The following is a 60948-nucleotide window of genomic DNA, read 5'->3' on the forward strand; positions in this document are numbered from 1 at the left end:
AGCGATTGGAGTCTATTATGAGAGATTGCATTTCTTGTGACCTAACATGTTTTCAAACTAGTAAGCATGCACATGCTTTGCATGTGGCAATTATAAATGATGCTAATGATAGTAATAATATATTCAAAATTTTCTATAAATTTTGTGTATTTTTTATTTTGCATGTTTATATTTTATATTTTTTATTATTAATAAAATCCAAATTGCAAAATCCAAATCTAATTACATAAACACCTCATCCAAATATGTGATAATCGGATCAAGTTGTGAAGTTTCAAGTATCATTGATATGCCTACCTACTTTGTTAGAATGTTCTTTTTGTAGTGTTTTTTTCTTTTTTGAGTATCTTTTTTTCTTTTGTTCATTTATAAAAAAAAATTGTAAGATTTAAATAGAGGGAATTGAATGAGGTGAAAAATAATAGTTCAATTTACAATTTAAAGCTTACAATTAAAGAGTGACTAAATTCAAAAGTGAGTATTTTAGTCATAAGAAAATTCTACAATTTTATTCATATTTTTATAAGTAGTGTAAATATAAAATTATATGTGTGTTCAAATTTTTCTAAATTGTTTTTTTTTTATTTTTCTGTCTAAAAATGCATGATATTGTACATGTGCTTGAATGTTTATTTTGCAAAATTTATGTATTTTTATATTTTATTAGTTTTTATTATTTATTTATAACATTAAAGGTTAGCACATTTAACCCGAAAGTTGAACTATTTATTATTAATTTTATATTTCATTTTTGGTTAGTTATAAATTATGTATTTCATTTTCATTATCAACAAAATTAATTCTTGTTTATTATACTTATTTTTTTTAATTTAAATAATAAAAATATCATAAATGTGTCTAATTTTTTGTAATTTTCTATATTTATTTATATTTTTTAAAAAAATATTACCTAACAATGACTTCGTAAGTTGATCAATTTGATTCAAATTGTTGAATTTCTTACCCACCACTTGGATAAAAAATGGTTTTGTTTTTTAGTCAATTTTAAAATATACAGGTTTATATTGTTAAAAATATTGATATAAATCTAATTGGTACCATTTATTAGTGAAAAATAAATTAAAATGTAAGATTTAATAAAAGAAAATGGGATTTAAAACCTTAAGTAATATTTGAAGTTACATTTTCAATCCTTACAATTAAAAATGGATTAAATACAAAAGTATAGGCACTTTAGTAGCCATTAAAACTATAATAACATGACTTTTATACCCTTTCTCAAACAAAAACTTTTGTTCAATTACACATCAATGACTTTTGTTCATTTATAAAAAAAAAATGCAAGATTTAAATAGAGGAACTTGAATGAGGTGAAAAGTAGTAGTTCAATTTACAATCTAAACCATACAATTAAATAGAGACTAAATTAAAAATGAATATTTTAGTCACTTTTTTAAAAACTAGACAAAACTGAATGATCAAACCGTTTGGACTGGGAACCGGTCATGTCACCAATTCCATTTTGGCTCTAAATTGCTATTTTACAAAAAAAAAAAAAAAACAATTGAAATGATCAAAGAACTACTGACCCGAATGTTTTAACCATTAAAATGCTTGACTCGATTATCATTATTTGGTTTCCTTCAAACTATTTCAAAATTTTTTATTTATTTTAAAATAAAAAGTAGACAATTTGGATCGGTTGCTAAAAGTAGATAATTGAACCGTTGATCCGGAAACCGAAAGCCAAAGCAGTTCCATTTTTGGATCGGTTGTTAAAACCTTGATTTAAGTTAAAAGAAAGTTCTACAATATTATTCATATTTTTAATAGTATTGTAAATATAGAATTATAGATGTGTTCAATTTTTTCTATATTTGTTTTTGTATTTTTGTGTGTAAAAATAATTCTGATATGTCACACTTGTTTTTTGTTTAATATGATAAATACATGATATTTATTATACATGTGCCTGAATGCTTTTTTTTTTTTTGCAAAATTTGTGTTTTTTCGTTTTTGTATTTTTATATTTTATTAAATTTTATTATTTATTTATGACATTAAAGGTTAACATATTTAATCCAAAAGTTGAACTATTTATTATTAATCTTATATTTCACTTTTGGTTAGTTCTAAAATATGCATTTCATTTTCATTATCAATAAAATAATTCTTGTTTATTACATTTATTTTTTTAGTTTGATTAATAAAAATATCATAAATGCGGCTAATTTTTTCTACATGTTTTTTGTAAATTTCTATATTAATTTCTATTTTAAAAATTTTACTACTTAACTATGACTTCATAGGTTGATCAATTTGATTCGGATGGTTCAATAGCTTAGCCACCACTTGGATAAATAATGATTTTGTTTTTAGTGAGTTCTAAAATATTTGGATTTATATTGTTAAAAATATTGACATAGATCTAATTAGTAACATTTATTAGTGAAAATAACTTAAAATATAGGACTTAATAAGAGAAAATGAGATTTAATACCTTAAGCATAAGACTTAATGAGAGGGGATTAAATGATGTGGAAAGTAATAATTGAAATTACACTTTCAATCCTTACAATAATTAGAGATGGATTAAATACACAAATATGGCCATTATAGTAGCCATTAAAGCTGCCATTAAAACTATAATAAAATGACTTTTATAGTCTTTCCCAAATAAAGAAATAGAGGGTAATTTTAGTCCAAAAAAAGTTTCACATTGCATTCACACTTTTATATATAGCATAGATTATGATGGATCTCTGATTAAAATTATAAAATTATGAAATCCTCATGAAATTATTGAGTGAAAATGCCAGATTTGCTACCGCTTTTTTGGCATCATGTCTTTCCTATATTATACTCAAAGCCTATGTGAGTGTGTGTACATTAGTAAATAGAAATATTAGAATCGGGTTCAGGTTGCCCAATGGGTGGGATGGCAATTTTCTCCATCCGGCTGAGCATTTGTCTTCCCCGATCCAATGGAGATAGCCTTGGCAAGGACGGGGACAGCTGAGCATCTGTCTTCCAACTTTAATTATATATATTAAATTTTATTTATATTAAATATATAATATCATTCATATTATATATAACAATATATGTTTAAAATATTATTTATACCTTAAAAATTTTCCTTTATTACAAGTAAACATATTTTCCAAGAAAAACACTTTTATTTGAAAATTTTTGGGGATTTAGGTCCCAATAGAGAACTCATTTATGTGGGAGATGGAGGCTAACTTTTATCCCTAACAAGAATCAGGATTGGGAACAGAGAAAAAAGAGGGACACAAGCTTGCTGTCCTTCATCAAAAGGGAAAAAAAGAAAAGAAAAGAATAGGTTTATGTTAAAACTTCTTTAATGCCTTATCCAAAGGCTTTTAGTCATATTAAAGAAAAACATAAAACTGTTGACTACGGATATCATCTGTGAAAAGATGCAACACAAGGTGGATTCTGAACTAGAAAGATTGTTATGGACTTGGGGTTGAACAAGTGTCCAATTCATTATCATATTTAAAGGTGCATGGTTTAAATTTGCTACATTTCTTTCCATATGGAAAAAAAGAAAATGGGCCATGGGTTTTAGGAGTGGCTGTAGAGTGAAGGCTAACCGACCCAGAAATCTTTCACATGTCAAGATGGTTTGGGGCATGAAGAGCCTTGTGTGTTCCTCTGATCTGTCCAGCCTCTGCTCAGAAGGACAAGTTTCAGTTTAACTTGGTTAAACAAAACAAGTCCTAGTTGAGGAAGAGTGATTTGAATGATGGCCCAGTATTTATGTTTAACTGTTATGGGCTGTTATTGTCTAGGTCCAAACCCACTTCCACATATTAGGATGGAACATCATCATTCATTTTTGGGTTTAGTGTAGCCCAGGAAGGGGGCTTAATTAGTTAAGAGTATCTGATATAACTTGGGTCTAGATTGCTTTAAACCCGCCTAGCACTTGTAACCTTTCTGGTTTTTCGCTTGCCAAATTCCTAAGAGAATCATGACAGCACCACTCCAATCCAATATGCAGAGTACCTTAGGCTCGGTTTGGAAAGAGTACAAATACATCAAAAATAATACAAAATGCAAGGTTTTGCACTTTACATATTTGTATTTGTACTCCTTCCAAACTGAGCCTTACTGAATTTGCAGAATTTGTTAATTGTATAATCAATCCTAATCCAAGCTGAGTTGTTAAACCCCCAATCCTAAACATAACCAACATGATTTTTTCGTACGTATTGGGTTGGGATTGGGTTTAATTGTGGTTGGCCCGGTTTACCCACATTGTTTATGTTTGACTTAAGATCAGGGTATCAAGGTTTATTGATTTTAGCATTCTTATATCTACAATAAAAAACAAAACTATATTGCTTTGGGAGTATCATACTTAATCATATCATACCGGAAAGCTTTGCCTTCAAACATAAAATCGGTTTGCCAACTGAAAATAAGTTTTCTTTTTAAAATGTCCCCTTCAATTATATTCCTCACCGTTCAGGTAGCCATTGCATATTCCCAATCGACCACTTCATGGCCATTTTCCCAGGTCAATAAAGTTCTCGTTGGTGCATTTGCATTAAGTACTAATTAATTAAGATGACAAGAGTTTTAGGACATCAAACTATGGTGGCGTTTGATAAATCTGAAAAGTTAAAAAGATATTAAAAGTGTCTGAAACGATTTTGAGGATCTGAATTCATAAATTTGTTTGTGTTGAATCAGCCCTTTACCATCTGAAGTTTACTGATTTTACTATTTTACCCCTAAAACATACTATTTGGAAATGTTGAATTCAATTTGCATTATAAAAAATAATTTTCAACCTCAAAATAATATTGAAACAATATAAATAAAAAATAATAAATTAATAATTACTAATTAATAAATGAAATGATTAAAATTAAAAAAATAAGGACTATAAAATATTAAAATAATTAATAATTGATAATTTACACAAATAAAAATTAAAATAATTAAAAATTACTAGTTAATAAAAATAATTATTAATTAATAAATAACACAAAAATAAGTTTAATAAAAAATAATTAATGTTTAATAACAAAACATTAAAATAATTTATAATTAATAATTAATAAATAACATAAATAAATTTAATAAAAAAAATAATTAATGTTAAATAAAAAATATTAAAATAATTAATAATTTATAATTAAGAATTAATAAAATTATTATTATTATTATTACTACTACTATTATTATTATTATTATTATTATTATTATTATTATTATTATTATTATTATTATTATTATTATTATTATTATTGTTATTCATCGAACCATCGTTGCATGTTACAACGGCGGTAGCGGTGGTGGGAAGACAGGGAAGGGAGAGAGAGAGAGAGAGGAGAGATAGCTACGGTGGCGAGAAGACAAAGCAAAGAGAGAGAGAAAAAAACATAAGATGATGAACACTACGAAAGCCCTCTTAGCAGAAGCCGTGCGAGCCCACTGACGAAGCCATTTGTCTTCACAAAAGATGAACCAGTGCTCTGTCCAAACGGGAGAAGGGAATGGCCTCACTAAGCTCCAGTGAGAAGGGGGGTAGCTCGCTTCTGAGCTTCACAGAAGCCCAAATTATCAAGTGAAATCAGTGGCAATGCCACGCCGGTCCTCTGCTTCACATCGAAGGGTGGGATAGGTGGCGGAAGGAGCAAGAGGGTAGGGGGAGTTTTACAGAGCAGGAAGGAGCAATCGACAACATGCAGCGAGAGAGGGAGAGAGAGAAGACAAGGGGAGAGAGAGAGCTTGCAGCGGCGGTGGTGGGAATACAGGGCAAAGAGAGAGAGAGAGAGAGAGAAGACAGGGGGAGAAAGAGAGCGAGAGAGAGAGCCAGAGAGAACGAGAGTTTGAAGGTTTAGATTTTCCGGGTTTGGGGTATTAGGGGTAACTCGAGTCATTTACGAAAAATTGTAAGAATATTTTAGACATTGTGTCAGCTCTAAAATGCGTCTGAACGCGTTAAAAGCCGACTCAAGTTCTATGATTTTCAGATCTGAAAATCAGTTTCAGAGCTAGTTTGCTATGTTGAGAGGTACAACCAAACAAGAGGTGAAGTCTGAAAAATAGCATTTTCAGATTCAGACCTCTATGCAATCAAAGGCCACCTATGTCACTCCGTCTTATGTACTCTCTTAGCTAGAAAGCGCATATTGAAGAGTCGACCCCTAAACAGTTTATTCCTGAAGGGTTACCCTTGTAAGAGATTTTACGAGGTGATAAACTGATAATCTTATTTTCTATTTTTAAAGCCCCATTCTGGTCTACAATTTCAGGACCAATATGTTGTTCTGAATCCTCCCCACCACAAAATGGATCTGTTCTGTGAATTCAACAAATAAGATTGTTTTGATCAATGCCTGTTCAACTGTGTAAATTCGTACCCCTCTAGCTAGGATTAGACTGTATTATTACTACATATATATATGGAAAAAGCATATAAAGTAAACACAATATATATTTATGGGAAGACAAGTAGATATATGCCTACTGCGTCTCAGTAAATGTGAGTTCTTAGTTTAATTTATTGATGAAAGCAGTTAAATGCGACATTTTCTATCAAGTGATTATATTCCAGTACTGCTAGATATATAGAGGAGGTCTTATTCCTTTCTTCCACAATCGATCTAATATTTCAGAATTAGCAAATGATGAATTTAATTTTCTTTTTCTGTAAATGAAACCGAGACACGTCTCCCATCATTGCACGGAAAAGATCCAAGGCTTTTTATTCTAATTGTGGTCCAGGCTGAGTGCATGAAGAAGTGGTAGAGAGATTTTAGATCAGTTGAAATGGAGCCCAGTTTTCAGATTTTATAGGGGGGATTTTGAAGCTGTTTGATATAGAATCGTCGTAACATATATATGTATATACGTACACATATACATATACATACAGGGCTGAGCAGTCTCTTTGCCGATGGTATTTTGGCATTTTGAGTTTCGAGTTGTTCTACTTGCTTAAATCCATTTTTGTTAGAACCGGAATAGAAATAAAATGGAAAAGCAACCCATAAACTATCAGAAGATCGGAACCAGAAAGCTCACTGGGTCTCAGCCGGTTCACACATTCAAATACCGCATCCAATCCTAGTCCGATAACAATACTGGTTAAATCCCAATCCCTTCCAAGCTTAGAAACATATATATATATATATATATATATATATATATATATATATATATACCATGCACAACTTCTCTGAAAATGCCGCTTGGGATCTTGCTTCATCCTCTATTAGATAGAGATTGAGTTATCAACTCTTGCCTTTTATTGCTCTCTCTCTCTCTCTAGATCTCTCTCTCCATTGCTTTAGAACAAAGAAAGCATAACTTAATTAAGATCCATAGAAATAGTATATTAGCTAGAGAGTTCTATATAATATTATTTAACAGAGACTCTCCTCAACGCCACAACCCTAAGATCTTCAACAGCCACAAGAGATCGAAGAGACACACCAAACAAACACGGAGAGACTCATAGCTACTACTAGCTCCCGCTCCTGCCCCCGCCCCAGACAGGCAGACACACCCATATACCATTTTCCTTACGATAAAGATAAAACACTACTCAGAACAGCAATACCAAACACATACTACGTCACTGCTGCAACCTCTCCTCAGTCCTCAACGTTTCTTATTTGCAGGCTCCTTCTGGGCATTGAAGTAAATAGTCGCCACCGGAACGCCGAGGTCCAGTTGATTTGCAAATGCCCTGGTGTTGAAGTTAGCGCGGGTAGCTGGTTGCTGGATCACGGCGTCCTTCATAGAATACCTCTGCCGGAATAGCACCAATATGTACCGGTGTATTCCCACCGGCGGCCGAGGGCCCATGTAGGGAAGTATCTCCTTACCTGTCGATCGACAGACATGAACCCTCCTCCAACTTTAGAAAGGAAAGGGAAGCTTACACAAAAACCCTAAACTATGTGCTTCAGCTCAGGGCCTCAGGCCATGATAATGATAGTGCAGCAATCAATCACTTTTTTTATGTACTTCATCTACAAGTGGCACCAACTAGAAGACGCCAGGTGGCAATCACATATGAACTTAGTAGCTAGTACTTAAGCCAGTGCCTTAAAGAAAAGAAAAGATAAATGGCATGCCACTTGGGGCCCCATAGTGAGGGTTCTAAAGAATAATCTGCCACGTGTCAGTACAACTCTCTCTCGCCCTACACGTTAGTCAGCTGTACTACTCATGCACCCTAAATCATTTTGGCCCATTTTCAAATTAGGGTTTGGTGCATGTCAACTTCAAGGCCAGATATTTCAGAAGGCCTAATCCAACGGTTAGAAATTAACCTACAGAGCCATCTGGTATGAATCTTTTTACTCTTCAGGTTAAAACTTAAAAACCGTTGGATAGAAAGGATTTAAATAACACCGGGTTGGAGTGGAAGATAATTCCTTCTGTGGTTGCAAGGAGGAGTTCCTTCTGTGGTTATCATGTTAGGTGGACTCCATCTCCATGACAAGCCAAAGACCATGCACATACTTTCCCTCCTATTTTACGCCCTTTTCTTTAGGGTTATTGCATTATATGATGATTTTGTTTGGTATAAGAGATATGGATCCCACATACGAATCCCCTATCATTTGATCTTTGACACGGTTTATGAGTATATTTCATGAGAAACTGACCTTTAGAGGGGCTTGTTCCACCTGGGATATCGACTACAATCCTGAAAACATCAAAAAAAAAAAAACGGAGAAAACTCAGCATTCTTACTTGTTAAAAAGCTAGAGAGAGATCCATGAAACAGGAAAAAGGGTTAGTACCAATGGACCCATTCACGCATAGATGGCTCACTTGGACTAGGGGCATCAGGATCTGTCATCACCTGCATTAACCACCATGAAACTGCTTATAATCAACGTTGGCATCAACACACAAATATCTGCCATCATCAGTTAACAAATTTGCAAAGAAGAATGATGAAGCAGCAAGCAAGCGCTTGAGCACAGCAGAGAGAGAGAGTGAGAGAGAGGACCAGAGTATAGAGATCATCAGTGTGTCCAGAGACGACAACTTTGGGAGGGTTGGTCGCCATTGAAGGTTTAATATCACAACCGTTGGTGACATGCTTGGGTCCAAAGTAGACAGACATGCTAACAGTAGGAACAAACATGTCGACCACATCGCCTATCACTCGGCCCACAACAAGGGGTTCAACAGAAACAGCCATGATCATGAAGAAGGAAGGGGGGGGAGGGGGGGGAGAGAGAGAGAGAGAGAGAGAGTTAAAATGTTGCGATGAAGATGAAGAGCATGAAGGACTAGGTGGTGGGGGGGTTTTATAGGGAAGTAAAGTAAGAAAAACGTATATAAATTGAAGGGGGTATGAGGGTGAGGGGAATAATATTATAAAGAGCATGCAGAGAGAGGGTAAACAAAGATACAGAGGTCCCAGGGTTTTCCACGTGTGGAACTGCCTAAGAAGAAAGCCACCATCCGTTATTATCCTGCCGCCACGTGAAACAGCAGCGCTGTTTGGTTACAAAGTTTGATCTTCCTTTTGCAACCACCAGGTGGCTCCATCGAAACTGCTCCCCTTTGGTGGGCCGTATGCGACACCGCCGAAATCTTCAGTTAAAGACATCGATATATCACTAATTCACTACCCGCGACAAATTTGTCTGTCCTGGGTCCCACCTCTTATTTTTTTTTTTTTTTATAGATGGTTTTAGGCATCAACTATAATACTATACAGTCTCTATATAAGGTTAATTTTGGGTCTAAAAGGAACAAGAAAACCCTAACAAAGAGAGAGAGAGAGAGGGAGAGAGTATCTAGAGGTTGGTTAATTACCTTAAACCTTTAGTTACTTCTCATTAGTATTTCTTTCTTTTGAAAAAAGATTAAGTTGGTCAAGAAGGAACATAAGACAGAGGAAGATGCCAATCTAATCCTTAATTTAGTATTACTATTCTAATTAAGTATAAGCCATTTTGTTATTTATAGTCACAGGATAAGGCAATTCATTAAAGAAAAGGGGCATACACCGTCCATCCGAAGCCAAGGAAGAGGAGAGAAAAAGCAGCATCCTTTTTCATTGCTTTGATAATGGGAGATTTCATCATTTAATGCTAATTTGATTCAGTACTCTACTTTAGAAGGTTTATAGTATATACTCAAATATATATTTCCTCAGGTGATATACAGACCAGATTTTACGGATCGACTTTTGCTTTCTGAAAATGGTATTTGAAAACCATATCTACAAGATTACAATCTTTTCTTTTTTTTTTTTCAAAATACGAAATTATAGCATTTTTCTTGTGGACGCTCATCTAATTTTAAAACTAGTATTTCTTTAATGCGTGATTTTGTATGATTTTTCATTCATTATAAAATGGTTTTTTTTCTCTTCTTATAATAAATTGATGCCAATGTACGTATAATGACTTTTCTAATCTTATAAAAGGGTTTTCCAGAGGGACTTGTACTTAAAAGAATAGTTTAGAGCAAACACCTTTTGATTCCTGTATAATATATATCTTTTATGTAGAAGTCTGTTCTCAAGCTGCATGTAATATTGACAATTTGCGGTAAAAAACTTATTTATAGAAAAGGATTTTTAACTTTCATTGACAACCTACTGACTTATAATTAAAATTAAATACACATTTTTTCTTTGGAATTGGATTTACATTGTGCTTGTAAAGCATTCTTTTGGTTTTAACTTTACACCAAATAGTGTAGTTTGAATTCATTATCTTTACATTTAAATCAAGAGAAAGCACAAAATTTGCTTGAGAATACGGTTTTAACCAATCAAAACCCACCCATGAATTTTGATAAATAACACATGATTCACTACCATGTTTATGATTCTAGTTTATTTGTCAATTATTTTTCTGATATCATATCTTTTCCATATCATAATCAACTGACCAATAAACTAGAATCATAAATGTGGTAGTGAATCAGGTGTTATTTATCAAAATTCATGGGTGGGTTTTGATTGGTCAAAACTCGTTCCATATCATAGATTTTCTCTAATCAAAAAGCAATGTTTTCAAGTATTTATTTCTTTTCAAAAACATTCACCTTATAGAAGATAACTACTCTAAGCAATATCAGTCATCCATTAATTTCTTCAAAAAAAAAAAGTAGCATTCTTTTGTTAGTGTTAACAAATAAATAAAGAATAAAATAATTAGCTTTTTACTCTGCAGTCGTTTAGGCGGTAAGGTAAGAAAACCATCCATTAATAATTCTCAATCAACCATTTTCTCAATTGCGATTGATAACTTTCAATAATAACAAAATAAAAATAGAAAATAAATATGCAGAATTTTGTTCAGTCCATCATTATAATCATTTCTCCAGTAAATAGGTATAGAATAGAAATGTACATTTATCACCAAAAGCATTCTTTTCATTAATTGTATTGCTATTTATAGGCTGTGTTTGGTTGTAATGCAAATGTAAATATGTATATTATATATTTATTCTTTTTACGGTTCAGATTTTAAATCGTTTGCACTCATTTTGTTTGTTTGAAATTGGTGCTAAGTGTGGGCCCTATCATTAAATACTCCAACTACCTTATGCTCTAATACCTTAACTTTGGTTAAAAAATTGATTATCAAAAGAATACAAATTGTATCAAAAAAATAGGTACAGTAATACTCTCTTTTCAAAGTACAAAAAATATTAAAAAATATATTTTTGATCTAATAATCATTACTTTTTTATATGTCAAACATACGCTCACAAACACGAACCACAATATATAAATATCCTGATTCAGCATTTATATTACAAACAAACGGAACCTTAGGTTCAGTTTAGAGTACAAATACAAATATGTAGAGTGCAAACCTTATTTTGTATGTTCATACACTATACGTATTTGTATTTATACCCTTTCCAAACTGAACCATATTTTCTTTGTAATAAGAGCAAATTAGACAAAATAAGTGCTTCCCTGTGTATTCTCTAGAGTAATAACTCATAAAACCCATTAATAGAAGCTTTTTTTTTAATTTTGTTGTAAAAACAAACACGAAAATAGGCACCGCATGCAGACTAATATTCAATCTAAATTGAAAATGACTTTTTTAATTAGAACAAATATCTTCACCTATATATACCTAGGCCAATCCATAGATTCTACATAGATAGGACTTATTATGTAGATATTGCAGAAAAATCAATTTTGATAAAAGAATTCCACAATTGTCTCCTAAAAAGATGAGAAATACCTGAGTGATATGTCCCACAACCACTCAAATCTGTCACTTTGCATGCATGGCTAATGTGGAGTGTTATTATTGTTTAAACTGCACTATCATAGCCATCAAGTGCAGTTTATCCCGTCTTGCTAAATATGTCCTATCATATTAGAAAATCTTAAATAATCTTGTACACATAAATCTTGTTTTTTTAGGAAATATGCGTAAGTCCATTGAATAATACATGAATATTTTGGTAATAATGAACATATTTATGTGATGCCTTTAAAATTTCATGCTATGTTTGGTTTGAAGGAAAAGGTAGGGATATTTATACAAGGTTTGTAAAGGGTTTTTTTTATGTTTCCTTTTCTTTTCCTACTTTTTCCTTTAAACCAAACACAGTCTAAAATTCTAAATTGTAGAATGACCTGTAGACTAGAGGTGCAACTTGAAATAACCTGATCAAAGTTTAACCGACCAATATGAAAAAGATAATGTTGGATTGCATATTTGCATTATTTCTATAGTATATAAGACCAGAGTTGGGATTTGCTCCTTATACCAACCTCGTAGCACTTGGAAGTACATAATTGCAACATCTCCTTATCATTCATGGGGAGATAATGTTCAAATGCATGCTTACAACATGCTGTGATGTTGGTGTGAGCCACATTTTGTGAAGAGCAAATCCAAATTTATAGGCTCAATTCAACTGACACACTTAAATATCTCAACAAAGATGCATGTGATGTAGGGCTGTAAACAGGTTGGGTCTGATCCAAAGGATCCAATGGACCCAAACTGATTGGACCAGTTCTGGTTCCAGGAATTTGAACTGACGGGTTAGTTTTGGGTCCTGATATAGTATTTCGATTATTATCGATTTGAAACCAATATATGTATATATATAATATTTAATATATATTAAGCATATTGATTGATTGATTGATTGATTTATTTATTTATTATAGTCGGGTCCGTCGGATCCAGGTCAGTTTGGAGTCCTCATATTTCATGTCACTTTGGTTCCAATTCTAGCTAGTCTTGACCCAGACTCAACCCATTGACAGCCCTAATGTGATGACCATCAATGCTCCAACCAACATCAAGTTGGCCTGAGATCGTTTCTCAAAATAAAAACACACAAAATTTGTTCTTGGCTGTGTAGGTGTTTTTAATTTTCAAAACTGAAACTAAAACCATGTTCTTGAATTTCTAGTTTCAAAGCATGATTTCGTCTGATTATTCAATATCATGTTTCATACATCTTATAATTATTTCAATACAAAATTTGTTTTTATTTTAAAAATCATTATTTTGATGATTTCAAAAATATATATTATTTTTTAAAACAAAATCAAATTGTTTTTGTCTTTCGTAAAATTCAATAACATGTTTTTTTTTGCTGATGTGACGTTTTTCTTTTTTTGGCTTCCCGCCTCCTATGTTGTTTTCATCTTATTAATAACAAGTAAGAAACCCGATTATGGGAATTAATGTTTTCATTAATGTAGTGTCACCGTCGAGCCATTGTTCATCGTTACTTCCATCACAACCACCACTAAAATTGCAGAAATTCTGCAGCATTTTAAATGGACTGTTAATGAAAATAGAATTCAAGGTTTTTCTTCCTAATGCTATGGTTGGTCATTGATCTAAACTATCATCATGGTATAACAAGCTATAGTCTTTCCTCCATAGCCATCCACTTAACGCCTTTCTTTTCCATGAACTGATTCAAGTGTACGTTCATTGAAAGATGTGATTTAAGGGAATATATTGATGTGATGCATATTTTGATATTAAATTTTGGATAAATTTCTTAAACTAATTTATGATTTTATTAATTAACTAATTCTATTCTTATTATTTACAAATTATTTTAAATACCTTTATTATTTTTGACAATCCACGTTATTATTAAACTTTAACGCAAAAACGATAAAATGTCAAAATTTTCTTTCATTATTTTTTAAATTTTCAAAATAAAACTCATCTTATAAAAAAAAATTAAGAAATCAACAATGACGAATCGTATTTGCAGTTGAATTCGCAGCTGCACAGCCTTTCTTCAGGTGAGCTCCTCAAGCTTCTTGAGTAAAATCTTGCAGCTATGGTCAATTTCAGCCAAGGTTGCTTCCCTCTCATATTGTTGTTGTTGTTGCAGAGCCTGCAAGGATGCAAGTTGCTCCTAGAGTGATTCAAGTGTGTTGCGGATGTTTAAAAGGCTCTCAGCTTCATCGTCTTCTTCATCACCATCGTCAAGCTAATGGAAACCATTCTCTCAGCATTCGTACAACCTCAACCGGTCATAGGGGTGTCAATTGGATTGAATTTGGTCCAATCCGATTCAGTCCAATGTGAGTACTTACAAATGGATTGGACCCAATTCTGTCCAAGTCCAATTTAAACCAAATCCAATCCAATCTAATCCATTAAAATGTAAATGGACTAGATTGGTTCCAATCCAAACCGAATGAATCAATGAAATATAAAAAATTATATAAATAAACAGAACATATAAATAATTCAAAAATATATTGAAATGAAGAAAATCTGAATATTACAAAAATATACCCTTTTGGCATTTTGCAAAAGTATTTTTATAATAATACTTTTATAGAAGTGTTTTTATAAAAGTATTTTTGTATAAGTGCTTTTGTAAAAATACTTTCATAGTTTTTATAAAAGTGCTTTCATAAAAGTATTTTTATAAAATGCTTTCATAAAAATACTTTCATCATAAAAGTATTTTTTATAAAAATGATTTTATAAAAGTATTTTCATAAAAGTACTTACTTTTATAAAAATGATTTTACGACGACTTTAATTTTGATTAGTTTTAAATTGAACAATTCAAACAAACAGCGATGTGGAACAAATTATTTTGAATTAGCTCAATTTAATAATTATAATAAATCATCCAAATCCGATTTAATAAGATTTAGATTGAATTGGATCCAATCCAAAACCGATCGATTGACGCCCATAACCAGTCATACCTCATTCGTACAATCCAAAGTCCAAACGCTCCAATGTTGGGCTTCCATAGCTGTTGTACATCGTCAATTCATCTCGGACGTGGTATCCCCCGTCAAGTGAGACTCGGAGATGAATCCGTGAATCAAACCTCAGAAGTCAAAATCACCAGGATTCGATGAAGTTGTAATGCATCTCCAGGATAAACCAATTCGAAACCATCGGCTTATCATCGTCCTCGGTTCTATTTCCATCACTGTAATCACTAATCAGTACCTCGTCTCTTTCTGGCCTTATTCGATCTCCGTTCAGAATTAATGGGCATCTTGGATTAAAAAAAAAATCCCGCCCAGATGCCTTTGGAATCTAGATGAAGCCCTCCCTCTCTCTCCTTCCCTCACTCTTTTCTTCTACTTCATCTACTATCCACTTCCACCGTCATCAGCTGCGTACCTGTGCCACTGGCCGCACAACTTCAAAATCTCCCTGATTTCTCTTTCTCTCTCTTATCTTCTTTTTCCTTCTTTCCCTTCAAATCTGAAGGAAATGTAGAATCTGAAAGAGAGACAGCAATTGAGAACTTGAAAATAGTTTCTTTATTTTTCTGAAAATCAACCCTCAATTGTAATACCTTGTATCGAGATGATTTTGTAAACCCTAGTTCAGAGTTTGAGCCCAGATTCTCCCTGTCTAGATCATCATCCTTAATATTCAAAGTTTGCTCTTGTCTCTCCAAGCGATCAGGTTAAGTTCAATCTTCCAAGAAGCTAATAGGGTAACTCGTCAGCTTGCCTGTGAGACTAAGGTTCTCTATAATAGCGGCCCTTCAAGTTATTTCTTTGTTCAAGTTAAAAGAGATCCAACTAAAGCATCCGACCCATTTTCTGGGCGATTTTATACGATGATGCTCTTAGCAGAACAGGGGAAGTGTTTTATCGATCTTCCTCTCTAGTTCATTCTCCAGTAGGAAAAAGATTAACCCAGGAAAAACACCATTCTGGTTGCATAAGTGAGTCCCTCCTCACGAAGAAAAGGCGTTTAAAGAAAGAAAAATCCAACACTAGAGAATCGACCCTTGTAATTAGCTTTGAAGGAGAAGATGATTAAATCGGTCTCATTTTTCTTGCTCTCACTTGCTTTCTTTCTCACTTCCCAACAAGCCAAGCCCATCATTCAACAACCTCAGCCAGGCAGTTCGGTTTGAAGATCCAAAACACGTAGGTACCAGCAAACATAAAATCAAAAAGAACACGCTTTTGATCTCTCCCTTTGTTATTTGCTTTTCTTTTCTCCTTGTTTTCTCTACAGAGCCTGAGGAGCTACTCTTACATAGTGACCATAAGAACCTTCTGCTCTTGTATAGGATCGTTGTTTGCCTAGGCAGTGACACGCTTCCTCCGCGTCGCAGCAAAGATATCACGTCCAATAGGTTTGAGTGGTTTGGTGCCAAGGTTGTTTGAAAGCAAAGAAAATTGATATGATTGAATTGATGTAATTAATTTTTTTTTTAATTATAACCATATATTGTTTCAATATAGTATACTTAATTCTTTGATTTTGTAAAACCGGTTCACCAACATGCATGTTGTTGTTTTCTTGTTTACATAAATGTCACATCATGAAAAATCTAAAACCCTGCCTTAATATCCTTACAACAAAGTAAAAACATTTTTATTTTTACTTATCAAATGGTCTACATCTTTATACACAAAACCCTAAAAGTTCATTATGTGTTGAAAGATGCTCCTAAAATGACTTGTCAAATCACAACTTAATAAATGCCTCTTTGTCTATCTATCTACTGCATATTGTCTATTATTTCCTCCTCTTTAAAATCTATTCCCAGTTATTTACTTATAGTAAGGGTGTCTTTCTTTCTTTCTTTCTTTTTGACACCCAACCAAACTTGCTCAACTGCTTATCCTCCAAGCTTTTCAACATCAAATGAAAAGAAGAAAAAAATTTATTTCTTCATCCACAGAAAACATTTGAGCAAGGAACAAATCTAAAACAGAACAATGAATTTGATGTGATACCTTCTCTCCTTTCTCCTTTTCGTTTTGGATCTTACTTAAATTAGTTCAATTGCTCCGCCTGCTTTCATATCTTCAATCATACCATTTTCAACACTTGAATAAAGAGCAAATCTGAAATAGAATGAACTCAATTGCTCCTCCCATCTTTCTCTTGACCTCATGTTTGAATAGATTTCAGGTAGACATTTTTTTAATGTTTGAATAGATTTGAAATCTGAAATGGAAAAGCAGGAAGGCTTTGAAATAATCAATAATTTAAATATAGAAATTATAACATAATAACAGAATAAAAGTCATTCAAAATTGAAAGCTTTGCCTTGCACTCTATCTAAGAACTAATCCATTAGAATTTACCTAAATCAAACCCAAATTTTGAAATTCAATTGGGAGTTCACATGTGAACCGTGCAGCCATATTTATCTCCCTCTAAAATCCTTTTCTTCAAACAGGGGCTTTGATTTGATAGACAAAACATTTAATATTAGTAGGTAGTTGTAGACAAATCATCCCTCCACAAAAAGAATGAGAGGTCATTATAAGGATTACTTGAGATAGCTTGTGGTCCCCCCACCCAACTGAATATAGCAAAGGAATATGTTGGGTCCAACATGTGCCCATGGCCCAACCCAACCTACTACTTTTGCTACCTGGCCCCTAAACTTCTCCACCAGCTACAAACTATATTACATGCCGATCCACCTATCATCATATGTGGACAGGCTTATCCATCAGATCAATCAACAAAAGGACATGTGTCACAAATTAATCACTTAGATTAGATAAGGGCTTTCATGAATTGGTTGGTTGGGGTCTTATAGCGCAAGTCCTATCATGGATGAGTCATATCCTTCGTCAATACTACGTGATCCCAAGCTGTGAGCTGTGAGTACTGAGTTATCTTGGTTTGACTCTGTTCATCCCAAGCCTAAATTACTAATAGGCTGAGACCTGAGACAACACGAGCTGTGTCGACGTTGACGTTCCATACTTTTCCCGTGAAGCTTGGGCTCTGTTTGGCTGAGACAACACAAGATGAAAACCTTTACTCCCCTCGGCGCATTTTAGTGATCCCCCTCCCTCTCTGTTAAAGAGTTGCATCAAATTACACATTTCTACGTTGCAATAAACGACAAAAAGTGAAATTATACTTCTATCCATGAGATTGATAGATACACAAAAGACAGAAACGGACAAAATTACAGGGGGGGGGGGGGGGAACTTCCAGTCTAAGCTTAAAATAAAAAGAACAAAAGTAGAAAAGTCAAAAGTAAAACTGGAAGGATGAGATCATACAAACATTAAAAAACAAAGAAAGTGATACAATGATAAGTCCGAGAGGATATGGAAGGATGGTGGCGGAAGATTGACCGTCCAGCTCAGATGAATCAACGGGTAGGGGCATCCCATCACCCTTTAGAGAACATGACTGAGGATCTGAGCCGTTGGTGCTCATCATGAGGGCCCTGAGTACTGCAGATACTGTGGGAATGTACGCAGTTCGGTTCTTGGAGAGCAGCCACGTCAGACCCATGAAACCACAGTCTCTGTTCCGCATCTTGGCGATCCTGTCCGACTCTGACTTACTGGAATTCCCACTGTTGTGCTCGTTAAGCTACAGTAGCAGATTGGTAAAAAAGAAATTTTCGTAAAAATGTAAATTAATTGAGAAATGATACAATGCCCTTTCTATCAACTTCCTTCTTAATATATGTATGGCCAGGATCATGCGGAAAATATGGGATGGCCCACCAAGTTGAACTATATCATGAACGTTATTCATCAATTTGAATGGCCAACTAAAGGTGGGCCTTACTTGAAAGCCCAAACTGACCAGGCAATCTTAGTGGGTCCAAACAGGTGAAACCAAAGCCCATCGCAAAAGTTGGCTCCACCTCAATGGGCCCCACACACCCACTAACAGTCTTGCCCCTAATTAATTCACTAAAAAAAAGAAAGAAAAATTAGAAAAAGAAGCTAAGAAAGTTCAGTTCTTCTCTTGTAGAAAAAAGAATGTCAAAATGAATGAGGGAAAAAACTTTCCCAATTACCAACCAAGTAATGGAAGAGGAGATGAAGAAACCCAAAAAGCTGCTTCTTCTTCCTCTCTGTAGTTTGTTCTCTCCAGCATAATAGCAAAATAACAATCAAAAGAAAAAAAAAAGGGAAATTTAAGCTCACCTGGTAGAGTCTGTTCAAGCACTTGGAACACCCAGAAAGATTAGTGTAGCCATTGATACTTAAGCAATCCTTCTCAAGCTTCTTCACAGTGTCACCACCAAGCAGGTTGCCTTCCTTGGACACTGAAAACGCATTAGGACAGCTCCATGGACGCAGCCTTATACCACAATAACAGTACACCAAGTCACAAGTCGCGTTTGGCCGGAACAACTCAATTCCCTTCCCTTTTAATGCATTCTCCAGGCTGCCCACACACGTCTCCGAGTCATCTGGTAGCATGGGCAAGTCGTATGGCTGGGCGGGCATTCTGGCCGCCCGCCCCAGAGCCGTTACAGAATAAGCAGAGTAGAGCCAAGCGGCTAGCACGGGACAGCAGCGGCTCCGTTTCAGACCTGCTGAAGGATGAACTTTGTTGTCACTCCCCCCGCAAGCCTTGCTTATACTCTGGAAGAGCTCATCGGGGAGGTCTAGTGGGCAGCCAGCGACGTCGGATTGTTCGGGGAAGGCTGGGATCGTGGATGGAGGAGCTTTAATGGGAAGGAAGGGCTGGATCGAAGATGAGTCTGGTTGGGGCAGTGCGGGCACGGCGGGGAGAACGAAGAATAAGGCGAAGAAGAAGCAGCAGCAGCCATGGTGAAGAGGGTTTGGAGACATTTTCTTCGTGCTTTGTGTGAGAGAGAAATGTGAATCGAGAGAGAGAGAAGAGGAGACAGAGATGATGGTTGATGGTGGTTGCTTGCTTTTCTACGCCCAAACCCAGAGTAAGGAAAGAGAGAAAGGATTGGGGAAAAGAGAAAAGAAAGGAGTTAAAAGCCTTAAAGGAGATGGTGGGACTGGAGAGTGTGGACAGTAGTTAGGGATACTTGAATTTTAGTTATAAGGAATGAACTATTTGAAGAGAAAATTTGGTTCCATATGTGTTCAATAGATATGGTTCTATTAAATAGGGATTTGGGGAAGATCAGACAATGATCATTGATCCACAAGTGGGTCTTGGTTAGGGTGTATCACTTGTATGATATTGAGTGTCTTATTTGTAAAACCAGACACATTTATTTTATTCGTTTAAGATCAATGAAGTCATAACATGCTTATTTTATTTTGATATATACTTTTGAAAATCTACCTGGTAGGCCAGTTGGATGGTGGTCCCCGCTCTCTGTACTTGGCCTACGTGTCCCCGCCCATGTGGTGTGACAAAACAAGAGTCTGAATTTGCAGAAAAATTTTAGTTCTGGATTGGGAGATATCAAGATAATAAGGCAAAGGACTTAAGACAAGGGTTATTGATTATGGTTTTTACTGCAGAGAGTAGGAGAATATGTAAGCTTAAGTGTTATTATAGTCTGAAATTAGTCTACACATTGGAACTATTTTGAATTATAAATGAACAGAATCCAATGGGATCACATCCATTTCATCACTGTTTTCTTTGATTACTAGAAAAAGGACCAACCAAATTGCAGTATTTGAAATTAAAAAAAAAATCTTATTTTATTGTAAAGTGTTTTTTAATAGTCTATTATTGAATATGGTACGATTACACTATACAGAGTCATGACTGAACAATGCATTTGGAAATTGGCATCTTGCACACCCCCCCCCCTCCCCTCTTCAAATCAGTAGATTTGCTTGCACAAGGAATTCTCCCTATGAAATATGAATAGCAGTTAAAGTGGATTTGAGATTTGAAATTCAACAGTTTCAAAGGGTGCCCCCCCAATGCATGAATGAATATAAAAGAACTGGGACTGATCATCCATAGCCTGAAAAATCCAGGCTGATCGCCTTATTCAACCTCAATTCAGGCCAAAATCATGACCAGTAGGGATTGATTAATACTGATATAGGAGAAGGTGAGACAAGATGAACAGAGTTGGTCCATGTTGTTTCCTGGGAGTCGAGAAAATGCTAGAGTTGGGATGAAACAGAGAAACACCTTTCAACTTCAACAGCTAGTGATAGATTCATGAACAATGAAGTGATGCTGTGAGCAGATAGCTTTCCAAGCTCAATGCTTGGCATTTTCTATCATAATGTAATCAACAATTCCTGCCTTCTTGGCTTTTCTTCCAATTACTGACATTACCCCATTACACATTACACGTGATTGATTCATTTGTTTGATTTTGGTTACAAATAAATCATTGTTTTATGGGTCTTCAAGCACAAAAATAGTGGGCCAAGGCCCATTAGACGTACCTTTGGTGGGAGATCAGCAAAACTAAAACTATGATCATCAATTCATCGTATGGCTTTTAAGTTTTTAATTATCAGCTAGGATTTTACCTTTTTTCTTTTTTTTCTCCATCAAGCATCTATTGGAGTTCTCCAGTATTCAAATGAATAAAAAACAAAAACTGAATGGTATACATCGCCCTTGTGTTGATTTTTGGCAAATTTAGGTGGGACCCATTTATATTCTCGGTCTGAGATCTTCTCTGCTCATGCCATTTGGCTATATTGTATTGTATACAATTATGTAATGTTTGCACTGAAACACGGTCTGACTGCTCAGGTGTCTCTATTTCACTTGCATTTACCTCTGAAGGCATCTCTTCTTGAATTAAGAAATTAGGGGGAATAAGCAGCTAGTAAACAACTATAAAGCAATTCAGTATTCCTCTCTCTCTCTCTCTCAGAAATGAAAAATCTCTTTATTGAGGCCTTATTGAGAGGCTGGGAGCCTTGGAATGAATGGTATAATCATAACTGTTTGCGTTGAACTTTGATTTTTACGTGATCTGGGGACCAAGATGTGACTATAAAACACATCATGTGACCCATATGAGCTGCCCCTGTTTGGACCTTTCCTAGACAATTTGGCTTGGCCCCATTTCTTGATTGCTTGCTTAGGTGGTACTTGATAAATGTGCTGATCAACTCAGAACGTAGAACAGTTCTGAGTCTTACGCTTGAAACAACATGACTTATCCTTTCAATCTTGGCATCTTCGTTCAATCCCAATTCACCCACCAGAAAAAAAAAGGAGAAATATAATGAAATAACTGCAGAGTTCTTTCAGTATCAGCCTGATTCTTGGCCTTAGAGATCTCCCCAGTGGGACCCAGAAGATGTTTGTGAATTTGTCCAACAGCCTTTCAGCTTTCATCTCATTTCAATTACTTCAACAGGGTAATTAGCACTTAATTATGCCATCAAGAAGCATCATTATCCATTTAAAAAGAGAAAAATTAACTTGATTGCTTCTTCGGCCCAAGCTCAAGAATCCCTGTGATACATGAATATAATAAAAGTAAAGGCTGGAAAGAGAAGTACCAGGTATGAGTCGTCGTATACATGCATGCCATATAGGTACACTCTGGTCTCTGGATGTTGTACAGCAGATTTGTCTTGGTGGGGCAGACCTGCATGGCTCAGTGTCTCGTGTGATCTCTGTGTTTTGGCCTTGGGGATGATCTCTATATGGGACTTGTCCAGCTCTTGGGTCCCACTCTTGCTTTATCTGTGGCACCCCATTCTTGAATGTGAAGCTCTTAAGTACATACTATATATAAGGCTTTTTTTGTGTTTAATCTAATCAAGATCTACTCAAATCTCCTGTTTGGTTCTTTTGATATAAGTAGGAGTTCATTTCTCCCATAAATAATTGTATTTTGCTTGTTAACTTTGAAAAGCACAAAGATCCGCTTTTAGTTTTAGTTTTAACTAATGACTTAGGCTATATAAACTCCTTGATGATTCTTTAGGGAATTGAGGGAAGGGGGGACCAGGGAATTTGGTTTCTGACCTTTTCTAGGGCACCTAATAAGGAATAAAGAGGGATAGGTTATTAAAAATAAACACCTATGTATCTTATGAATTTGATATATGTATTTTATGAAGAATGGAGGCCTTAGCACGCGTTTCTAGTCTACAGACTAAAGCTGTTAATGGGTTCAAAAGGGCCATAAAGAAGACACTTTGTGGGTCTCCACTCCATTCATCTCTGCAGTTTTTTTTTTTTTTTTTTTTGGGGGGGGGGGGGGGTGGATTTCATTTACTTTTGCTTCAAAGATTCACTTCATGCGCGTGAATGATTCTTTGGTTTTGGATCTCGGGCTTGATGGGCCTTCATTTTTTGGATCTCTGACCCATTATCACGAGGGTCCCATTTCCTTTTAACAATTGGTTTTTTATTAACTAGAGCTAGGGGTAGGGGCCGGTAGCAATGACCTGCCAGGTTGGATAAAGTAGGCTTCATGAAAGTTTTCATGACATGAACTGAAGTCTGAAGCATCTCCAGTCAAAAGTTTGTTGAGGTTGGGCTAGGCATTTTAATTTCACTTCCGCCTAGATTTGAAATGACTACTCCCCCCAACCAAAGTCATTTCCAATTTTGTTTTATGGGTTGCCAAGTTCTACTTAATTACAAAAGATAGAACAGGTAGGTTGTTGAAAACCAAATATTTGTGGAATTGCCCCCTCAATTCTGATCTAGGTTACTTGGTGACCTCACAAGTCAAATGGGTGTCTAAAGGGGATGATTCTGGTTGAATGGTCAAGATCTTGGGGTATTGGATGGATGGTGGAGATTAAATCTGGAGATTGATGAGTGTACAATGGACATATGTGGGATTTTAGTTTCTCTTTCAACCCTGTGACCCAAACAAGATATAGGGAAGATAGACGACCAAGCGGATTCTGTACCTATGATCAAGTTGGTTTTGCCAAAAGACGCTCCAATAGAAGGGACTTTCTAGGTTTTATTGATCTAAGCTGTCAATGGATCGGTTCTATCCAATCCACCGAACCGAACTGAACCAATTAGATCAGTTCAATTTTGTGCTGATTAATAATTGGGTTGGTCCTGGATATTATTTGTTCCAAATTGATTATTTTATGGGAAAATCTATGATGCGGAGTATGGGAAGAGTTTTGACCAATTAAAATTCACCCATGAATTTTGATAAATAACACCTAATTGACTATCATGTTTATGATTCTATTTGACTGGTCAGAAGTTTTTCAGATATCATATCTTTTCCATATCATAGTCAAATTCTTATTTTATTAATAATATATAAATGTTTTTTAACATTTTTATAATTTTTTTGTTAAATCATACTCGATTATTAATCGAGATGGTTCTGGGTCTATGATTTTGTCCCGATTAATAATCCATTCAGGACTAGGAGACACTATTCCAACCTAGATTTAAACCCATCAACAGCCCTACACTGATCTAGACTATAAAAAAGGGTACAAAGACCAACATTGAATTGTTCTCATCTTGGAGGTGATGCTATCCGATCCGAGATGTTCTGAATCGACGACACAATCAGATAATTTTGTCAATTGGACAAGGCCGAGGTGGAAGGACGAAGCCATGCACTAAGATCTGCAACTAGGAGAAAGGTTAAAGGCCCAAGGAGTTATTCCCCGGGTAGGTACTCCGACGCTCATGTCAGTTCGGTAGAGAAAGAGGTGGTCGGGCCGAAAAGGTTGAAATAACGCTAGTTCGAGCCGAAGAGGTAGTGTAGAGTATTCAAAAAGTGTTCTTCTAAAAGTCCTTTACCTCGAGCAAGGAGTACCTATTTATAGTTGAGTGTTCGTTTCCTAGATGGATAGGGCTTTTGGGGTTGTGGGGATGGGGTCATCCATCAAGGTCTTCGGGAGGTTTCCTCTTCCCCAACGAAGTCCGCTTCCTTGTCTATGCAGGGCACTCCTTAGTTGTGCTATTCCGTTACACGGGGTGTTGATGTGGCTTAAGAGAGAGGATGGTCGCGGAGGTTGCCACATGGCATCCTTGGCCAACTCAACCATCAATTGAACACCATTCCCCCAGTTCCAAAGTCGAGGAGTGTAGTGCTCGACCACGACTAGGCATGGAACAGCTCTACGGTCTTCGGTTGAGGAAGTTTAATTTCTTTGAGTTGACTGACCCAGAGTTAGGCTGGTTTGCTGGGTGAACCGACCAGTTCAACACTCATGCCATTTCCGAGGTGGGTCAGTAGACACATCGATTTGTCTTCCCGAGGTCACGCGCGTGCGAAGGGCAACATCGAATCAGTGCCATTGATCTGGTTTGATTTGAACCATTGGCTGCCTTTATAAAAAGGGGGTAGGCGAGCCATTTCACTTTGTCATTTGAAAAGAATCTATGCCTTAGAGTTTGTCTGAAGTCCCTTGCTTGATATTTTAGGTGTATCGAACGTTTTTTTTTTTCTTCTGCAACATGCCTTTCACTTCATCTTCCTTGTCTTCCCTTTTCACAGGGTATACTTCGGGGGTGAGAGCAGGGGTAGTCCTCGGCACGAAGTGAATGAGGTTAGGGCATATACTTCGGGGGTGAGAGCAGGGGTAGTCCTCAGCACGAAGTGAATGAGGTTAGGGCATATACTTCGGGGGTGAGAGCAGGGGTAGTCCTCAGCACGAAGTGAATGAGGTTAGGGCACTGGAGACCGATGCCAATGTAGCCAAGGTTAGTGGCAAGGGTGGTACTAAGGTCCGAGAGATCGATGCCAACGAGGCAGTCGAGGCCGATGTGGAGACTAAAGAGCGGTTTGCCTTGGCTTTGTGTAGCCTTTCCCTTGCCGACTTGGTTCAGATCCGGAAAGTGTATCGTATTCTCGAGGAGTATGAACTTAGGTGTCCTGGGATTGAGGAGAGGGCCACTTCGGCCCATCCTGGGGAGATTTGTGTATATGTACACAGTTTGATAGCCAACCTTAGGTTCCCTTTAGATCTCAAGGTAGTGGTCGTGTTAAGGTAGTATTGGGTCCTGCCTATTTAGTTGACGTCGAACTCGTTTTGGTACCTGGTCGGGCTACTCTGCTACTGCACTCTCAAGGACATCGAGATCATCCTGTCGGTGTTTAGATATTTTCTCCACTTAAAGAATCACAAGTAGGGGTACTACTACTTGTCGGACAGACTGAACACCAAGGTGCTTGTTAGGGTTCCCTCTTCCATTAAGCACTAGAAGGAGGGTGTTTTCTTTGTGAAGTGCTAAGGAGGTTGGCCATTCTTCGTCGCCCTATCCATTCCAAGGACGAAGGATAAAGGCCCCTCCCAGACCGAGCTGTTGAAGGAGGAGTTAGCTACTGTGAGGAGGATAGTGTATGTGCATATTGAGGAATACACATCATCCTGATTGCTAACCATGACTGGGCTGATGTGCCCTTCGGCCGATCAACCCCAGTCTGGTCCATGGGTTGCATGGTCTTTCTTTTTTTTTTTTTTTGAGCTTGTCTAACTTTGAGGTGAATTGTGTAGACTCGAATATGGCTAGTGCTGAGGAGAGAGCTTGGCGTACAAAGGCCACAATAGCAAGGAAGGCGCAAGAAGCTGGGACTTCGGGCACACACCTTGGGGGAACGGAGTTTCAATGATGCTCAATGGAATGTGCACCTCAGTAGGGGAAGAGACTGAGGTCAACAAAGGAGGTCATGGTGGTTGATTTCGAGGAGGCTACGACTAAACTAAGGTGGTTTTCATTGCAGAGGGGGGAAGCTCTAGAACGCGCTACGGTTGAGGGTTCTACTGGTGTGTACGTGCCATAGTGGTCGGTTCGGCTGAAGGACACCCTTGAGACGGAAGGGGTGGCCAAGAAACTTGCCAGGGTGTGATGCTCCCCGGCATTAGGAAGGAAGCTAGTAGTCACACCAGCAGCTTTCTAGAAAGCACGACTCTTCATCAACTGATGGCAGTGAGTTTGGCTTTACTTGATGTTCCTTGTTTATGTTTTCTTCTTGTGCTAACTGTCCAACCTTGTCGATCTGTTTGTCCGTTCATCAACCTTGTCGATCGCCTTTGCGAGTTGCAACGATTTTATGAGTCGTGAAAGATTGATAATGCTCAGATGAAGGAAAAGTTAGCCAAGCTGAAGTGCGACGTCAAGGAGAGGGATGACACTATCCATAAGCTAAAGGGCCGCATTCATGATCTCAAGGAGGTGCGTGATGCACTAAGGAGGGGGCTTGAGGAGTCTAAGGCGAAGATTGCTCGGGTGAAGGAAGATGGCATCTCCGAGTATAGGGCTTTGAAGGCCCATCAAAACGAGATGGATGACTATGCTACTAACTCCTGGCAAGAGGAGTTCGCTCTCTGTTAGCAGAGGGTGATGTGTCACTTCCTGGAGGTGGCCGAAGTTGTTTAGGGGTTCAACTCGTTTGATGCCGAAGAGCCTAATGAGGATGCCGCTATAGCCAATGCCCGGGAGCGAGCCGAGGATCCCCCAACACAGTTGATGTCCTCTTTTTTCTCTTTTTTTGTATACAACTCAATATGCTGAGCTTAAATCAATGTATCAGCTTTTTTCATTAATGGAAATTTAGCCTTTCTACCAAGAACTTTCTACATTATTTTTTTCTTTTCCTAAGTTGTTGCGCTTCAGAATTAGGTAGGTCGATAAGGAGTGTAGGCCGTGGTTTTGTACTTCAGCATAGTCAGAGGTCTTCAATCCTTACTGGCTGAGGTCTCTGGTGTGGTGGCCTCAGTCTTACGATAGTCAAGGTCTCGACTTAATGGCCTCAATCATATTCTGGCCAAGGCCATTCGTCTTCGCTGGCTGAGGTCTCTGGCTAGGTGGCCTCAATCTTATGCTGATTGTGGTCTTTGGCTTAGTGGCCTTGATCTTATGCTGATCGAGGTCTTTGGCTTAGCTTTGGTCTTATGCTGGCCAAGGTGCTTCCAAGCTCTCAACGTTGCCGAGGAGCTCAGTGGCACTTGGTCTTGGAGAGTTGCACATTCTTTGGTTGAGCTAGCCATGGTCCTTGGTTAGGTCTGCTCGGACTGCTAGTTGGATGGGTGTGTGGAGTTCGATGGTCGTCCTCTTGCCATATGTGACAGGGACGTTGTTCTCGTAGTGCTCATCAGAGGCTTGTTTTGGCCTTGACTGCTTGTGGTCGGTAGGGTCTTTTGTGGGATTGTCTTTGTGTTGCGATCATTGGTCAACGCAGAGTTCAACTATTGGAGTTTGGCTGGGCTATCTGCGGGCGTTTGGTCAATCGTGCTTGAAGAGGATTCTTTATTTATTGAATTTGTATAGTCTGATCACTGTTATTGTTCCATGCCGATGGTCGTCAACATTATAGTTCTGGCACTCCAGCTCCTTGGGTAGATCTTCCGCGCCTAGTTTCCCCTTTTAAGGGTCGTCCCGCCTAGGGGAGCTCGAGTTGGGGGCTCATCGGCGTGGTGTGGTGTGGTTCTTCCCTAGGCTTGTGTTCTTTTGATGTCGATGAATCAACGAACGTATCCACGTTGGACAAGGTCTTCCAAGTGGTGGCGGAGGTTATGGCAACTCTAGATGTCATAGCCATGGTTGTAGTGGAAGTCGTAGAACTTGTCTCAGTTTCTCCTATAGTTTTGGGTTTTCATCTTCTTGTGCCACTTGACAAAGCTGCGGTCATGGATTAGCATCAGTATGTGGTTCCACAAAGGGTTGGGCAGAGTGAAGCTATGAAACGTTGACGGCGGGGTCCTCAATTTATGGTCAGGTCGGCAATCTAGCCTCTTGGTTTCTTGGTTTAGTCTTCGACTGTCATGGTCTATGCGTTTCCGATTGTGCCGGTCTTCATCCTCCCTGTGCAGCTTGGGCCTCTTTGACATTCATATACTTCTGTTCATGCTTCATGAGCGCGGCCAGGGTTGGGCAGAGAGTTCTTTTGCAAAGAGAAGCTGAACATCGAGGAGAGTAGTCCGCTCATGATGGTGGTCATAGCTATTGATTGGTTTAGAGCTTGGACCTAGAGGACCTTGGCATTGAACCTTGTCAAATGTTCTCTCGAGGTCTCTCATTTCCTTTGTCGCACTTGCATGAAGCTGGCCGACGTCTTCTAGTGCCTTTGGCTGACGGTGAATTGTGCTAGGAACTACTTCTGCAACTGCTCCCAAGAGGATATGGACCGTGAAGGAAGGGAGGCGTATCAGGTTCTTATGACTCCATGGAGGGTGACAATGAAGGCTTTGCACATGAGGCCTTTGAAGGAGTCATGTAGCATATATTGCCTTGAACCCCTCAATGTGGTGGTTGGGGTCCGAGGACCTATTGTACTCCTCGAACTGAGAAGGTCGCCATCTGGCTAGGAGGAGCTCATTGACGATCTCTTGGATGAAGACGAGCTATTGACCGTGGTGCTACTCTGTTGGTTGAGCTTTCGAAGGGGCAACACTTCTATCCGCTTGGTTGTGCTTTAGTTTGGCCAAGCGCTCTCTTAGTTCTCTGATTTTGATGTCTTTGTTGGCTGGGACCCCATTCGTAGACTTCTCCCCTTTTGGGATTGTAAGCCGATCTTGGACCGAGATAGATTTAGCTATTGAGATTGGAGGTTGTTGCAGATGTTGGTCTAGCCGTTCTTTGCTGGCACCTAGGCGAAGTGGTGGGATTTACTATGGGCATCGTGTGCGCGAGGCTAGGCTGGGGAGTTAGATCCTATGGATGGCTGCAGTCATTTGCGGCAGGACTAGGCCCTGTGCCTGTTTGCATGGTGCCTTTTGGGGTCCTGGGTGCGAGGATCGACTATAGTAGGCGCCTACGTAACATGGCATGTAACTTGGGGAGGGTGAGCTAGTTACCCCAGCATCTCCAACTTAGCTAGGATGTGGTCGACTTTTTGTTGCATGGCTTGAAATTGTGCGGGGTCGACCGTAACCTGATGCTTGGGCGCAGTCGGATGTGTTTTTAGGCATAGTTGTTTTAAGTGTTTGGAAAGGTGTTAGGGAAATAACTTTTTGTATGTTTCTTATAGATGACGCCAATTTGATGCTATCCGATTTGAGGTGTTTCGAGTCGAGGTCACAATTAGATAATCCTGCCAACTGAACGAAGCCACACACTACGATCTACAACCAGGAGAATGGTTAGAGGCCCAAGGAGTTATTCCCCGAGTAGGTATTCTGACGCTCAAGTTATTTGGGTAGAGAAAGAAACGACCTGGCTGAGTAGGTTGAAATAATGTTGGTCCAAAATGAAGGGGTAGTGTAGAAAGGTATTCAAAGAGTGTTCTTCCAAAAGTCCCTTACCTCGAGCAGAAAATACCTATTTATTGTTGAGTGTCCATGTCCTAAATGGATAGGGTTTCTACGGTTGTCGGGATGAGGTCGTCTGCGGAGGTCTTCCGGAGGTTTCCTCTTCCCTGGTAAAGTCTACTTCCTTGTCTATGTATGACACTCCTTCTTAGTCGTGCTCTCCCATTACACATGATGTTGATGTAGCTAGAGAGAAAGAATGGCCACAGAAGTTACTATGTAATATCCTTGACCAGCTCAACCATCACCCAAACAGTGATATTTAATATACAGTGGATATTTGATGGAAGTATCTCATCTTTGATTAAATATGTACAGTGGATATTTAATGTTATATGCTGTTAATGGGTTAATTGACCTTGATTGTTGAGAGGCATTGTATCCGATCAAGACTAAATGTTTGAGGATAAAAAATGGTGGTCTGGGTCGTAGGATTTGATGGTTTGGAGTTTAATGGAAATCGATTATTTGTTTTTACATGTTCAGATGATGAGATATTTTAGGTAATGTTTGGAATCGATGCCGTTTTTTCAATGTATTGGTATGTCATTTTCAAATTCCATATAACTCGGATGGATAAGATTCTATTAAAGAATCAAATTTGGATCTAGGTATCATCCAATTGGGTTGAATCCATTTGCATCCCTAACGATTGGTTGGGAATCCTGATATTCAGTTGTTTTGATGGCCTGGTAATGAGAGGAAAGTAAAATTTTAACTGGATTGCGTCAGCAAATTTTGGTTGGGTTCGAAAGTCGAACTACATCAACGTAGGATTGTAGTTAGGGGTGTAAATTAGGCAGGTAAGGTCAATGCTAACTTCGGATTGAATTAGGATTGCACTCAGGTTGGGTTCGGGTTAGTTAAATTTTTAATTTCATTTGTCAAATCTTCTTATTTATTAATCTCAAGGGTTGAGATTAATTCAGTTTTTAGTATTATTACATATAAAACAATATAATTATCATGCTTTAAAAGTACTTTGCCTTTTAAACTTAAAATTGTTGACATACATACATATTCATACATTTATAAATGCATAGTTGCATACATAGTGTTTACATACATAAATACATAATTATATAATATTTATATATACAAATATAAAGTTAAATCAGATTTGGGTTCTGTTAGGTTGGCCAAAAGGCCTCAATCTTAATCCAACCTGAACTTAATTTTGTTTCATGTTTTCAACTCTAACCCTAATACAAACTTTAATCCAATCCAACCCAATACAAGTTGGAGCCAAAGTTATATTGGGTCTGGCTAATCCAGCCTTAGTTCAAATGTGTTGAGAACATACCACTTAGGGATAATGTGGCAGGTTTGGGGAGGGTGTTGTAAATTTTAGGCCCTACTTGCCTCCCTAAATCTCCCAACTTGTATCCGCTGCCCTAAAACCCGTAACATGTTGGGTTTTGAGAATCTAAGCCCTCCCTGCACATGAAAAAGCAAAACCTTCCTGACTCTATCCTCTCTGCATTCAAGGGTAGGTAGGGAGGGTTCAGTTTAGAAACCGCATCTAATTTCTATTTTTTTTGTTATATATAAGCAATAAATAATTAAAATAACACAAAAAAAACAAGATTTTCAATCATTTGATTAAAACATGTAAAACAGTAAAAGACACATAAACTATCAAATATCTTTTACATAAAAAATCAAAATATTATTAAAATCATTACTTAATATATAAAATTTATATGCTTTCCAACAATACACGGGTTAGGGAGGATTGGGTTTACCCTAATACTATACCTTACCTGTACTTGTACAGGTCGTAGAATCTCAAAACCCATTCTTAATGCTGTATATGTTTGATTTGAAGGAAAAAATAAGGAAAGGAAAGAAAAGTTAAGGAAACCTTCACAAATCTTGTATAGGTTTCCCTAACTTTCCTTTCTTTTTCCTACATTTTCCTTCAAACCAAATATAGCCTAAGAAAAAAAAAGAAAAAACCACTCTGACAGGGTGAGTGGGAGCAGGTACTCACTGGGTAGGTTAGAAAAATCTCCATCCTTAATGCCACCCTAACTAGCCCAGGTTACGGTTGCTAGTTTTTTTCCAATATCATGTCTTTTTTGGTATCATGGTTGACCTTACTAATAAAATGATCTGACAATAATTTGTATGAACTATGAAATTTGTACCAATACTAATCATGGAGACCGATCTACTCTTCACACAGGGCGCCTCTCACACTGATATCACACGCCCATTTCTAACTGCTTTATTCCATTCCTGGTTAACAATAACAGATACAGCACTTACAATTAAAAAAAAAATGTAATTGTCGTAAATTACTTTATGATTATTCTATGAAATAGAAAACCCAAAAAATAAAAATTGTCAAGGTACATGTGGCATGGCTCAATCGAAAGTCTCATGATTCTAATTTCAACATAGTATATACCCCGGCATTTATGTTGCTTGATTCCCTAATTAACTAAATATCCATGGAACCGATCCAACTGATTCCAAAATTGGAACAGGAATCCCAAAAAGTGTTACTTAATTTTACTATGGTTAAGTCTGGCTGTGGCTGACAGGTGTACCAACAACATGGGGTTTTAAAATAGAAATTCCTACTTCAGAGGGTGCATGGCTACTGGCTTGGCTGAGGCCTGAGGGCAGGAGCTGAGATAAATGATAAATCCCCATGAAATGATGAAGCCATCAAGGCAAGGCAATACAGAAAAATATATATTAAATAGATACAAGTATGGAATATACATATGGTTTACGGGCATTCAAATTAAAATATATAGTCTTTAAGAGAGAGAGAGAAATATAGAAATGTTTTCACTTTTCACTTTATATTGATAATACCTATTAAAAAATATAAGTTTTTTTTTTTTTTTTGTATTTTTAATTTGTTGAGGAATCAACATTCAACAAGGGGCCGGGGAAGGTCATCTGGTGGAGGGAGAAGACACTCAGACGGCTTGGCACCATCTTCTACTTCTACGATGAAAGCCATTGCGAGACCCCACGTACGTAGTATGTGCCTCAAGACGACAATGCACGAACCAAACTCCTGGATTGCTGCCCATCCTCCGCTTGGAACCGCCACGGTGTTCCTCTCCGGTGGGTCATTGGGGGCACGTTTGGGGTCGAAGTTTCCGAGAATCCTCTCCCTAGCTAGTAGCTACCACAAATTAAAGAAGTTGTGATTCTCCACATTGATGAAGGCTGTGTCTTGCAGTATGAATCCCAAACGAGTATTGAGTAGAAGAAGCAAGGCTTCGGAGCTTGCTAAGCTAACAAATTGGGTTGCGAAAGAGGTGTCTCTCATGATGGGAAGACTGTAAAGAGTGAAGCATGCATTAATAATGCATTAATTAAAATTAGGTGGTTTAATGGAAACTGGTGTGGTTCAGTATTGCTTGTGTTTCCTCCATTGTATTGCAGGAAACCGAGAGCTAGGTGAGGTTGGTGGTTTCGTCAAATTAATTAATGGTACCGTGGCAGTCACATAATTAGGTAGGCCTTAATTGCTGCGGCCATCGCAAATAATAACCTTATTCCTCATAAGACGTCTGGGACTTGATCTGCTGTGAGTAGAACATTGGTGGTTTGTCCGCCGGGAGCGATCATGACGTTGACCGGCGCTTATCTGGTCATCAACTGCATGTTTGGTGTAAACAGCATCGACCTCGACGACTGTTAGCGTGTGGTTCGCTACGACGAAGAAGAGCTCATTAATTGTGTTGTGAGCCTGAGATATATTTTATTGGTCATTTAGATCATACAATTTCTTAGTTCTTACCAAATATACAATATATATTATAGGGATCTGAGCTTGTATTGGTGTTGAGAATGGATAGGGCAAACGACGATAGATGATGAAAGCACGTTGCCATGAGTGGTAGCCGGTAGGCATGCCATAAGAGGTTGCCCCTCTGCTCGATCGATGACCCTGAACTCTTCTTGTATGTGTAGGAGTAGGACTTGCCGCTCTGTATAGGACCGGCCGGCACTGAGTTATGTAAGCAGGGCCGTCAGCCCATCCCGTTCTTAATTAGCTGCTTAATTTACAGCTCCATGCCTGGTTAACAACAATAATAAACATACACCACTTAACAATTCACCACTAGTGGTTAAGGTGCACGTGGCATGGCTCGATACAAAATGACCAATTGCTGATCAAATCCCAACAATATTATTAACTTATATATTTTTGCTTAATTGTTTGATGGTTAACCCTGGCAGGTCTGTCCAACAACGTGAGGTCTAAATAAATAGAAGTATCTAAACTAACTTTTTTTTTTGGGGGGGCAGTATCTAATCTAACTATATTTTTATAACGACTGGGATGCAGGGGAATGGCTTATCTATGAACACGTGTCCTTCTTTCATGTCTCTCTTGACTCAGGTGATGTGTGGTATCGTTTACGTTTATTGATCGTGCCACATTTCTCGATTGACTCGGGTGATGTCCTTCTTTCATGTCTCTCTTGACTCATGTGTGGTATCTAAACTATCGTTTACATTTCTCGATTTTACAAAACAAATAAATATAAACGGTACTCATCCTTCCCTCATCGGCTTTCTCTCATCTCCCCCTGATCCCCTCTCTCTCTCGTACGCCTGAACTAACTAATGCCTCTCTCTCTCTCTCTCTCTCTCTCTCTCTCTGACTTACAAAGACTTCACAGACCTCCTCTGTCTCTATTTAGACTTCACTCGAGCCCATCTCCTCCCTTTCTTCTTCCTCTCATTTTCTTTCTTTTCTTTCGGTTCGTCTTCTCGAGATTTTCACTTTTTTCTCTTCCATGTTCCCACTGTCTTTCCCTCTCTCTTCATAGACTTCAAAGGTCTCGGATTGACACACCTCTTCACTGAGGATGGGGGTATCTCAACGTTCAATCTTTATGGGGGCTTAGGAGTTTGGGAGAGGATTACGTCTGTAACCCATTACCAAGAAAAGCTCTTAACGCTCTTGCCTGAAGAAGTTTCGAACAGGTATCATTAATTTTTTTATTGTTGTTTTGTGTATCAATTAATGCTTTTTTCTTTGTTTTCTTCTGTATTTTGATTGTTGTAATCCAAACGGAAATTTTGACTTTCAATTTCTCGATTGTTGGCCTTCACAGGTTTATACCATTGCCTCATCTTCAACATTCGCATCGCTAGAGAATCTCGAGGTCCAGTCTCTCTCTCTCTCTCTCTCTCTCGTTCCTCTCCCTCCTCGCACCCCATCTCACCTCTATCTCGAGCCAGACTCCTTGCTAGCTCCCTCTCCCTTTCCCTCTCCCTCAAAGCCTTTCTCTCTCTGTTTAGGGCTTCTATTTTTTTTTTTTACTTTACCTGTGTTCGGTTCTTTTCAGACTTCTCAAACTTCTCCTTGGACGATAAGGACATGGATCACTACTCGAGGCCATCTCTCTCTCGTGTGAAGTTTCTATTGCTTGGAAGCCCTAACCAGCAATCACAGTAGTTTTGGCTCTCTCTTCTCTGCCTTTCTCTTGGTGAGAAACCCTAAAATGGTTTCCATTAGTTGTTTTTTGTGTTGTCAATTAAAGTTTTTTCGCTTTCTTTCTATTTCTTTTCTTTTCTTTTTTTTCTGACATGTAAGCTTTTGTTTTCTTGGTTTATACATTTCCAATCTGATGTAACTATGATTCATTGAGTATATAATTTACCTTTGGAGCTACATTGATATCAGGTTTTAGTTTTTCGGAATTATTCTTAATCTGTTAACTGAGAGTTCTACATTCCTTGGTTATTTGTTGTGAGTTGCCATTGTTCTGTTTTTTCTCTCCATTTTTTTCAGCTTCGAGAGGAGTTAAGGAGGTGGTTAAGAGTATTCAGCGCTGCAACAAAGGGTATGTCTTATTATATTGTCGGAATAATTTCTTTTTAATTAAAACCAAACAATGTGATCCGCAGTTCTTACATGCTAACCTGTATGAAATACCTAAGCATGTGGATGTCCCTATATACATGGTAACATGACCCTTTCCATTGTTCGGAATATGATTGAACCTTGTATTAGTTATAATACCTAAACATAAGAACCATCTTGTGGAGACCCGTGTTTATCACTTTTTCTCAAGTAGCTTGGCTTTTGGGTTATAGCAAGCCACCCTATGAGCATGACCATCAGAAGAACGATAAGGATTAGTGGATGAACTAAATGACTTGTTGCTTTGTCTTTTAGCTAGTTTTTATTTTATTTTATTCATAGATTCAAAACTGATACAAGAATATTTGAACCAGCAAACAGTGATGTGGAATCATCTATTCCAGTTCCATTGTCTTGCGATTAAAACTTTATATCTAAAATCCTAAGTAGATGAGGCATCTTCATTTTGAAAATGTATCTTTTTGACTTTTTTAGAATAAGAAGCTAGAATCAGTAGAGGAACACTATAAACCCGGATAAAGCTGGAATCGAATTTGATAATTATTTCTTCTTTTTTTATGTAAAAGAATCTAAAGCATTGGTTAAATGGATCAACCCAATGACTAGATATGATCATATGATTGTGAGAATCAATTCAGAATCTGCTTATCAAAGAAAAGAAAAGATCAATTCTGAATCTGCTTACAATTTTGGCACTTTATAATTCCAACCAAGGTTCAAAAAATCGATATGATGTGCCCCGTATCAGGCGTAATGTATCGTATCTTTTGGGCCCCAATACGCCTGTTTACAGGTGTTTCGGGACCCACTATTTTCTAATGAAAAGCATGGATATTAAACTACCCAAAAACCAAATTTTGAAAAAAAATAAAAGAAAAAACATATTTCTGCGTGGCTCAAAGTGCCGATATGCAGAGGCATATTGATACTTTGAACCATGATTCCAACATCATGTACCTCAATTTTGATTGTTTATTTGATCCATAACTTTATAATTGGTAATAAGGATTTTTTTTCTTAGCTTACACCTTATATATGTTTCTATCTTTTTTTTTTTTGTGCATTGGCTTGATGTTGTGCAATGGCAATGATACAGAGTGAATGCTTATTTTAAAGCTGGCTTCACTCAAGCCATTCTTCAAGTGAAGGGGTCAAACATATCTCATCATTATGGAGCTCTTTAAAGAACGTTTTCAGTTAAACAAAAGTTATACCTAAACTACTAGCATTGCTTTCCAGTATTTTTTTTTCTTTCAATAATCTGCTATAGTTGCTTATGCTTTCATTTGACATTTGGTTCTAATGTTTGTTAATTTGTCTAAGTTTATTGTTTTGTAGAAAATATCGTAGTGTATACAACTATACATTAAGAACTTAAAGAAATTGAGGTCCCTGGATACAGAAATAGGTTGTAAGAAAGGCCATAATGAGTGGTTGTGCCTCTAGTTGATAAAAAAAAAGTGGTTAAATTACGAGGAAAATGCACTTCTAGTTGCTAAATATTGTCATGCATTTTGTGCCTCTTTCCAACTGATGGTATAACTTTTTTTAATGAGTAATCAAAGTGTGTGTCATGATGTACAAAAAAGGCCTAGCAGATATAAGCGTTACAGTTTACTACACCGTACACCCAAAAGAAAGGACCTATGGACTAAACCTCTGTGCCTCAACCTCTTTAAACTCATTGAGAATAAGGACAAGCCCATTTAGAAGCAACAACATATGCATAGAGGTACTGATAAAAAAACTTCTACACGTAGATATACTTTTTAGATGGATCCATGGCTACCTCTACCAAGTTAAGTTAGCTTCTTAAATGGATCCCCAGAAGTCTCACACAGTTGCTTAAAAAAGGGGTTTTCCTAATTTTATTTTAATGGAAAACTTATGATGCCTCATACACCAGAACTCTACCCTGATGAAAAAATCATATGCCTTCTGCATTTGTGAGACTGTAACACATGGTTAGTATGTTAATCTGTATTGGATGCTTATATGTGGTAGCTTAATCTTGGAGTCATTTTAGGCTCTGACCATTTAACCCTGCATGTGGTACCCTGCAAGTAGATGCCAAAGGTTAGGTCCATATCTATTCTACCACTCCAAAACCCTGGCTTGCCAGGACCCTCACTGGGCAATGGCCCTATCCTGTATCCTGCATGTGTACTTAATGTTTGTGGGCCCGTATATTAGATGGTTATATATGCGTTAGCCATTAGTTTATTCTTGGTATCCAAGCATTTTAGACAATGACAATTTAAGCATGCATCCTGCACGTGTGTCTCATGCATTTGGGCTGTTAGTAGTCTTCTCACAAATTAATGGGAGATGCCTTGTATGTCTAATTCAGTGCCACTGCAAACCTTTTCTGCTGAAATGGCGCTGCAATTGAATGCTTATTCTATGTTCTTTCCCCTTATCCATTTATTTTTATTCTCCATTTTTCATAGTCTTCTGTGCCTACTTCTTACTCCAATTGTTTGATGGAGGGTAGCAAAGATGAGCTCTGTCCACTAGATAAGCTGTCTACAGTTTGCAAGAAGATGAAATCCATCAATAAATTGCATGTGATTGATGGTGGAGATCACGCCAAGATTGAATAAAAGCACCTACAATCAAATGGATCAACCCAAGATAGAAGCTGAGGATAAGGCAGTCAATACAATTGCAAAGGTTGTTGGTGAAACTTTGAAGAGTAAGTGATGTGTGATGTCCTGTAACTCATGTCCTTGAGACATGTATCCATTCTATATCACTTGGACTTTTTGATATTTCTATATCACTTTGGTATTCCTTGTGTTGGAATAACGTTGGATATTCATGGTTAGTTTATTAAAGATTGTATCCATGTATTGCCATTGTGGTGTTGTTGAAGAAATTGGACATGACCTGAACTTGGCGATGGCAATTGGGCGGGTTGGATTGGGTTTGGTTTGGGTTGAGTTTCAACCCAATCCATCTAACCCACCAACCCATTAATGACGTAGTTATATAAAATTAAATGAGTTGGATTCAACCTAAACCCGCTTTGACCTAATCCAACCTGCCCAAACCCATTAAACTTACATTTATGTACTTAAAACAAAAAACTTCCACTTCACAAATAAGTTGGGCATAGCTTGGTGGTAATAGTAATTGTTAATTACACAAGTGGTGAAGCTTCAAATCACATTATATGCATGTTATTTTTACACAAGCGGGAAGCCATTTCGCTATGTTCAGGTTTCGGGTTTGATTGAACCACTTAGATTCAAACTGGTCAGATCAACTTGAACTATCTAATTGGATTGTCTTCGAGCTAATCATATCAAGAGTGGTTGAATCGTTTGGATTCGAATCAATTCGGTAAGACCGGACTAGTTTGGTTCAATCAATGGCGTATTGACTTGGACCAGCCCATATCAGGTTTGTGCACGGGTTTGGAACTAAACTGTCTGTTTCAAAGTGGGTCAAGAGAAGTAAATTGGACAGGTTTGGATTCGTGTCGGGTTGTATAGATGCGAGTCAAACCAGATGATCCAAACAGGGTCAAAGCAAGCGAGGGTGGATTTTGGGTCAAATTGGGGTTCGGGTCGAACCATTTCGTCAGGCCTCGTTTTGGATTTGGGTCGACTAGGATTGGCTTGCCTTGTGTTGGGTTTGGTTCAAACTAGGCTGGTAGACCCAAATGAATCGAACCGAGGTGATTGGGTCTGTTCATATTTAGACCAAGGAGGCATTTGATAGATCTGAAATCTAAAAAGTTACAAAGATATTAAAACTGTTTGAAATCTGAAACGAGACGGCTATTTTTTTACTTTTTAGAGGCTCTAATAAAAGAAGGTTGTTTTGTGTTGGATCAAACCTTCAACATTTGAAATTCACTAATTTTACACCTAAATTAGACTATTCGGTTGTAGTGACTAGAGAAGAAGAATGTGTGTGTGTGTGTGTGTGTGAGAGAGAGAGAGAGAGGGAGAGAGGATAGAACTTGCTGCCGCTAGTTTGTCGGAGGAGTTGTAGCGGTGCGAGAAGAAGAAGAAGAATAAAGGGGGAGAGAGAGAGAGAGAGAGGACAAAACTTGTTGCTGCTAGTTTGTCGGAGGAGTTGTAGTGGCGCGAGAAGAAGAAGAAAAAGAATAAAGGGAGAGAGAGAGAGAGAGAGAAGGTAGGAACAACATTTTCAAGGGTATTTTGGACATTTGGCCATGTTTGAAACGCATCTAAATGCGTTTAGCGCCTAGCCCATGTTTTATTATTTTAGATTTGAAAATAATTTTTAGACCCAAATTCAAATATACTTCCAAACACCTCTGACGTCTGGAAATAAAACACTACCCAAGTTGAGTAGGTCTGAACTTTGTTCAAGCTGATTTGAATTTACGTCAATTTGGGTGGTGTATTGATTCGAGACAAAATTAATTTTAGTCAATAATTAATAGAAAATTAATGCATTAATTATAACTTATTTCATTCAAATGAAGAAAATTAAAAAAATTGCTAAAGAATTAATACTTATATCTTTAGTGGTTAACCCAATGGTTATCCACAACCCAACTCAACCCGACTCAACCCATTTAAATTGACCCAATAGGTGATCAACCCATTTCCAATCCACCAAGTAAATAGACGAGTTGGGTGGGTTGGATGGATTCAGCGGGTTGGGTGAAAAATTATCATCCCACTTGAACAATAGTCATATGAAAATCAAAGAACGGTTGTCCAGTCCAATTTATTTAATCAAATACCTCCTTGTATTGGATAAGACATTTCTTTCATGAGGGTAACTTTGTAAAATAAGATCTAGGTTAGTACTTTATTTCAACCCAAAGCTATATATATGTGCATTTTAATTATAGAACCATCATCAAATATCATATTTTAGTAATTAAAATTTCCATTAGACCACAGAAAATAAACTTCCACGAGCGAGCAATGACAGACCAAAAGGAAACAAAAGCACAACAACAAAGTAAACAAAGGGAAAAAAACATAAACTAATGATTCCTGTTGGCTGTGCCTATGCTTCCCAAGCCTATCCTATGTGGCAATATCATCCCGCTAACCATCTAGGAACCTAACAAAACAGTTCTTGATCCAAGAAGCCCCTCAGAGTTGTAAAATGAGCTGCCATGTTTCAAGCCTCCTAACAAAACTAAATTTTATATTAATCTCTTCTACCAATTGTAAAATATCTTGAATAAGAAAAAAATCTCCTTCATGTAGACACTTGACGAGTTTGACAAACTGCTTATCATCAGCCACCCTCCACGATTGCCCGGTTAACACCCAACTTTTTAACCAAGACAATACCTTTTGCTATCATCACTTCAGTTTGTTGGAACAAATTGCCTGGACATGAGCCAGACTTAACAGCTTAACAGGAATCCTGACTATTTCTTACCACAACTGGAATTCAGCAGTATTTGAGCTAACAAAGCCACCGTCTATGTTAAGCTTTATCCGTCCCTGTTGTGGCAACCAAAAAATAGGCCTGATCTTTGCAAGTTTGGCTTCAAAACCATCTTACCTAAAAACATTTGATAAAGTAAGAAGGATTTATATTAACATTCTCAATTCTCAAATAAAGCAAGATTATGGGATTTCTGAATGTTCCAAGTTTTTACTTCCGAAGAATCAAAACTGATTGTCACATGCTTAACCGTGATTCAAAAGATCCCTTGTGAGACCTGAAGTACCAATTTACCAAACCATGCACACCACACCTTACATGGTTTTCTCTTAGCAGATTGTAAAATTACCATTTATGCATGAACAAATGAAGGATATAAATTAAATTACATTTACTGATGCGGTAGTTTATTTTATAGTAAATCCCATAGTTGAAAAGGTGTCTAAGTGACTCTGGGTGATCTAACAAAAAGGAAAGATGATTCTGAACATGATGTTTGTACTTTGTAATAGAAGAAATTCATTTAGTTTTTAAATCATTTCTATTCTTTTTCTTCATTTTTTTACTCTTAATTATTCGGTATTACTCGCCCATGCTGAGCACGGGCACCCCTCGCTAGTATTTATTTATAACACACGGGTTTGCAAATTTCAAACTTTCATGTAAATGACCAGTTAGTTTGATAATTATGGAATAGAATCGTCAATAGTTAAATGGGTGGAGAATATATACTACCAGTCTGTCCACTGATGAGATCATTTTAGGTCCAGTTGGTGGAAATGGTTAAGGGCGTGCAAGTATGGTATTTATTCATGGTGGCATTGGTTCTTATAGAAGCACATGAGCCACGAACCAATCCATGCAAAGGGGCAGTTTCCCTATTATTTTCCTTGACCATGCATATATGTGCAATTGATAGTGGGTATGAATCAACCAGACCGGGTCCAGCTCTGATTTTGTGTCAGGCAAGGTGAATCCTGTGCCTACTCTAACAAAATCGGCTAGATACTAAGAAAAATTGAACTGGGATTGTCTTATTGGCTATAGCTTCCAAAGAACCAGACTCCATGTTTGATAAGGGAATAAGTGCAGAGATAGTAAAGTTTCCTCTGCTATTTCTTTTGTTGGACAAGCTAGTCAAGAATCAGTCTTCGGTGTTCACAGCCCCCAACTCCCTTCTTTGTCTTTCTCAGAGTTTTATCCACTCAGATCGACACAGGCATCAAGTTTGGTGTAATATATTCGAGTACTGCTAAAGTGTTAGACAGTTTTGTATGCCCTTAGCTTCAATCAGAATGATGTACTTTATGAGTTTATTGTAAATGAACAAAAGTGCATATTTGATTCATGTTCCCTTAGTATGTTTCTGTGTAATACCCTTAAACTGGACACTTAATGAGACTCGTGTTAGTTTAGAATGTTTACAGCCAGTGGATCGGTCTGGGGAGACCTATCCTGACAAGACTGACACTGTGGTGCCACCAAGTCGGTTGGGGTGGCATGTCTCAGCTGCCAGGGTGAGACCCTAGGCACATACAGTGTAAGATTAATTGAATCTATGAACTGGATCAGATTTCCAATATTGCCTTGGACCTTGGAGATTGATGGGCAAAACTAGAAAGTTACACCTAACCCCTAGACTCGATTATGATACTGCACTAGGTGTCGGATTGGGCTGTCTTTGATATACCAATCAGTGAGATCCTTAGCGGAGGTCAAAACCTGGGTATGTTGGGATAGTCTGAGAATTCATCTGAGTGAGTGATCATAGTGACAGGATCAGCCCCTTTGTCGGACAAAGGTAATGATCGGGGATGCACTCTCACTGATGGAAACCAAGACTGCCGGCAACCGATTTCAACCGTTGAGATTTGTTTTGCAAAGTATATTTTATATGAGATATAAAAGTATATATATATATATATTATGGTTTCTAAAATGTTTGCAATAAGGTTTTAATTCCCGGGATCCATATAAGTAGAGAGTGCAACACTGTTCCTTGCAGCCAAGGGAGATGTCATCTCTTGTCGGGCAGTGTATGATCATTATGGGTTGAGAGGTTAAGTGTAAGACCATTGAGGATAATACCTAAGTGTTACAAGGTGGCTTGGCCCAGGGACCACTTAGGGTAAGTGTTGGGCCCATAGAGCCCATTTGATGGGTTTTAGGGGGTGCATTGTCCTTAATAGTGTATTCGGCCAGGCCTTGTAACAAAGGCTGGGCTGAACCCATGTGGCTGATGTGTAGATCAATGCTTGGGTCCCACGCCATACAAGCAAGCCCAACTGGGCAGCAGTTAGGAAGGTTAAGTGAGTACATAAGCTTAATGGGCCTCCCATTTCGAACTAGGCTATTTATTTAGTTAATAATGGGGCGAATTCTGAGATGGATTAGCAGATAGGATAGGGTCTTGACCCTATCCACTCAGAGAGTCCAGATCTGAATGTGATTCAGATCTAGAAACATCTTAATGAGATTAGGAGAAAGCTAATCTAATCTACAGATAAGATAAGGGTTTATCCTTATCACCTGAAGAGAAGTCTGATCCAAATATGATTTGGATAAGCAGCTCCTAATGGGATTAGGAGCTGATCCTTTAGGTTAACAAAAGAAAGAGGGGGGCGGCAGCCTTTAGATGAATGAGATATTCAGATCCTCTTTAGTGCTGAAATCAAGATTGAAGAATTAAGCATCCCTGCAGAATTTTTTCTTGCTGCCGCCCTATTCTTGCCGCTTTGTTTGCCAGTTCGATCTCCAGTTGTGGGAGAAGTCAAGATTCGATCTTGACATCAGTTCTTTGTGAAAAGATTGAAAGGAAGCTGTGCCCACATAGCATCCTGTTGTTTCTTGCGAATGACAGAGTTCTTGGAGAAGAACACTGCTGATTCTGCTCCATCCTGCACTGCGCCATCTTCAGTGGGAGCAGTCTTTGGATCCTTCCTTGGGCGTGAACACCTTCGTTGGGGGATATTATTTCTCCGTATCAGGTATAATCCTCCCCTACTCCTTTTGGTTCAGACCTGGTTCAGTTTATAGTTCAAGAATGATCTTTGAAAATATGATTTTCTAAATAGGGAATGCGATTCTCAATTGAAAGGAGAAAAAAATTTTTGAAATTCGCCCCTTATTCCGCAATTTTTGGGCATCCATGGGATGGATCTCTCATCCCTTCATGAAGAACATACAAAGCCATATTATGGTCATACCACTACATTTTCATTAGATTCTAAATACTAGATTAAATACTCACCAGTGAATAGTAGTATTATGCCAAATTCTGTTTGTAACCTAATTTCTACATTGTCACCTTAGTGAACAGCAATTGTCTGTCTTGGAAACTCTCCATTTATTGTGAGAAGAAGCTTTGTGTGGCAGAGACGGGTCACATTCTTCCACTCTACCTGAAAAACAAATTATTGCATTTCAGCTCTTCCCTTTTGGTTGGAGAGAGAGAGAGAGAGAGTGAGTGAGAGATGTTTCTCCTTGCTTACATTGAAATGAAAGCGTTGTGGTTGGTAATGATGTAGATGGAAAAACCCCGATAAGTAACAAGACTCCCATCCATGCACAAAAAAGAGGGATCATTAGCAAACCATTAGAATGGTAGTAACTCTCCATCACCACCACTCCAAACACTCTGTACTATGAATTAAAGTTTACACATTGAGTTGCAGGTTTGCACTCCACATGCATATATATACGTTGATTTACATATTTTATACATGGAGAAACAGGATTGATGTAGCCAACCCTATATAGTTGGGACAAGGCTTAGGTAATGATGATGATGATGATCTACATATTTTGTATATGGATTGGTAGGTATGAGAGACAATGAACAGGTAAAATGAGCTTTTTCTGAATCAAGATTTTAGGGAAGTCTCGTGATTCTTCTTTAAAGTAAGTTTTTAATAAGAAGAGACAAGGCCTATTCTTCACTCCATCTACTGCTCCTCTCTTATTCATATAACATAATATTTTCATAGTTAGAATCTTTTCACAAGCACTTCTCTGTCTTGTTCATATTTTTTCTTTTCTGGTTATACTGTGGATTCTTCTACTATCAACAAATTGACCTTTCTGTTCTGGTCGGTTGAAGTTGCAAAAGACCAACCAAGATTGGCAGAGCATCTATGGTAGATACCAGAACCATCATCCTTTAGCGTATTCTTGCCCTGTAATAAGCATAAATGTGGCTGTCAAACTTATGTCAGTAGAATGGAACCTGGCAGGAAGCAATAGAAACAAGTAATCATATTTTCTTTCAATTCACTTGCAGAAAATGAGCCACAGTTTAGTTGATCACTTTATACACTTGTTGCCTAATATGGCATTTTAATGTTGAAACTACCTGGATATGACTGATTGAGAGATATGATATTTGGAGGAAGTTGATTCACAATGGCAATTAGAATATAGGCAATTATTCTAACTGTCCTCTCAAACTTTGTAAAATAAAACTTACTGACTTGACTTCTTCTGTTTGGGGGGGGGAAGGGTATATGGTATAACCATATAAACCAAAAATTTTATGTGATAAGCCATTTTTGCCGTAGCAAGCGGTGTCTTTGGATTAGGCAAATTCAGTGTCAGTTGAAAATGCCAAGTGAAACAAATTAGAGTTTCATTTGAGTTAGGAATTAGCAAACACTTGTTTTCTAGTAGGGGATTTTACAAATACAATAGTTACTGAGTTCAGGTTTTCAAACAACATAATGAATGAAGTAATCAAATTAGTGTTCTCTTGTATTTCCATAAAGGAGGTGGAGAATGAAACACAAATCCTCTTTGATTAGGTATTAGGTAATAAATTTTACCCTGATAAACCTAATTTTGATTACATTTCAGAACCAAACAACAGGAGTTTCTGTTATCCATTTATGAAAATCAACCATAATTTAACCGCCAAAGTGTGGGAGGATATAAAAAAACTCATTTACCTGGCAATTGGATCTTCCTAACTGTCTATTACGTGTGAGACCTTGGCCATGATTTGATTCATTTTCATATAGAAAAGCATGATGAAAACTAGTATTGACTCAGATACATGAGATACAGAAGCTGACTGGCCTTGTTGGCTTGGATGTAATGAGCTACTCTAACTGTCTATCCTATATATGAAATTTTCTTCTATGTAAAATATAATATCTTTCCTTCACTTCCTTTACATCAGTTGAATGGTGAAGTTTAATTTAAGGAGAAAAAGGGCATAAGCATGATGATATCGTCAACCAAATTCAGTTGACAAATGGTTTAAGGAATGGCATTTGGTGACTTTGATTTAGTCAAACATGGTTGCAATTGGAAAAATGCTGAGCATGAACCTGTATAAAGTTCTAAACTGATTTTGGATGAGCAACCAAAAACATGCCAAAAAAAGCCTATGTGGGCTGGTGAGTTTATGACAGCATCAGTTTTTGACACGGATCTTACATATCGAAGGTGATTAAGTTTAGCTTAACATGAGGATGGGTGAATTAGGAACTTTTTCCTCTATTTCACAGAAGATGGTGGAGAATACTGAACCAAGTAAATCAATAGCTGAGAAACAACCATGTGGTTGAGACAAAAGCTACATAAAAGTGGTAACATTGGTATGGCAGGCCCGTGGTTTATTAGACAGACTTTCAGTGAGACAATTTCCATGATTTCTCATCTTGTAGATTTTACCCTGATAAACATAACAACCATCACATTTTAGAACCAAGCAATAAGAAATTCCAGCATCCACATTTATGATATCTAAATATATGTTCAAGTGTGACATAAATAGCCTGAGAGAAATACTGAAATTGAATAGACCAATAAAAGGTAAGACAGTATAAACTCCCCCTTTGGCTGATAAAATATTCTACTAATTGTCATTATGACAAGATTATATAGTAGCTTAGTTCTGAATCTATCAAACAGAAAGCGCTCTCCCATGCATGAATTGCTACATTTTCATAATAGAAGAGCATAACGATATTTCAAAGGGAACCCCTGAAGTTAGATGTTGGAACTCTCCTTTATCCATCTGCAAACAATCCCCTCTCCAAAATCCAGTCCTCGATCATTGCTTGAGAGCTCAAGGACTGATCAGCAGGGACAAGGTGCCCTGCCCCCTGAAACAACAACATGAGTCAAGCTCCCCCATTTCTGCACGTACCCGGCAAGCTGTTGGTTTACTTTCCAGACCTTCCTTTCTGCCATTAGAAATCTCTCCAAGCCATCCCATTGCAATTCCTTCACCCACGCTTCCGTCGAAACTACCCCATCTCTCAAATCGAACTGCCCCTGGTACAGCAAAACCTTACTCTTCTTCACCAACTCTTCGACCATGAATTTCACACTCTTCATCACATCTTCGTGCAAAGCTGCCTTCACGGCCTTGCTGCAGTCTTCCCAAACCATGGATGTCTCCACGCCCAATGCCTTCTTCACCTCTTCCATCTGCAAGAAAGCATGAACCACATCGGTTTCATAAGGCTTCATCCTCCTCAGATCATACAAAGTGCCCAACCCTGTGACGTTTTGCAGCCAATGCAAGACCCTATTACGTGCATTCGTCGCTTCACTCCAATTCCCCTCTTGGATCAACCTCACAGCTTGGGACTGAAATTCCTCGAGCTGGTTCTTCTGTTTCTCATTGATCAGGCCAGAGAAGTATGCAGTCACAGCATGGGTGGCCACTTGAGTAACGGGGTCAGTCAGCCCATTCCCTATTGCAACTCCCCTTAAGTTGAACCGGCGGGAAACGGGCAGAAGAGAATTTTGTTGAAGGATGAAGTACCCAATTGCAGGAACATATTTTCCGGCATAACTCTCACCAGTGATGTAAATTGGGCGAGACTTGAACAATGGATATAAGGAGATAAGCGCATGGAGTGCAACAAAGAGATGCTTGGCAACGGTGTCTTGATCCTTGGGTATCTCTTCAAATGTAGAGGCAATACTGAACCCAGTTCCAATTGGGTTATCAAGGAAAAGCAGGCCGAATCTATGATTCCAAGCACCGGGATTTGGTTTGAGAATTGGGTCTTCGCCATCCTTGTAATCGGAATTCAAACGCCAAGGGCCGAGCTCAAAGAAGTTACCGAGCAAGGAGAGCAGCCGGGGCCGCCTTGGAGCCAAACGAGGAGAGGAGTTTGAGAGGGAACTGAAAGGGGACTTTGGGCTTCATAGAAGGCAAAGAAAATGGCGGAATTAGAGGTTGAATTGACTGGAAGGTACCCGGTTTTGGTCGGAAGGGCTTCTTCAGGAAAGAGAGGAGCTGTGTTTGCCGGAAGACTGGCCGAAAAGAGGTAGAAAAAGCAGAAGACGATGAAGTGGGAGAGCTTGACGATAAAGTTGGCGCTTGACTCCATTTACTGGTGCCAGTCCTCGGCGAGCGTGCGCGGCCTCAAGGAGTTACGAGAGACGTGCTCCGACAAGATATATTATGTCAACGGTTCGAGTTGGATTAACCCGAGTCCGACCCCAAGTTATCCCAACCCCGAACCGACTAAGTGGAGGGAGCCATGGGGTTTTGACTGTGACCCGACCCACCCTTATAAGATACACCTATAATCAACGGGTCAGGTTTAGTATACGTCTACGGTTACGGTCTACCCTACTCCGATCAACTGGTAGGAATGGCAGGGGATCATATTCTCCGTCCCCGTCCCCCACTCGATCTCTGCTGGGCATAAAAGTTGTCTCCATGGCTCCATCCCGATCCCCGATGGGAATAGGTTTTTTGCAGGGCCCAAATTTTCGAAATGTTTTTAATTAATAGTCTTTTCTAAAAAATAAATTTATTAAAATAAATAAAAATTTTAAAATATAAATAATGTACTAAATATGTTTTGATATATACATATAATTGGGGTAGGGGTAGAGTGGGGATCTTAATCCCCATCTCCAACCTTTACCCTGATTGAGGATCCCTATTAATCCCCATTCTCGACTCCATCAGGTTGGGAAAGTCGGATCCCTACCGATTGGCATGCCTATATGAGTGTTACTAATATTTATCTCAAAAATATCTCTGCACCGCAAACAGATCGGCTCGTCGATGTTTAGAGTCAAATCGAATCTTGAGATATTATTTCTAATGTTGCATTTTACTACTAAAAAATTAAATTAAAATTAACTAAAATGTTTTATTTTATTGATCATTGATGGAATGAATTAAAAATAGATTCAATGAGATTTGAATTTCATGAGCTAGTAATGAAAAATGTGGTATTTCAATTTGTAAGTAATGTAATTTGTCATCATCAGAATTGTAATAGAAGCCCTAGATAAGAACTACGTAGAGAAACCCCAAGCAGAGGGAATACAACGATCAAGTTGGATAAGATGATAAACAATGTCAAAGGTATTAGAGCAACCAAGACACCTCATTAATGGTATGACAATACTTTACAAAGGCAATGTAAGTTCATACACTTGCAATGAACACAAAATGCCATTCAAGACTTGCGATGAACATAAAATACCTTCTGCGACTTGTGATAAGCATAAAGCGCCATCTAAGACCTACAATGGGCATAACACGAAATCACAATCCTATGATGGACACAAAACACCATCCGCACCCTGCGGTGAGCATAGAATAGTAGCATATGCTGTGATGAATGGTAGACAAAGCTCAAAGCTGGCAATACCTATTCATAGGCGACTTACACGTCTCACAATCACATCAAACTATGACAAATTGACAAGGCATCTCGAGGATGACTAATGAGACGCTCGACTACGTTATCCGAGCAAAGACCTTGTCCCTGACACGTGGCCACGAGAAAACCTATGAAAGGGTGTAGCCAACACATGCTATATGAGAATCCTCAAGAAAAAAAGACTTTATTCCTAGAGGATCTCGCTGGACACGTGACAAAATCTTAGTAGACTTTGTTCAATAGTTAATGTAAGAATAAAGATCACTTTTCCTAACAGGAAAATTTCTATTTTAGACTCTTCTCCTTATAACCTTGGAATTACCTCAATAAAAAGGGAAGAGGCAAGCCACATGATACAAGAATTCTTGGAATTCACTAGTCGAAACCCCTTAACCTTTTTCTCCTCCAGAAAATTAAGCATACCCTCAACCCTGACTTGAAACCAATCTCATCTTCATCCTTTAAGGAACCATTCTCTATCATCTTACCACCTTACTTACAAAACGAACTTTGTCAATAAATATATGTTACTTTTATATGAAAAAAATATGCATAGCATATGCATTACTAAATATTATTGGACCGAGAGATTACTTGGAATGAACATATCTATTTCTTTTATCTTTTTTACTAATGTGACAATTGATTTCCAAAACAAAATCATACACATCGCCGAACGCACCCTACTTTTTTTATCTGGGTGAAATTTAAATCTAGTTGAATCAATTATTATTATTATTATTATTATTATTATTATTATTATTATTATTATTTTGGTTTATTGAGCTGCACAATGAGGGGAAATTGGATTTGCTCTTCGTTGAGCGCCCCTCACACCAACTTTAGAGCACATCGCAACTAAGAATTGGGAGCATTTTCCATTAGGGCTATTTACGGGTCTTGTTGGGTCGGTTTACTGATGTTTTTCCAACTGACCTGACTTGGTCGGGTTACCTGAAATTGAAACTGAAACCGACCCCGTGTTAAGCAAAACCGACCTGATCGGTTTGAGTCGGTTTCGACTCTACTTAGTGGTGATTTAGTTGTTGTTCAAGTGTTCATTTTTGGCTCTGCATTCCCAAAGGAAACTAGCATTTCCTTAATGTTTTGTGACTCATCCATGGATCCAGTTGTGGAGGGAGCAGAGTTTGAGAGACAACTTAGTTAAGTAGGTTGTAACTAGGATAGAGACAACTTAGTTTAGTAGGAACTAAGTAGGTTGTAACTACTAACTACTAAGTCGGTTCGGTTCGGGTCGGTTTCGGTTTTCACACATGAAAATCGAAAACGAACCGAATCATCGGTTTATGATTTTTTATAACCCAAAACCAACCGGTGCTGAAAAAGCCCGGCCGACTTGGGTTGGGTCGGTCCGGGTTAGTCGATTTGGTCGGATTGGGTCTTCGAACAACCCTATTTTCCATGAATGATAATATACAAATACGGGAGAGATATTCCCGATGTGTGACTAGATGACTGTAAGGTAAGTGCGATGAGCACTTTGTGAGGAGTACATCAAAACTCCATCAAGGGGATCCACTTTATATTTTGTATATATATTTACACCGTACATATTTGTATTTGCACCAAACTGAGCCTAATTAATCGATTCTATAATATTAGACCTAAAATCAACCCATTATGAGTTTGCTTCTGTCTGGATGGGTAAACCCGCGAATGGGAGGACACATCAACCATCCCAACGTTAACGTGTGTTTGAGCATTAACATGGTCTGGTCGGTTCAATCGGACACAAACTTGTTACGACAAAAGGGGTTTTAAATATGGTTTTTAAAGCGAATCGGTTAGGGGTCCAGTTACCAATTCAAACGGTCCGATTGTTCAACCCGAACGGTCGGCCCGTTCTGACAAAAAATAAAAAAATTTTAAAAATTTGAAAAACGGTCAAAACTATTCGAACGGTTAACCGGCCGGTTCAGTGGTTTGCTGACCAAAATCAACGGTTTTGGGGCAAAACGGAACCGGTCAGGTGACCGGTTTCTAATTTTTCTGGTCCGACCGTCCGGTCCGGTCTGGTTTTGAAAACCATGGTTTTAAACCTCATTTTTTCATTTTTCTTTCTTGTTTCCCCTCAAGAGCTCCTTCCACCGAACCCTACTCTTCCTCCATCGGCGGCAACAGAGCTCCGGCAATTCATCGATGGCAACAAGGAGAACCCGTGTTCTTCTTCTCTTCTTCTTCTCCTCTTCTTGAAACTCCTCCGAGAGCACCTACATCTAAGTAGGACATAAGCAATAAATAAACCAAGATGAAGCAAATCATGAGCACAACATTCCTCCACTTACTCTCATTTCCAAACCCTTCTTCTCTAAGAACATCCTCACCACTTATGACACAAGTACCAAACATGTAATCCAAGCATTTCCTTGAACCGGAGAACTCATTTAGCAAGAACCCTTCAAAATGATACTTGAAAAGCGAAATGCAATGCATGAAGATCCAATAATTTGGAATCTCATTCTTTTATATGAAGTAGCCGGAGAACAGGAAGAATTGTTGATAGTGCTTCAAACTAAGTGGACTTAGTGGGCGAGTTACTTTCAAATTGTTAGGCACTATTTTGAGTTAGTGAGCCATGTTTTTTCTACTTTCTAATTTAGTTGCTTATTTTTAGCTAAGGTTAGTTCAACTGTAAGTCTATATATTTGGACCTCTGATGTTGTTTTTTTGCATGAAGAAAATTGAATTCGAAGTGGTTTTGTTTCCAAATTAGAATTTCTGTTCTTTTTTCCCAACAATTTCTTTGGTATCAGAGCTAGGTTGGGTCTTTATCTGGGCAAAGGGTAAAGTAAGAGCAAAGAGAGTTCTGCCATAGGAAGCAACGAAGCCAATTCATCAGCTTTGCCCCTAATTCTAGTCTTGAAAGGGGAAAATTATCACTTCTGGAGTCTCAAAATGAAGACCATGTTCAAGTCTAAAGAGTTGTGGGACTTGGTGGAGAAGGGATTTGAAGACACAAATCCAACCGAGCCTGATCAACGATTGTGAGAAACCTGTAAGAAGGATGCAAAGGCTCTATTCCTCATTCAACAGGCCCTTGATGAAGAAAATTTTCCAAGAATTGCAGCAGCTAGCACCTCCACTCAAGCATGGGAGATTCTGAAGCAAGAATTCTTGGGCGACAAGAAGGTAATTACTGTTAAATTACAGACTCTTCGTCGTGATTTTGAAACATTGGCTATGAAAGAAAAAGAATATGTGCAAGTATTTTTATCTAAGGTGTCTAGGATTGTTAATCATATGAAGTCATATGGTGAAAGTGTTAGCAATGAAACTGTTGTGAGTAAGGTTTTGAGGAGCCTAACCTCAAAGTTCGATCATGTAGTTGCTGCAATTGAAGAGTCTAAGGACTTGTCTACTTATACTTTTGATGAATTAATGAGTTCTCTGTTAGCCCATGAAATTAGACTAAGCAGATCCTATGAAAAGGTTGAGGAGAAGGCTTTTCATGTTAAGGGGGAGTCTTCCTACAAGGGAAAGTCAGAAAATTCTGGAGGTCGGGGACAGAGCAGAGGTAGTCGAAGTCGTGGTGGCGGCAGAGGAAGAGGCCAATTTGGTGATCAACGCCAACACAAAAGCACCATCCAATGCCAATATTGTAAGAAATTGGGTCACAAAGAAGTAGATTGTTGGACCAAGTAGAAAGATGAGCAGAAACAAGCCAATTTTACAGAGAAAGTTGAAGAGGAAAGCAAGCTATTCATGGCTCATTCTCCTATTGATGATGCTTCCAAAGGAGTTTGGTTTCTGGACAATGAATGCTCCAACCATATGTCTAGAACAAAGTCTCTTTTTAAAGAACTTGACGAGTCACAGAAAAGTGAAGTTCGACTCGAAGACAACAAGCAAATGCAAGTTGAAGGGAAAGGTACAATTGCCATCAAAACCTCACAAGGTAATGTAAAACTCCTCCATGATGTGCAATATGTTCCTAATTTAGCTCATAATTTGTTGAGTATTGAGCAATTGATGGATGGTGGATACTTTATTTTGTTTGATGATGGTTGTTGTTCTGTCCAAGATAAGAAAACAAGGCACAAAATAGTTAGCATTCCTATGGTACAAAATAAAATGTTTTCGTTAGAAGTCTCTGAAGTCAGAGATTGTGCCTTGATAGCAAGAGCTAGTGATGCAAAAATGTGGCATTTGCGTTATGGGCATTTAAATGTGAAAGGGCTGAAATTGTTGGCTCAAAAAAGTATGGTTGTTGGGGTTGCCAAAAATTGATGATCTTGATTTTTTGTGAAGGCTGTGTTTATGGGAAACAAAGTAGAAATTCATTTCCTGTAGACAAGTCATGGAGGGCTTCTGATTGTCTTGAATTGGTACATGCTGATGTGTGTGGACCAATGAGTATTGAATCATTTGGTGAAAGCAAATATTTTTTGTTATTTATTGATGATTACAGCCGCATGAGTTGGGTGTATTTCTTGAAATTCAAATTAGAAACTTTTGAAACTTTCAAGAAATTCAAAGAAATAGTGGAGAAGCAAAGTGGATGTTGTATAAAGGCACTCCATTCTGATAGGGGTGGTGAATTTACTTATAATGAATTTAATGTTTTCTATGAGGAAATGGCATTCACAAGGAGTTGACGGCATCGTACACACCAGAGCAAAATGGTGTGACTGAGCGGAAGAATCGAATGGTGGTTGAAATGGAAAGAAGCATGATGAAAGCAAGTGGTGTTCCAAATCAGTTCTGGGCAAAAGCAGTGGAAACAACAGTTTATCTTCTCAATATCTCACCTACAAAGGCTGTCATGAACCGGACCCCATATGAAACTTGGAAGGGTAGGAAGCCACGGGTAAGCTACTTGAAAATTTTTGGTTGTATAGCCTATGCCTTGGTTATTTATCCAACCCACAACAAACTTGATGAAAAATCAAAAAATGCATTTTTGTTGGTTATAGCTCTCAATCCAAAGCATATAGGTTGTATAACCCTGTGGGTGGCAAAGTAATTATTAGCAGGGATGTTAAAGTTCATTGAAGAAGAAACTTGGGCCTGGAACAATGACAATGCAACACCTACAGCACCACAAGTTACAAAAGATGCTAGTATAACTCCTGTACCAGAACCTTCAGAACCAGCTAGTCCATATGCTGGTAGCAGTAGCTCAACCATTTACTCATCTCCCCTCAGCAACAGTAGTGCATCTACTCCAACAAGCTTGTAGTCCTCATCTTCAAGTTCCTCTAGTGAAACACGTCCAAGAAAATTCAGATCATTGAGGGATATTTATGCTTCATGTAGCTTTGCTTTGTATGTTTCTGACCCCACTTGTTATGATGAAGCTACAGATAGCCAAGTTTGGCAGGACGCAATGAAAGAAGAGATGTCGGCTATTGAAAAAAATGAAACTTGGGAATTGATCAATCTACCGGAAGGCAAGAATGTTATTGGGCTCAAGTGGGTGTATAGAACAAAGTATCATGCTGATGGTACTATACAGAAACACAAAACTCGGTTGGTGGCGAAAGGGTACTCTCAGTAGCAAGGTGTTGACTTCGAAGACTTTTCTCCGGTTGCTCGCTTTGAAACAGTGAGAACCTTTCTAGCATTGGCTGGACGATTAAATTGCGTTGTGTACCAGTTTGATGTTAAATCCGCCTTTTTGAATGAAGAACTTGATGAAGAGGTGTATGTTTCTCAACCTAAAGGTTTTGTTAGTGACGATGACAACAAAGTTTACAGGTTAAAGAAGGCTTTATATGGCCTAAAGTAAGCCCCGCGAGCATGGTATAGCAAATAGACTCCTACTTTCAGGAGAATGGATTTGAAAGGAGTAAAAATGAGCCAACACTTTATGTGAAGAAGCAAGGTAACTCTGATTTTTTGGTGGTGTGTCTTTATGTTGATGACATAATTTATATGGGATCTTGTGTCTCTTGTTGAGAAATTTAAGTCTTGCATGATGAAAAAATTTGAGATGTCAGATTTGGGTTTGTTGCATTATTTTCTTGGTTTGGATGTCAACCAAAGTGCAGATGGGATTTTTATTTTCAAAAAAAAATATGCTAATGATTTGTTGAAAATGTTCAATATGTTAAACTGCAAAGCAGCTCCAACTCCCATGAATGTAAATGAGACACTCATACTAATGATGGCACTGGAATGACGAGTGTGAAGTATTTCAGAAGTATGGTTGGCGGTTTAAACTACTTGTCTCACACAAGGCCTGATATAGCACTCCCTGTCAGCATTGTCTCTAGGTTTATGCATACCCCAACAATGCATTACCTCGGGGCAGCAAAGAGGATCCTTCGTTATGTTGCTAGAACTATTGATTTTGGAATTTGGTACTTAAAAGTATTAGATTTTAAACTTTTGGGTTTTACTGACAGTGTCTGGGCAGGTTGCTTGGATGATAGAAAAAGCACCTCCGGCTATGTTTTCTCCCTTGATTCGGGTGCTCTTTCATGGAGTTCAAAGAAGAAAGAGATTGTGGCCTTGTCATCATCAAAAGCGGAATATGTTGTTGCAACAACATCTGTTTGTCAAGCAGTTTTGCTAAGGAGATTGTTAGCTAATTTTTGCCAAGTTCAAGAAGGTGCAAGTCAAGTGTTTTGTGACAACAAGGCAACCATTGCTATGGCGAAAAATCCAACTTTCCACAGCAGAACAAAGCACATTGATATTCGCTATCATTTCATCCGAAATCTAGTTGCTGAAGGAACAATAGCAATGAAGCACTGTGGGATCAATGAGTAAGTAGCTAATGTTCTTACCAAGTCACTGCCACGTGCCAAACACGAGTACTTCAGACTGCAGATGGGAGTAACAAGTTTTGAAACAAGGGGGAGTGTTGATAGTGCTTCAAACTAAGTGGACTTAGTGGGTGAGTTACTTCCAAATTGTTAGGCACTATTTTGACTTAGTGAGCCATGTTTTTCCACTTTCTAATTTAGTTGCTTTTTTTAGTTAAGGTTAGTTCAACTGTAAGTCTATATATTTGGACCTCTAATGTTTTTTTGCATGAAGAAAATTGAATTTGAAGTGGCTTTGTTTTCAAATTAGAATTTCTGTTCTTTTTTCCCAACAAGAATGACCCCAAAACGCCAGATACCACCGAGTTACCAATGATGAAATTTGGCACAAGGGCGCTGAAACAAACCACAACCGAATTTGCTGTGTAGAGAATCAACCAGATCAATGTAGCAGGAAATACATGAATTCCATGAAGTTCCGATTAAGACCCACCAACCAATACAGTGGAATGGAAAATAACAGAGCCAGTATGAGAATAAATGGCAGGAAAACAAGCCCATTGGCGATTGCATAAGATGAGATCCTATAGCTTCCACAGGCTGTCTCCCTCATCAAGATATCCCTCTCTTGCAGGAAAATGGGTAGAGCTTCTGTGGTGGAAGATAACAAGAATGTCAATGTAAATGCAAACAGACCTACTCTTTCTTCGGCACCCACAGGATCATCTTTCAGATCATATATAAAAGATTGAACCCAAGACCAGCCAGGCGATCAGATTTGAATTTTTCTACAGGCAAAGAGCTCCTTGGTTCGAAAGATGTTCTTTGAGAACCTATGTGTCAGCACAATCGTTTCTCGTAATCTAGAGTTAGCAAAACCGCAAGGAAGATCGATCCCAACATGAACTACTTCTTCATCAACTACCTTAGATTGTTGAAACAACTGCTGCAGAGTGAACCTACCACTTCTGAACTCACCTTCATCCCCTCTCCTGGGTGGTTGCGGCAATTGTGGTTGTTCTCGTTGCTGTTGTTGAAGGGTTTCAATGGCATCAATGGCGTAGTCGGCGACATTAACCTGAAGAGGGAGTTGCAAACCCATGGACCGTAAATGCATGCTCAGCCGATCTACAGTCCCGTGGTGCAGGACACAGCCATTGGCCAACAAAAGAACTGAGTTGAAGAACTTCACGATTCGGAACCCAGGCTGATGAACACTGAGAATTATCGTCCTACCCCTCCCTCGTCTCAGCCATGGTCTTCAGCAGCATGTCGATGATTTGGTTATTGGGATTTTAGTATATAAGGGCAACTTTTGGGTCCTAACTCCTAACACTGTTCATTTTCTTCTTCTTATAATCCATTCATCAGGGCCGCTGCCCCCGCCGCCTCCGGCAACGTTGTCGGAGATGGGCGGTGGCGGCAGCGCTGGTGGTAGTCATTGACCAGCTCTGCATTTCCCCTGCTCGTAGTTTTTGCGGATTTTCAATCTATTTATCAATGATTTTGATTCAAGTTATTCAATTATTAATTAACCCAGTTCTGCACTTCCCCTGCTCGCAGTTTTTGTATACGACAAGAACCAGATGAACGTGTTAGATGTGAACAAGACAAACTTCGAGACGTGCAACGAGAACCATCCGGTTCACAATTGGACCACTGACACAAGGAGAGATGTGGTTCCACTCAATGTCACCAAGACATACTACTTCATCAGTGGCAAAGGATTCTGCTACGGCGGCATGAAAGTCGTCGTCCACGTCGAGAAACTGCCTCCACCGCCAGCATCTTTGCGGGAGAAGACCAAGAATGGGTCTCCGTCCAATTACGGAAGCCAGATTATTTTGCCAGCTGTGTTCGCCAGTGTTGCACTTTGTGGGACAACTTCATTGGGTTTTGGTACTAGTAAGACGTAACCAACTGCCCCACGCTCCCCGGTCCCTAGCTTGAGTTTGTGAAGGAGAGTTTGATTATAAATGTTTGAATGAAGTTGTTAGAAGGAAGGGAATTTCAAATTTGTACTCTGTAACAGTGATTGCGGTCTTTTGTTAATTGATGTCCCGCAATTTAAAACAGCGATGATTGTAGAGCTGAGCGTCAAGGAGGAAGAAAGCGTCGGTGGATTGGATCATTGAAATGTTTGTTTATTTATTTATTTAGTCATAGAAAGTAAGAGTGTAACACAACACAGTCAACCAGTGTTGGAGGCAGGCAGGTGGTTGGAAATGGCATTCAAATCCACCAGCACCGCCGCTGCCGCCGCCACCTCCGCCCACCTCCAATAACGTTGTTGGAAGTGGAGGTGAAGGTGGGTGGAGGTGGCGGCATTGGGCAGAGGCAGAGGTGGAGGTGGGCAGAGGCGTTGCCAGAGGTGGGCGGAGGTATTGCTAGATGTTGCTGAAGGCGGCGATGTTGATGAATGGTTTGTAAGAAGAAGAAGATGAACATCGTTTTTGCCCTTAATTGATATTATTTTTAAAAAGTTAACCTATTTTTGAAATTTTATTAAAAATATTACTTTTATTGATATTAGGGCTCAAAAGTTACCCTTATCAGCTATAATCCCGTTATTATTTACAGGAGATGTTCCCAATGTACAGTGGGATGTGCCTATGAGGTCGTTGTGAGGCACCTTGTGTGAGGAGCAGATCCCAATTATGCGTCAACGCCAATCGACACATGTCGCTTCTCACCACTTGAGATGCCACGAACTCGATCATCGCCTATTCAGGCCCCCACGACATGGCTTAGGCCTAGCTCCTCCACCAATGACTTCACCCTAGAGAAAAGGAGAAGAAGAGAAGAGGAGAAAAAGAACATGGGTTCTCCTTGTCATCATTGGAGGTCTCTTTGTCACTGTTGATGAATCGCCAGAGCTCTGTCACCATGAATGGAGGAAGGGCAGGGTTCGGTGGAAGGAGCTCTCCAGGGGAAACAAGAAAGAAAATCAAAGAAATGAGGTTTAAAACCCCTTTTATTGTGACCGGTTCATGTTCGATTGAACCAACCAGACCGCGTTAACATTGGGATTGTCGACGTGTCCTCCCATTCACAGGTTCATGCATCTAGTGCACCCACGGGTGCTTAGAACGTGGACTCGATAATCAGGTTTGATGCGACTATATTTGACATCTGCAATTATCTATGATAATAACAACTTCAAACTTCATTTTTTGTTCATTACTAAAAAAGAACCCCATTTTTTATAATACCTTAATGAAAATGACAATAAATATTGAACTATTTATATATTAATAAAAGAAGTGTTTTTGAATAAATTATCTTATACACTATCTATGGCATTTAACCTTTTAGACATACTAGTAAACATGTATGTGCATTTTCACGTGGCAGTATTGATGGATAGTTTTTAGACAGTTATAAGTGGGTAGTTTCTAAAATAAGAGTAAAAGACATATATACCCTCTTTATGCCCATTATATATTTAAACAAGGAAGATAAAAAACGTCTAATGAAAATTCCAAAAAGAAGGGGCATTCGCTCTATTATAGATAATATAGATAATGTATAAAATACAAAATAAAAAAAAATAAAAAAACTAAAAGACAACTAAAAACCATAATAAGTTAAGATCTTAATTGTTTTGGAAAAACAATAACCAGTCCCTATCCAATTATAATTATAATGGGGACGCAAAACTCTGAACCGAAATCAATATTTTTAGTTCAGTTGGTTTTGGATAGACTCGACCCATTGATAGCTCCACTCACAAGTCACAGCCTTGGTGAAGTTACTGTAACCTGCCAGAGACCTTACTTCAGTCGGCAGTTTGGCACCTTCAAATCAAATTTCGAAATCAGGCCTGCATAATTAGGCACCATTGACAGCCTTAAATAACATAAAGATATTGAAAATTTTGTAAATATAAGCTTCACTAGAATAGGTTTATTGGTCACAAGTTGTGTTAGGCTTTGTAATTCTATTTTATTTGTTTATTTTTTTTATTTATTTATTTTGTTTCAT

The 60948-nt window shown here is 38.1% G+C and overlaps 2 protein-coding genes and 3 pseudogenes across 2 annotated transcripts; all 5 read right to left on the reverse strand.

Annotated features, from left to right (window-relative positions):
- Window positions 1-7311: 7311 nt before the first annotated feature.
- Window positions 7312-9247, reverse strand: LOC104599710 (protein MOTHER of FT and TFL1). The gene is made up of 4 exons (XM_010262401.3): window positions 8975-9247; window positions 8763-8824; window positions 8625-8665; window positions 7312-7835 (listed from the first exon to the last, which is right to left on the reverse strand). Exons 1-4 carry the CDS (start codon window positions 9173-9175, stop codon window positions 7609-7611), a joined length of 531 nt encoding a protein of 176 aa, XP_010260703.1. The 5' UTR covers window positions 9176-9247; the 3' UTR covers window positions 7312-7608.
- Window positions 9248-18305: 9058 nt separating this feature from the next.
- On the reverse strand, window positions 18306-20253 carry LOC104599777 (putative GPI-anchored protein At4g28100). The gene is made up of 2 exons (XM_010262525.3): window positions 19361-20253; window positions 18306-18794 (listed from the first exon to the last, which is right to left on the reverse strand). Exons 1-2 carry the CDS (start codon window positions 20012-20014, stop codon window positions 18444-18446), a joined length of 1005 nt encoding a protein of 334 aa, XP_010260827.1. The 5' UTR covers window positions 20015-20253; the 3' UTR covers window positions 18306-18443.
- Window positions 20254-33215: 12962 nt separating this feature from the next.
- On the reverse strand, window positions 33216-46136 carry LOC104594538 (laccase-1-like; annotated as a pseudogene).
- Window positions 46137-47302: 1166 nt separating this feature from the next.
- On the reverse strand, window positions 47303-48995 carry LOC104599855 (serine carboxypeptidase-like 50 pseudogene; annotated as a pseudogene).
- Window positions 48996-52325: 3330 nt separating this feature from the next.
- Window positions 52326-59962, reverse strand: LOC148801059 (ABC transporter G family member 5-like; annotated as a pseudogene).
- Window positions 59963-60948: the final 986 nt, after the last annotated feature.

Source organism: Nelumbo nucifera, chromosome 3, assembly GCF_055504915.1.
Source record: "Nelumbo nucifera cultivar China Antique chromosome 3, China Antique-T2T, whole genome shotgun sequence".
Taxonomy (NCBI): Eukaryota; Viridiplantae; Streptophyta; class Magnoliopsida; order Proteales; family Nelumbonaceae; genus Nelumbo; species Nelumbo nucifera.

Excerpts from the sequence above, each read along its gene's own strand:
- LOC104599710 (XM_010262401.3), bottom strand. The coding sequence starts at position 9,175 with ATGATCATGGCTGTTTCTGTTGAACCCCTTGTTGTGGGCCGAGTGATA. Across the intron at positions 8,825-8,974 it reads CTGATGATCTCTATACTCTG|GTGATGACAGATCCTGATGC; the intron begins GTCCTCTCTCTC and ends TGGTTAATGCAG. Across the intron at positions 7,836-8,624 it reads TGGAACAAGCCCCTCTAAAG|GTAAGGAGATACTTCCCTAC; the intron begins GTCAGTTTCTCA and ends GTCGATCGACAG.
- LOC104599777 (XM_010262525.3), bottom strand. The coding sequence starts at position 20,014 with ATGTCTCCAAACCCTCTTCACCATGGCTGCTGCTGCTTCTTCTTCGCC. Across the intron at positions 18,795-19,360 it reads GCTTGAACAGACTCTACCAG|CTTAACGAGCACAACAGTGG; the intron begins GTGAGCTTAAAT and ends CTGCTACTGTAG.